The sequence below is a fragment of the Ovis aries genome, chromosome 7, assembly GCF_016772045.2.
Source record: "Ovis aries strain OAR_USU_Benz2616 breed Rambouillet chromosome 7, ARS-UI_Ramb_v3.0, whole genome shotgun sequence".
NCBI classification, from domain to species: Eukaryota; Metazoa; Chordata; class Mammalia; order Artiodactyla; family Bovidae; genus Ovis; species Ovis aries.
Window position 1 is genome coordinate 84,686,426 of NC_056060.1, and position 60,948 is coordinate 84,747,373.

Below are 60,948 nucleotides of genomic sequence, written 5' to 3' on the forward strand. Positions count from 1 at the left end.
ATTTGTGTGCCTTTATTGTTTGTGCGTTATGTGTGTGAGTCGCTCAGTCATGTCCTACTCTTTGTGACCCCATGGAGAGCCCGCCAGGCTCCTCTGTCCATGAAATTCTCCAGGCAAGAATACTGGAGTGGGTTGCCAGTTCCTGCTCCAGAGTTGTGTGTTACAGTTCAATAAAAAATTCCCTTCCGTATCAGAAAAATAAGAGTGAGGGCTCTGTCTGAATGGTGTGCAAATTAGAACAAGTGTGTGGGCGTCTGTGAGCTCTGGTTTTTGGTAGAGCTGATGGGTTCTAATTTGGGGCCTCATATACAGCTCTCAGGACCCCTATATGGGCCATGCCACCGTCACATCCTGTGAAGAGCTTTCTCTTAGCAGCCTTTTTCTGGGGGTCCCCATGTCTCTGCCTTTGGCTTCTGGGGGCTCAAAACATAGGGTTTGCACAGGGTCGAGCGTAGAGACCTCAGTGCCTGTGTGCATGCAGTTAGGTGGTTTTTATTTGCATAGTGGTTCCAGTATATACTAGCTGTGTGACCCTGGGTGAGTTTCTTAACCTTTCTGAACCATGTGTGAGCATGCTCAGTCGTTCAGTCATTATCTGACTCTTTGCAATGCTATGGACTGTAGCCCACCAGGTTCCTCGGTCTGTGGGATTTTCTAGGCAAGAATACTGGAGTGGGTTGCCGTTTCCTCCTCTAGGGGATTTTCCCTACCCAGGGATCAAACCCGTGTCTCCTGCTTCTACATTGCAGGCAGATTCTTTACTACTGAACCACCAGGGAAGCCCCTAGTTTCATCATTTACAGATGGAGGAGAAGAATACTGTCTGCATTGTAGGACTGCATAGTTCAGTTCAGTTCAGTTCAGTCACTCTGTTGTGTCCGACTCTTTGTGACCCCATAAATCGTAGCACGCCAGGCCTCCCTGTCCATCACCAACTCCCGGAGTTCACTCAAACTCATGTCCATTGAGTAGGTGATGCCATCCAACCATCTCATTCTCTGTCGTCCCCTTCTCCTCCTGCCCCCAATCCCTCCCAGCATCAGAGTCTTTTCCAATGAGTCAACTCTTTGCATCAGGTGGCCAAAGTATTGGAGTTTCAGCTTTAGCATCATTCCTTCCAAAGAAATCCCAGGGCTGATCTCCTTCAGAATGGACTGGCTGGATCTCCTTGCAGTCCAAGGGGCTCTCAAGAGTCTTCTCCAACACCACAGTTCAAAAGCATCAATTCTTCTGCGCTCAGCTTTCTTCATGGTCCAACTCTCACATCCATACATGACCACTGGAAAACGATAGCCTTGACTAGACGGACCTTTGTTGGCAAAGTAATGGCTCTGCTTTCTGATATGTTATCTAGGTTGGTCATAACTTTCCTTCCAAGGAGTAAGGACTGCATAAGGAAAGATTAAATAGGATGCTGCACGTGAAGGGCTTAGCCTGGTGTACAATTAACTAACACCATGTAGGGAATCCATACATCTGGGGATGAGGCTCAGGCATCCAGTTTGTTTTTTTTTAACTCTGCAGGTGATGTTGCTGCACAGTCAAGGTGAAGAATTATACTCTGACACGGCCTCTGCCCTCACCTGTCGCACCACGGAAGATCCAAAACATTAATTCTCTTCACTGGCTTCAAAATCACTGCAGATGGTGACTGCAGCCCTGAAATTAAAATACGCTTACTCCTTGGAAGGAAAGTTATGACCAACCTAGACAGCATATTAAAAAGCAAAGACATTACTTTGTCCCCAAAGTTCGTCTAGTTAAAGCTATGGTTTTTCCAGTGGTCATGTACGGATGTGAGAGTTGGACTATAAAGAAAACTGAGCACCAAAAAATTGATGCTTTTGAACTGTGATGTTGGAGGAGACTCTTGAGAGTCCCTTGGACTGCAAGGAGATCCAGCCTGTCCATCCTAAAGGAGATCAGTCCTGGGTATTCATTGGAAGGACTGATATTGAAGCTGAAACTCCAATACTTTGGCCACCTGATGCAGAGAGCTGACTCATTTGAAAAGACCCTGATGCTGGGAAAGATTGAAGGCGGGAGGAGAAGGGGACGATAGAGGATGAGATGGTTGGATGGCATCACCAACTCAATGGACATGGGTTTGGGTGGACTCTGGGAGTTGGTGATGGGCAGGGAGGCCTGGCATGCTGCAGTCCATGGGGTTGCAAAGAGTCAGACACGACTGAGGGACTGAACTGAACTGAACTCCTTTTAGAGACTAGAGCAGAGGGCAGAGGGGCCTGCCCTTTGGAAATGGCGCAGCGATGTCAGAAGAAAGTAATTTCTTTCTCTCTCCTACAGATAGTCACTGACTGTGTGTCAGGTGAGGTATGAGGGAAAGATAGACAGAAGCCCAGGCATGACTCCTGTCCTTAGGGAGCTATCTGCTCATAGAGGAAATTGTCTGATGACACACACTTTCGGTGAAGAGACACTGAACTCTTGGGCTCTGGCTCCAGCTTTGCCCCATCTGAGTGCCTCTGGGACTCATTTGTTATGTCTGTAAAGTGAGGAGGATGGACTGATTGATTTTTGAGGTCTTTCCATCCTTGACATTCTATGAATCCACACTTTCATCCTTAATAATGCTATACGATAAAACTCAACAATAAAAAAAAAAAACTTGATTATAGAATAGCCAAAAGCTCTGAACAGACACTTCACCAAAGAAAATATATCACAATTAACAAAATAACACTACACATTTATTGTGTGTGTGTTAGCCGCTCAGTCGTGTCTGACTCTTTGTGACCCCCTGAACTGTACGTAGTCCACCAGGCTCCTCGGTCCATGGAAATCTCCAGGCAAGAATCTTGGCATGGGTAGCCATTCCCTTCTCCGGGGGATCTTCCTGACCCAGGGATCAAACACAGGTCTCCTGCATTGCAGGTGGATTGATTACTGTCTGAGCCACCAGGACACACTTATTAGAATGGCCAAAATCCAAAATACTGATGAACTCAAATGCTGGTGAGGACATGGAGAAATAGGAACTCCCATTCATGGCTGGTGGAAATCACAATGGTACAGTTTGGTGATTTCTTACAAAGGTAAACCTACTTTTACTGTATGATGCAGCGACATGCTCCTTGGTATTTACCCAAATGAGTTGAAAACATGTTTGCATAAAATCCTGCAAGGAGGGGCTTCCCTGGTGGCTTAGTGGCAAAGAATCTGCCTGCCAATGCAGAAGACACAGTTCGATCCCTAATCTGGGAAGATCCCACAAGCTACGGAACAACGAAGCCCGTGCACCACGACTATTGAACTCGTGCCAGAAGCCACAATACTGAGCCCACGTGCTGCAACTACTGAAGCCTGCTTGCCCCAGAGCCCGTGCTCCACAGTAAGAGAAGGCACCACAACGTGAAGCCCGCACACTGCAACTAGAGAGTAACACTTGCTTGACCCAACGAGAGAAACGCCTGTGCAGCAACAAAGACCCAGCACAGCCAAAAAATAAATAAATAAATAAATAAATACATGTTTTAAAAGCCTGCAAGCAAATGCCTACTACAGCAGCTTTATTCCTAATTGTCAAAATTAGGAAGCAACCAAGATGTCCTTCAGCAGGTGAATGGATAAACTGTGGTATATCCAGACATTGGACTGTTATTCAGCATTCAAAAGAAATGAGCTATCAAGTCATGAAATGACATGAAGGAAACTTAAATGCATATTTCTAAGGGAAAGAAGCCAGTCTGAAAAGGCTACAGTGTAGTTCAACTATATGACATTCTAGAAGAAGCAAAATTATGGATGCAGTTAGCAGATTAGTGGTTTCTGGTGGTTAGTGGGGAGGAAGGAATGAATAGGTGGAGCACAGAGACTTTTTAGGGTAGTGAAATTACTCTGTATGGTGCTATAATGATGGATATATGCCATCATACATTTGTCTAGATCCATAGAATGTACAACGTTAAGACTGAATCCTAAAGTAAATGACTGACTTTGGGTAAAGATGTGTCAATGAGGGTTCATCAATTACAGTGTACCACTCTAGTGAGGAAGTTGATAGTGCTGAAGGCTGTGCTTGCACAGGGGACAGGAAGGATATGGGAAATCTCTATACTTTCTGCTCAGTTTTGCTATAAACCTAAAAACGCTCTAGAAAATAAAGTCTATTAAAAAGCAGAAACAAATAAAACACCATAATGTATATGGTTAAGGACATGTGCCTTGGAGCCAGACTGTGTTTGAGTTGTAGCTTTGCCCCCTAACTAGCTGTGATCTATAGCAAATTAGCTGAACATTCTGTGCTTTTGTTTCCTCATCTGTAACATGGGGATAATAATATGCCTGCTTCATATTTGTGTGTGTGTGTATGATGATTTAAAGAATTAATAAATTCTAAATCATTTAGCACAGTGATTGTTAATTAATTCATTGCTCAAATAATATTAGCTACTATTAAAAATTTGAATCTTTTTAAAGAGTTGATTTCATTTGTTTGGCTGTTGCCAACACTGACCATAGCAATCCCTTGTACTCAGGAGAGACAATTAGATGTCTGACAGAATGGAACTTCTCTTTATTGTATGTTGGAATAGAAGATCTTTTTCAGAGCCAGAGCTTTCAAGCCCACACATGCTCTGAGACCCAGAGAAGACGCTTCTTAATAGGCACAAGCCAATGGATCAGGCAGGGAAATACTGCAAGGAACCTACATTTCCGATTCCCTGGTGGCTCAGCTGGTAAAGAAACCACCTGCAATGCAGGAGACCTGGATTCAGTCCCTGATTTGGGAACATCCCCTGGAGAAGGGAACAGCTACCCACTCCAGTATTCTGGCGTGGAGAATTCCATGGGCTGTATAGTCCATGGGATCGCAGAGTCGGACACGACTGAACCACTTCCAATTTCGATTTCAATTACCTACATTTCATTTGCCTGAGTGACCTGGCAGATCCCCCAGTCTCCATTCTTTCCTTCACCAGCCAAATACTCTTCCGTCTCTGATATCACTCTGGGGAAGAAAGCTCTGTGTTGGAGTAACAAAGATTGGTGTTCAAGCTTGTGGTAATTTTATCATCTTTGACCATCACAAACACCCTTGAGTACCATGACTTTTGAGAGATTAGTTGAGAACAGCTGATGAACTTTGACATTTTGTCACATACTTTTAATGCATTTAATGTTTATTGGACATTCTCCCCAATAGCTCTATTAGCATAATTGAATTTGGAATTTACACATGTGCATTTGCACTGCAGTTAGGATTGCTTTTTACAGGACCTAAGAACTTTAAATGATACATATTGCTCTCAGATAGAGAATGAACTAGGTGTTAATGTAATGAAGATCAAGTAATATATACAGTTGTTGACTTCATCCAAAAAGGGTCACTTAGCCATAGCCTGTAAAGAAACCACATGAGTGCCCCTAATAGGCAATTCCCGCCACTTCCCCTTCCATGAAGATCCACCTGCATCATCATTTCACTAGTAGCGGTAATTGTGATAGAGGCATTTGTCTCACGGGATGTTAAAGTCTGCCAGGGGCTTGCATGAACATTAAATTATTTCCTTGGACCCTCACAACAGCCTTGTTAGAGAAACCTGAGGCTCTCGGAGACCAAGGATCCCACTCAACTTTTTTCACTTGGTAAGAGGCACCATTTGGACCCAGTTCTTTGGCTTCAGAGCCATGCACCATCCTTTGTTTTAACACTTTCTCCCTTTGCTGGAAGCTGCATGTCTAACCCCCCACCTTTGCCTTCTCGGCTGGTAGAGCTTCTACTTAGCTCCGGTAATCATGCAGCCTCCAAGGAATGAGGCAGACCGCAATCAACCTAGCACCCTAGCCAGGGATTGGTCTAGAGATGGGCATGTGACTAAAGCTGGCCAATGAGATGCAAGGGGGGGGGTGTGTGTCTAAGGAAGCGGTTTTTCTGACCTTAAAAATTGAGTGCGGAAGAAACCATCTTCTTCAATTCGTGGGCAGAGCACGGTCTTTCCCCCATTTTATTTTGATTTCTGTTAAACTGCTCCTGATGTCTTTTAAAGAGCATCTGACTAACTTCCTTTGACTGGGCCTATGGGCCCTGGCTCATCTCTGTTGACACAAAGACTGAGTCTGGGATGTAATGGCACCTGGCTACTATTCCACACTAGCCCAAGGCAGGGAGCCTTCCTCCAGGGAGAGGGTGCAGCTGTCACTGCTGGATGAGCCTGGCCAAATGGGAGCATACGTGGACTCGGGTCCACCAGTTGCTCTTAGAGGAGGCTGGTAGCCAACCCCCTGACCACACCTGTGCTTTACTTTGATGCTTCAGTAACAGTGGTGAGGGGAGAGGTGACAGGTAATGGTGCCTCCTTAAGGGAGCTTTCTCTTGGAGACCATGATTACTAAGCCTTGTGGCTTGGAAAAGCTTTTTCTTCTTTGAGAGGCCAAGTCCTGAATGAGAAACCTCCAAGAACCAGAAACTAAGCTTTTACACATAGGCATTAACCCCCTGGGACTTCCCTGGCAGTCCAGTGGCTAAGACTCGGTGCTCGCCATGTAGGGGGCAGGGGTTCCAACCCTCGTGGCGAGACTAAGATCACACAGGCAGCATCAATTCAGTTCAGTTCAGTCGCTCAGTCATGTCCGACTTTTTGTGACCCTATGGACTGCAGCATGCCAGGCCTCCCTGTCCATCTCCAACTCCCAGAGCTTACTCAAACTCATGTCCATTGAGTCAGTGATGCCATCCAACCATCTCATCCTCTATCGTCCCTTTCTCCTTCTGCCTTCAATTAGGGTCTTTTTTAATGAGTCAGTTCTTTGCATCAGGTAGCCAAAATATTGGAGTCTCAGCTTCAACATCTGTCCTTCCAATGAATATTCAGGACTGATTTCCTTTAGGATGGACTGGTTGATCTCCTTGCAGTCCAAGGGACTCTGTTTGCTTCCTTCATTCTTCTGTGAACCCCTGGAGGAGGGCATGGCAACCCACTCCAGTATTCTTGCCTGGAGAATCTCCATGGACAGAGAAGCCTGGTGGGCTACAGTCCATGGGGTTGCAAAGAGTAGGTCATGACTGAGCAACTAAGCATAGTGAATAGCACGTAAGAAGCTGGAGGTAGGTGAGCCCTGCTCAAAACCAGGTCTCTGGGCTCCCTTCTTGTTGCCCGAGCAACAGACAGTCAGAATGGCCCCTGATTTAGGGTGTTGAGATCCCTGAGATCCTCATGTCCCACGTACAGCTGGCTTCACCACTCTTGTCTATTTTATTTCCAGGCAGTCTTCATTGCTGCCGGTATCTTGTCTTTTTAAGAAAGGTCCAAGCTCTTCTCCCATACAAGCAGCACCCTGAGCCTCTGACCCAAGCTGGGTTCAGACCAAGGTTGGAGACCTTGTCAGGGGAGATTCAAACTATAGCATCCAAGAACTCCCTTGCTGAGCCCTTACTTGTGCTAACCACTGTCCCAAGTGCTTTGCAGGCAGTAACTCTTTGAATATTTATATATTTTAATCTTTATAATACCCCTATGTTTGTGTGTTAGTCGCTCATTTGTGTCCCACTCTTTGTGAACCCATGGATTCTAGCCTGCCAGGCTCCACTGTCCATGAGATTCTCCAGACAAGAATACTGGAGTGGGTTGCCAGTTCCTTCTCCAGGGGATCTTCCTGACCCAGGGACTGAACCCAGGTCTCCTACATTGCAGCCAGATTCTTTACCATTTGAACTACCAGAGAAGTTCCCAATACCCCTGTGGGTTGGGTATTATCACACACACACACACACCCCGTTTTAACGATGATGGAATCGAGCACAGAGTCATTAAGTAACTTGCCCAAGGCCGCACAGTTAGTATGTATCAGAGACAGGGACAGTCTGGTTCCAGAGTCTATGCTGTTTGCCACTGGGCTCTACTGCCCTGCATGATGCGCTAACCTTTGAAGATCAGATAAGTAGATGAAAACCTTGTGTATGGCTGGCCACGGTGACAACCTGAGACCTCATGATGAATAAGAGGTCTGGGAGAGTTAGGGCTGGGCAGTGGAGTCTGAGGAGGCCCCCTGGAGCACTGAAACTGTGACCTGTGGGAGAAGGGCACAAGTTCCTAGGAAGCTTTTGGTAAGACACCTGCTCCTGTGATGAGAGGAAGAGGCCTGGGGCACCAAGCTGATTTGGGGAAGAGGCTCTGACCAGGGAGAGAAAGGCTGGTTTCTCTGTCTATCCTGTAACACCCCATTCATTCTCCTTTTCACAGTTTGTAATTATTTAGTTAATTAGCTAATGACTTATTCACCAAGGAACTGGGCCAGCCTTGTTCACGATCGTATCGCCACGGTCCTGCACATGGAATCAAATATTTGTTGAGTGAATGAATGAATGAAGAAATGAATGAAAATCCAGCCCTGTGGTCTGAAGTATACTTTCAGTCAGAGAGCTGGGGAAGGCTCCTGGGGGGGAGGGGGCACAAAAATAACAAGTTGGCATTTGAGGAAGTATTTGAAAGGAAAGGCAGGCTTTAAAAAGGAGGAAGGGGAGGATTAGGGAGGTATATTTAAGAGATAGAGAAACACTGGCGGGAGGCGAGGGTAGGGAAATGTGGGCATAAAACCTGAAAGGGAGCCTGTGAGCCTGGCCGGGGCTACCAAAGGCTCCTTGTCCGGAGGACTCCTCCGGCTGCAGGGAGAGCGGCCCCCCTCAGAGCCTCATCCTGTGGCCAGCCCCAGATGTGTCCTAACAGCAGTGAGTTCTATTTAATGACTGTAAATGTTTTCTCCTCTTTGCCCAGGGACAGCATCCTCCCCGCCAGGTTCCAAGTACGGGGAACTTTTCTGGTTCCTGGGTTGAATTTCTGTGAGCTTGGCCTGGGGACAGGTATGGAGCTCTCTGGAAGGCACCCTTGGGCCAACTCAGGGTGGTGTGCTTAGGAAAGTAGGTGGCAAAACCTGGCCTGGATTGCCTGGAGCTGGAAGAGCTTTCCTAGAAGTGAAAAATCCCATCCCTCCCCCAACACTGGGGCTCACACAACAGCCCAGTCATAGGGCCCCCTCCCCTTGGCTCCTTCCCACACCTTGGCCTGCCACACCACCAAAATTGTTGAGTGTAAGAGGAAACGCCACCTCCCGCAGAAAACCTCTGGGACGTTTTTTTTTTTCCCCTTCGATAAACATTTGCTGAAATAACTTTTTTATTGGTGGTTGTTTTAAAACACAGAGCATAAAAAGGGTCCCGAGAATTATTCCCATCATAACTTTTGTTCAGCTGGATCTATGTCATCAGCGTGGGCCTCAATTTCCTCATCTATAAAATACAGCCCCTTCCTCACTTAAATATTCTACAAGTGTGTGCTGTATGAGGAGTGACTGATCTTTTACATTCTGCTCAGCATCTGTTTGATGAATATTCCTTAAGTGCTGGGAGCCCAGAGTGCTTTCGACATTATTGAGGATACAAAAGAAATGATATTCTGACTCTTGCCTACCACTTATTTAAGTGGCTGTTAAATGCAAACCTCAAAGTCAGTATATGACAGGTGCTATATAAGTTTTAGAAATGTAAGACATCCCTGCATCTCAGGTAACCTCAAGCACACTGGAATGACACTGTGTATATGAAATAAACAGAACACTTTTAGGGACTTTCCTGGTGGCCTAGTGATTAAGAATCCACCTTGCAATACAGGGGATGTGGGTTCGATTCCTGGTCAGGGATCTAGGATCCCACATGCTGCAGGGCAACTAATCCTGCAACTAGTGAGCCTGCAGGCCACAACCAGAGAGTCTGTGTGTCTCAACAAAAGATCTGATATGATGCAACTAAGGCCCAATGCAGCCAAATAAACAAAAAAATTTTTCAAAGAGAGAACAATTTAGAACAGCATATGATTACTTCTTGGCCTTTTGGCTAAGATCAAGTGGTGGCTCAGACAGAAAGCGTCTGTCTACAATGTGGGAGACCTGGGTTCGATCCCTGGGTCGGGAAGTTCCCTGGAGAAGGAAACGGCAACCCACTCCAGTACTCTTGCCTAGAAAATCCCATGGACGGAGGAGCCTAGTGTCCATGGGGTCGCAAAGAGTTGGACACGACTGAGCAACTTCACTTCTTTTTTTCTTTTTTTCACTGATAGATGGGTGGGGATATGCTACTCAAGGTTGAAAGAGGGAGAAATTTCTCTGGGTTTGACAAATCTAAGAAGGTTACTTAGCAATCGGGCTTGGATTGGCTAAAATGTAATGAGAATGGAGGTAAAGATGATAATGACGAATACAGGCAAACTTACTGAACTCAGCATGTGGAAGGTATTGATAATAAGTATCACATTGAATCCTCACATCAACCTTCTAAAGTAGGCACTATTATTGTCCCCATTTAGCAGACAGGGAAACTGAGGTCCAAAGATTTTATGGAGGAATTTGACCAATCCATAGTAACACTTTATAGGTATGAAGGGACTGGGGTTAAGAAGAAAGGAAAACGTGAAGAAGGGTCCTCCATCTCTCTAGAAGCAGCATTCCTTGGGTGCTGAGTGGAAACATTTTCATAGCATAATGTCAACGCTTTCAGATTAAACTCCTTTTAAAAATGACTTGAGGCCTCTAGAGTGTATATCCCTATATTTATAACGTACTTTTCAGATCTGAATAAGTACAGAGGACTCATCTCAGATCTTCTCTGTGTTACGTGTGACTGTACTGACAAACCATTTTGGCTTCCATGGCAGTGGGGAACCCACTCCTGTGTCAAGGGAGATGAGATCTGCGGAAACTTGAGGTTCTGTGCTTCTGGGGGTACTCTTTGTCTGCTAACTTCTTTGCCTCCTCTTATAGCCCCAGTTTGTTAATTATCATCATCTCCTAAGACTCAGTCCTAGGCCAGCTTCTGCTTACTCATTCATTAACTCAAAATTTGTTAATCACCTACTATCTGAAATTTAATATTTCTAAAGATCATCTTTAAAGGAGTCTGGTGATTCTACCTACAATCCTGGTGTCAACTTCAGGGAGCACCTATATATGCATGACTTACACAATAACATCCCCACATGGACCTTTCATCTCCCAGGTGTTTTCAAGACATATGCTGAAACAGAATATTCTGGGAGCAGAATGCATCAGCTCCTCCCTAGATCACTCAAGTCCTCATTTCCCCATTTTAATGAATATCATCCATCTTCCTGGTCCTCTAAATTCTCATAAATTTTGTCGTTTTTATGGGCAAGGATGATATCTTCTTTTTGCTTTGCCCCCTCAAATAGAGTGGCACATAATGTATGCCTCATAGCAAACATTCAAACAAAGGTGTCTAAATTATTTAAATGACTTACTGAACTTGGAATAAGGCAGCTCAGCGTAGTTCTGTATTTAGTGGCAACTCAAATTTTCTTCTTAAATACTTCAGCCATGAATATATATGCATACATATATATGGGACATTATTAAAGCTTTAAGCCAGACACACCCCACCCCAAATCACTACCAGGTAGACGTCTCCTCCTACCCTAAGGGAGAGAGTGGAAGGCTCACTTCTCCTGGTCTCTCCTGTAGATATTTCATTGAGCCAGGGGAAGGTAGGAGGAAGAAACTGTCTTAAACAGGTCTCTGTATTTTGTAGACTATATAACAGCCAGTCTCAACTTCTTGTTTGATTTTATGATACCATCCTGCCCTTCACCTAAGAACTCTCTGTGGCATTTTTAAAGTTTAGCTAATTTTTTAAAACCTCGTTTTTGAAGAATTTGTGATAACCCCATGGATCACTAGGGCCACTGAAAGACTGATATTGAGATTGGTTTTATTTATACCAGGAGCTGCAAAATCAAATGCTTCCAGAGGCCAGGCAAGCCATGTAAATGCCCCAGCAGGCTGGGTAGAAACTGTGGCAAACTGGGGTGTTTAAGTCCCATCCAAGGGGGCTGCTTCAAGTAGGCTGCAGCCCACTGTTGCCATTAGACAGTTCATGATGGGATATATATTAACCGTTCACTAGGACATAGTTCTCTTCTTCTCCTGGTACATAGGAGGGCTGAATTTCTCCACCTCTTTGAAATTAAGAATGGCCATGTGTCTTGTTTTGGCCAAAGAGATATAAACTAAAGCGAGGTATGTTACTCCAGGAGGAAATATTTAACTGCTGCTGCACGGCCCTCTCCACCTCTCTCTCTTTCCATGCCATCTTGACCAGGGACACATTTGCTGATATGGAGGTGCCATACTGAGCCATCACCTGCAGGACAGCTGCCCTGATTGTCACCTCAATCCACAGCAGCCTTGTGCAGTAAGAATCAACTCTTCTCAAGTTAAGCCACTGAGTTTTGGAGGATGTTTACTCCTGCAGCATAACCTGTCCTAACCTATATTTCTGTTTTTGGATATTTTTTTTCCAGGAAATAACTTTTTATTTTCTGTTGGAGTACAGTTGATTAATAAAGTTGTGTTAGTTGCAGGTATACAGCAAAGTGGTTCAGTTATACATGTATCTATTCTTTTTCAAATTCTTTTCCCTTTTAGGTTGTTATATAATGTTGAGCAGAGTTCCTTGTGATATATAGTAGGTCCCTCTGATTATTCACTTAAAATATAGCAATGTGTACACATCAATTCCAAATTCCCCAACTATCCCTCCCCGCTATGCACCCCCAACCATGTTTGTTCGCTAAGTCTGTGAGTCTGTTTCTTTTTATATACATATAAAATTTTATTTATCTATTTTTGGCTGTGTTGGGTCTTTGTTGCTACGCAACTTTTCTCTAGTTGTGGTGAGTGGGGCTACTCTTTGTCGTGGTGCGTAGGCTTCCCATTGCAGCGACTTCTCTTACTGTGGCTCTCAGGCTCCAGGACATGCAGGATCCAGTAGCTGCAGCCTGTGGGCTCAGGAGTTGTGATTCTCGGGCTTTGGAGCACAGGCTCAGTAGTGTGGTACATGGGCTCAGTTGCTCCACAGCATGTGTGATCCTCCCCGACCAGGGATTGGACCCGTTTCTCCTGCATTGGCAGGTGGATTCTTTACCTCTGAGCCACCAAGGAAGCCCAGGTATATTTCTTAAGCTGATTATTGTATGTTACCTTTGATTTTTTTTCAAAAGCACAGCAATCGAGATTTTTGAAATCTTCAATAAGTTAAAAAAAAAAAAGGAGTTTAAGGTTGAGCCAGCAAAGCCAAATTCACCCTGGCAGCTGCTAGTTTGCAATTTTTGGTCTGTACAGGTTGAGTAGAGAATGGAACAACAAATGAATGATTTTTCTATTGTGCAACCATCCTCTCTGAACTCCTACGTTGCTTATAGTCAGTGTCACTCAGTAGATTTTAGTTACTCTCAGTCTAGCAGTTTATTAGTGTTCATGTCATCCTTCCTAACTAGAGGGGAGGTAGGGACAGGTGAGGAATCATGTCTTAAACTTTGTGTAACTCACAGGCACAAAATATAATTTCAATAAATTCTCAGCATGAAGACTAGTTTAATTGGTTGTTTACTCTGAATTACCACTTCCTTCACTAACAGTGGAGGAACAGGTGTGGGCAATTAATTATTTTACCTTGCCGGTTCACTTTTTCCTGTTTGCAAAGAGGTTGGGATTCATCAGAGCTTCCCTGGTGGCTCAGACAGTAAAGAATCTGCCCGCAATGCAGGATACCCAGGGTTCGATCCCTGGGTCGGGAAGATGCCCTGGCGACGGGAGTGCTATCCACTTCAGTATTCTTGCCTGGAGAATTCCATGAACATAGGAGCCTGCCAGGCTACTGTCCTTGGGGTCCCAAAGAGTCGGACATGACTGAGCAACTAAGCACACACAGGCTGAGATTCATCACTGTCCTTTAAGTTTTAAAACACAATACCTAAATAAGTCAGAAAAGCAAAACAGAGTATATTAATCAGGACTTTTCTAGCTGCAAGGAATAGGAAACCTAAATTCAAACTGCCTTAGGTAAGATATAATGTACAGCTTTCTACAACTAAAAATGCCAGAGGCAGGAATAATGTCAGGTCTGGCTGCATTGAAGAACCCAGACAATGCCATCTGAACTTGATTTGTCTTGACCTCCACGGCTTGGTTATTCTCCTCTCTACTCTTCTTTGCATTAGCTTCACTCTCAGTAAATTCTCTTACATGGTAGCTTCTGGCAGATTCAGGTCCAACTTTTGGTAGCTTCTCTTCCCAGCAGGTCCACAAAATTGCTAGTCTCATCAGGCTCACCTGGGACACATGGCAGGCTCTGAGGCAATGCATTGACCAGGGCTGGATGTATTAACCAGGACTTTTTTAGTTGCAAGGAATAGGAAGCCTACATTTAAACTGCTTTAGCCTAGGTCACTTGTCCATCCCCAAGAGCCAGTGGTAGATCAGTTCCAACAGCAAGGCAAGGAGAAGCAGACCAACACAAACATAAATGGGCCAATTTATCGTCTCCCTCCAGAGACTTCCAGAGGCAATGACTATGCAGAAGAGCCTAGTAGGGGACCATGTGGCTGGAGGTCTTAAAATTTAAAAGCATCCATATCAAATAATGGAGGAGACCTAATGGATATTATAGGGAGATGGAAGGAGCTAAAGACCTCCAAGTTACCGCTCGGTGCCACCCCTGTAGTGCATTTTATTTGTGAATGAAGCAAAGGCCCAGTTGGCCTGCCAGTGGCCCAGTCAACCCTGGAGAGGACTGCTCTAACCACACACACTAATTATTAGTCCCACACATAGATCAGCATCATCGACTGAATGGACATGAGTTTGAGCAAACTCCCGGAGATAGGGAAGGACAGGGAAGCCTGGCATGCATGCTACAGTCCATGGGGCTGCAGAGTTGGACATGACTGAGCAACTGAACAACGCATAGATCAGTTTGTTTTTCCAAAGTCTCAGATGAAGATGCACAGAGTAACATTCTCCCTGTTCAGTGTTTTCTTCCATATAACTCCAGACTTCAGTCTCGGGGAAACAACGTAAGCTGGTTTCACAGTACCCAGCTTTGATCTTTATGCTATAGAAAAGGTACAGTTGACCTTTCTGGAGCTGAGAGTCATGTTCTTTCACAAGACTATCAAATTACCACTCATTTTCCATTGTACCTTCTTTCAGGGCCTTACTTTCTTTTTGCTTGCTAACTTCAATGCTTTGAGGGAGAGAGCTGTCATTGAAGGTGAAAATGGTCAGTATCATGGGGATTTGCTCTGTCTTTCCTGCCATAACACCAGTCCTCTAATCCAGAAATACTTTCCTGCACTGGGGCCATAAGGAGAATAGGACCTCACTGTCCTCCTGTGAAAGAGCTGCTCGCTAGGCTCTGCTCGCTTGCTCCCATCTGTCTCAAGGCTTGTTGTTTCTTTCACTCTGAGCATCTGCACTCCAAGAAGGCATGAACTTTTTCTTTCACTTCCTTTCTTCTGCGGGTGATGATCTGACATCACCCTGAGAAAGAGGCTGAAGGTCGCCGAATATAAACACTGTCACTCCTCTCTGGCTGAGGCAGAAAGGCAGAGGGTTGAGTGAGCGCCCAGAGGTCTGGAGGAAGGGGACAGAAACCACGAAGCCAAGGTCTTGGGCGCCACATGCGTGCTTGAGGGCTCAGGGTCTCTGTGCCTTTATACACTGAAGGCACCGGGGAGGACACATTTCCTCTGGAGTTGCCCTTAACCATCTGCCACTCTAGGAGGATGAAGGTAGGAGTACAGTTGGCAATGGAAGTTGTCATGGGGAAGAAGGCCATTTGGGGTGGGCTGAGGTCTGGGCTGCTCACAGGAGTGTCCCTGGGTGGAAAAGACTAGGGGGCAAACTGTGTGAGCCACTGGGAAAGGGAAAGGGGCTCAGGTTGCTGCCCAAGGAAGGCCGGTCTCTCCAAGTGAACCACCACCCTGGGGCTTAAGGACAGCTGAAGTGGCCAAGTGGGCTAGTGGGTCGGGGGGAGAAGCACCCAACAAACGCCTTGGTCCTCTGCCCATCCTTCTATAAAAAAATGAAACAGGCTTGCGAGATATTTCCTCACTCAGTGCTGAAGTGTCCAAGGATGAAAATGTGTTGAAATTCTCTCTCTCTCTCTCTCTCTCGGTTTGGGGGGGGAAAAAAGAGCTAAGGATTGAGGAAGATGGTTCAACACACGCTACGTCTGCTCTCCAAGGGGCTCTGGACTTGTCCTGCCGCCGCCTTCTCAGTTCTCCCGGCCAGAGCTCATGTCTCGCGGTGGAAGCCGGGCGGCGGTGCGCGGGGGATGCTCTTACATAATCGCCCGGCCGCGTCCTGCTTCCTCGCGCGCGCTCCTACACCGCGCGGGCTTGGAGAGCCTGGGGGGAGGCGGGGCGGGGGGGGAACGCGATGGAGCCGGGGCAGGCGCTGCGGGGCCGGAGCCGCCCCCCCGGGGGGAGATGAACGTGAGGAGCTGCGGGAGGAGGGCGCGAGAGGCGGCGGGGGAGGTGAAGGTCAGTGGGTGTGAAGCGCCCGATGCACACCGCCACCCCCCCCCCCCCGCCCCCGGTCCTCCCCTGTCCCCTCCTTCCCTTCCTCTCCGTCCCCCTCTGACGTCTGGAGCTGGCAGCCCGGCCGGTTCCGCATTCCCGACCCCTCCCCGCCGCCCAGGGGCCGCTATATAGCCGGGGCTGATGCAACCCGTCCCGCCGCCCGCCACAGCCTGCGGGAGGGACGCTCGGCGGCCGCGACGGAGGGGGGGCGCTGCAGCGGCGGCGGCGGCGGCGGCGGCTGGGCTGGCGCCGCGGCGGCTCCCGGGCCGGGACGGGCCTGGGCACCGGGCGGAGCTCGGCGGCCGGGCGGCAGCGGCGCTGAGCGGGCACGGCGCCTGCAGCAGGGCCCTGGCCCCGGGGGCGCCGCCTCCGCCCGCGGCTTCTGCACGGTGGGTGCGAGGGCGCGCGCGCCGGGGGGAGCCGGGCGGGAGGGCGGGGTGGGGCGCGCCGGGCGCGGGCACCTGGGACGGCCGCACACTCCACACCTCCCAGCGCGGGCGAGGCGCGCCGGAGCCCCCGGAACCCGAGCCCCTCGGGGAGGCTCCCGCAGCCTTGGGAGCCCGCGCGGCCCCGGCAAGGGGGGCGCTCTGCAGCCCGGACACGCTCCCGCTAAGCGCCCGCGAGTGGGTGGCTTTCTCTTTGGTTCCCGCCCTGGGACGGGAGGCTCCGTCCGCTCCCGGGACGGCCGAGGCTCTCTCTCTGCCTCCCTCCCGCGCTCTCCTCCCCCGTCCGTTTTGCAGGGAGGTGCTCTCGCGCGGCGGGGAAGGCGGGTGAGTGGGGAGAAGATTGCCCTGGGGTGGAGATGGAGGGTTGAAGGCCCGGGAGGTGCAAGGGTGCTGGTGGTGGAGGGATGACAGGGACCTGCTGGCAAGTCGTGCCCGCCCCTCCCCTTCTCAGGGAGGAAGCGCGGCTCCCTGAGGACCTGGAAGAGGGCGCTGACAAGGGCTGGCTCTCCGTACAATGAAGAGGGTTTTCCTCAGGGCTATTGCTCCGGGACTCCCCCTCTCGGAGAGGGGGTGGGGGTGTGTCTAGGGGCGGCCAAGTCCCTTTTGGGCTCCCACAACTGCCAAGCCAGGTTACATAAGGAGTCAAGCCGGCTGCGCTAGGTAACCAGCCCCTCCTCTCCTGCCCAGCCCAGTTTAGACGGTTCTCTCCTGCCTCGCCCCTCAAAAGAGCCTCAAAGGTTAGGACTTAACACGGCCTGGACCCCTAATCCCGGGGTTGCAGTTCCAAGTTTTGCCTGGGTCAGTGGTGGGGTCGGGGGTGGACAGGGAGGCCCTCTGCTCTTCGGCAGGGAGGATGGGCTGTCCTTGCAGCTGAAGATGGAGAGGCTGGTGGAAGAACTCGACTGATCCCTTGGGTCAGCTGGGAGGGCAAGGTTGCTTGACCCTTGCCCACTGTGCATGGCATCTAGGACTGACATCTAGGACACTGGGCTGTGGCCTGACCACACGTGCTCACAGCAGCTGGGTTCAGGTCAGCTTCTCAAAAAAGTTTGCAGGCTGGTGTGTGTTCCCACCTTTAAATCTCGGTGGACTGTCCTCAGGGTCTTGGTTTGGGGAACATGAGAAACTGGAGCTTGGAACTATGCTTGGGAGCCCGCTTGTCCTTTAAGACCTTGCAGAAAACTGTGTTCACATGTCATCTGCCTTCCCCCAGGGTTTTTAAAAACACCTCCCATTGCTTTCATCTTCCCTGCCAATCTGGCTGCAGTTTTGGATGGACGCCTTATCTTCCTTCACAGGTTTCTAGGGGAGAGTTTAGCCAAGTATCAGGTGTGAGCATGGCTCTGATTTTATATAAACCTGACAACCAGGGAAGAGAAGCACGATCTGTTCTCGTGCCTCGGGCTGGTTAAGATTTCTCCTTGTTTAAAACATGGAGAACTGATTTCTCAAAGACTCTCCTGTTCCCCTTCTACTCTGGCTTTGGTTCAGAGCTGTAGGTAGCCCCAGAATCTTCTTGAAGAGCTGGGTGCTGTGAGATTTGAAGGGCAGCTAGAAGGCATGAATTGGTTGAGATGGTAAAGAACCTGCCTGCAATGCAGGAGACCCAGGTTTGATCCCTGGGTCGGGAAGACCCCCTGGAGAAGGGAATGGCTACCCACTCCAGTATTCTTGCCTGGAGAATTCCATGGACAGAGGAGCCTGGCAGGCTACAGTCCATGAGTTTGCAAAGAGTCGGACACGACTGAGCAGCTAACACTTTCACTTTCACTCAGAAGGCATGGATGTAGAGGCTTCTGACTTTTCTCCTGGGTTGGTTGCAGCCACCTCAAAGGAGATGTGTTGATAACTGGTGACAGTGTTCCCCAAGGAAGAACTTGGACAAGAATCTCTCCATTCACTTGCTGCCTAGCTTTTGCAGCCACCAGCATCTGTCATTGCCTCTCCCACCTGTTTGCAGGATGTTTAGGCATCTTTTCCAACCTGCCAGACTCTTGGCAGAACCCTGAGATGGGCTAGGCTTTCTAGGCCTTGTTTGTCGTGGGGTTGCTGGTGTTGCAATGGGGCTGTCTCTGACACAAGTGTCTCTGTTTCCAGTTCTGCTCTGGAAAGAAGGGGCCAGTGCAGACTCTAGGTTGGCCTGCTCTGTATTCATTCAGGCCCAGCTCAACTTGAGGAGTCAGAGCCAGGGCTGAGGGCAAGCTACATTCTTTTCTGCTTTTCTGCGCAGGATGCAGTTTGCTTTTTTTCCATGTGAATGAATTATGTTGGAAACCGAAATAGGAAGAGAAAACTAGAGTGTATATGGGTATGTGTGTGTGCATACCTATATAGGCAGGGGGAAAGCAGCGGGCACATTATTTTTCCATTTTCCTTTAATTAAGGCTCTGTGGAGGTGTGTTTGAAAACAGAGGGTCTCCTATGCCTTTGAGGAGGGTGAGAACACTGTTTTGGCTGCGTCCCGGGCCATATGCAGCGTATGGTGGCCAATGAAACTGAGCCTGGCTCATTCTGTTGCTTGTCTTGGCAGTAGGTTCCGTGGCTTGTGTTACCAGCTCTGGAACTTACAGGCTGCCAAGCTCTGTATGCCTGTGTGTGTGTGTGTGTGTGCACACATATATCTGTGTGTGTGTGTGTACTCGCTCTTGTGCATGTGTGTGGTTTGGCCTCTCGAAACTCAGCAGAGACAAATGCCTTAGCGACCCAGGGTTGGAATTTTCGGCCTGTGTTTCTTTACACTCGTTGCTGGCTGTGGGAGGCCCGGCCAGAGCCCACCATTCTGGTTTTTTTTTTTCCTCTCTCTCTTTTTTTCAGTCTGTTTTCTTGCTCCTACTCATGGGATTCCATTTGTGGAGCTCAATTTCTAAAGCTTTAACTGGCCGATGGCATATTTTTTTAAAAAAGAGCCAGAGGATCGGTCACAGGCTGTGTGTGTGTCTGTGCTGTGTATCATAATATGAGCTCCTGGTGCCGAGGAACAAGACAGGGTGAGGAGGCAAGAGAGTCTAGGAGGCCCAGAGACAATTCCTTCTCAGCTGCTTCTCGCTGCTCAGAATAAAGATCCAGGCAGAAATGACTTACAGTGTATTTATTGAGCACCTACATTAGGCAGGAGACAAAGCTGTGCTTGTAGGCAGGGCTTGTCTAAAGCATTTCCCTGGTCTCTGGGGAAGAACCTTTCTTGGGGAGACTTTCTAGTTTCTTTCATGGTTGTGTTAGCTACGCAGAGCTCACACTATGTCAAGGGCTTCTTCTGACACCTACCACCCCTCATTTTTTCTTATGAAGATCTGAAGAGTGACCCCTTCTAAGCAATGCAGGGGTACAGTGAATTGAAAGACACAGCAAATGCTGGCCCTCTTCTTCTGGAGGTGGGCCTGGAAGCCCAGCCATGGGGGCACCCTGTTGCCAGTGATCTATGTAGCTGTTGTCCTGGCCTGCGAGATGGAGAAGCACTTAGGAGAAACCGAGGCAAAGGGCAGGTGCTGGGTCTCATTTCCGCACTTTTGTACCCAGCCCCGATCTGCCACCTGTTGTTTCTCTTCTGCAGTGACTGCCTGGATGCAGGATGGTCCTGCCCTCTTGAGGTTTCAAGTTGGGAAGTAGAAGAGCAGAGAATCCTCTGGGCTGGGCCGGGGGTTGATGGCGTGGATCCTCTTCTTGGCCGTAGGATACAGTGCAGAAGGAACCTCGAGGGCTCACGCAGCACTAGTGTTGCTCCAGGAAGGTAGGCGCTCAAAGCCACACTGACGTCATGCTCACAGGTGCTATTCCAGGTGCTTTCCAAGTGTTAACTAATTAAATCTTCTTAGCCTTACAGGGAAAGTAAGGTGATTAGTCCCACTGTGCAGCAGAGGAAAGGGAGGTACAGAGAGGTTAGGGAACTTACCCAAGGTCACACAGCTAGTAGGGGCAGAGCTAGGATTCATACTCAGATGATCTGGCTCTGGAGTTTCCACTTTTAACCTGCCTCACTCTCCTGCCTGCAGAGCTGAGCCAGCCTTCGGAGATGGTCTTCTGCTGCTTGCCCTTGTGCTCCATCTCGGAGCTTTCTCCACCTTTTCCTTCTTGCCTCCTGGATCTCCTTGTCTTTTGGAAGCTGGTTGGCCTGCATCATTTCAGATTCCAGGAGAGAGGTCATCCCAGATAACTCCTTAGCTCTAGGGACAGATTTGGTGTTTAATTCTTCAAGATTCATGATCGTTAGTGCTATACTCTGTGATGTCTGGCCTGGCACCTTTCTGGCCTCTCTGCTCCCTACTTGCTGCCACGGACTTCCGCCTTCCACAGCTTCTTCCTGGGACTCTTACGAGGCTCCAGCTCCTAAGACCTCCAGGTCGCTCTTGTTGATTTCAATTGCCAGCTGCTTGCTCTTAACTTCCAAACCCACCAGTGCTCCTGGGGTCTGACCCTATGAACTCCGTTGCTCCTTGACCTGCTCTCACTCACCTCCACTTTCTGCACCAAGCCTTGAAGCCTTGGGCCAGTGGCACTCATTTGCACCCCTATTTCTGGCTCCCGATGCTCGCCCAGGTCAGCTATTTGCTTAGAAGGGAGCTAACCCCCAGGGATTTTAGAGCCGTCTTTAAACTTTTGTTTTTATGGGCAGAAAGTTCATGAGGCAGATCATAACCTTTTCTTAACCTGTCTTTTTGGGGAAAAAAAAAATCTGTCTTTGCCATTTTAGATCGAGATGCCCATTATTGGGCACTTTCTAATAAGACTAGCCTTTCAGAAGTTGGGACTGTTGTTTACTTATAGATACCCCCATTAAAAAAATATATCTTACAGGTTTACATACAGTAAACAAGAGAAGAAAATAAGAGGGAAAAACTTACTTCTACACTTCCTTCTTTTGGCTGGAATGACTCTTCATCTTAATGTCTCCCATTAGGGCCCATTTTTGGAACTTGAGGTGTTTTGTGTTTTTTCTTCTACTTGTATAAGGCAGCGCCCCCAAACCATGTGCCTACAAGTCCCTGAGGAAGTCAGGACAAAGACATAGCAGATCTTTTCTTTAGGTTCTTTCCCTCTTGGATCCAACTGGTCCCTGTTTCTTTCAAGCTGGCTTTTAGGGAGCTGCATCAGACCATCCCAAATCTTAGGCTCAACAACAGCTTAGGATCCACTGTGACCTCCAAATGTTTTCTGTCTCATTTGTGTCTTGTCTGTCTCCTCTTGGATCTACACAGTACCCAGTTTTTCCCCACTGGCTAGTTTCCAGGTTGTTCCTGGTCAGTGTCCCAAATTGCCAAAGTCTTTTTGGATTCTAGGCCTGTCTTTTGAGGCTCAAGAGCTATTTGCCAGTATGGGTCTTCTGCCAGCATATAGGGTTTGCTCTTTCTTTATGCAACCCAGTTGCTAATGAGACCTGGAGGGTCTCCTCCATGTCATGGAAGGCGTGGAGGATCTTTATCTTCCATATGGACCCCTGGGCCCAAAGGGCAACACTCAGTTCTTCCCCTAAATCTCCTGCTGCGTAGTTCTCCTTTTCCCACCAAATTGTTTATGGAACAACCAGTCTGGGAGATGAGTTCGCCTCTTGTCATCTTCCGTCTGTAATTCCTCCTGACTGTTGTGGGTTCCCTGCCACCCCGCTCCCCCTCCCACATACACACCTTCTAGTTGATCCCTAAATCACTGCAAATTGTTTTCGTTTTCAAATCGCCCAAGTTGCCTTTCAGCCAGGGCTTGTCAGCCAGCTCTTTCCAGTTAATGGGGATCCAATTATGAGAGGCAGCTGCTCCAGCTCCTCCGTCTCTGCCCTGCCCTCCCGCCCCCACCCCCGCCTTTGGAGCCATGTAGGATGACTTCTTGCTGGTGGATGTCAGCTGTTGTGGTTGTCTTCTTGGAATGGCATGTGTTAAGGACTTTGTGGTTTGTATCTGAGCATTTAGGGGCACCCTTGAGGGGAAGGGCAGGAGAGGGAGATTTTTTTTTTCCAGTTCTGCAAAGGAAAGCCTGGTGCCTAATCCCCCTGAGTGAGGCTTGTCCTTGGGGTGGGTTCATAGGGGAGCAGGAATGGCAAGAATTCATGGGGCTGCTGCTCCCAGGGGGTGCTCCCTCTGGCAGGGGTGGGGTTCTCACGGTAGCAGAGAATTCATTATACTTTGGGATCATTTGTTAGTGTCTCATTTATACCATCTGTATGAAAATAAACAGAAACTGCAAGCCGAGCCTATCGTTCCCGGAACACAGAGGCGTCTGGCTTCCATCTCCTGAGATGGCTTAGGCGAGGAAACATCCAGAAGCCTCTGGCGGACTTTTCTTGGGGGCTACTGTGGGAGCGAATGGTCTGGAGGTGGATGACGAGCGTCTAAACCTCCAGAGACAGATCCTCAACCGACTCACTGAATTTGGCTCCCCCATGAACGCATCCCTCGTTCATTCGTTCAGTCAAGTATTTGTGGCTTATCCTTTCTGTGCCATAAATGATGCAGGCGTGGGGTCTCATGCGGCAACAACAGGCATGCCTGTTGCTCACCCTCCACTGGCTAAGTGGCCGCAAGGCACATTTTGCCACATGCGTGGGTCTTTACACTCCAGGGAGGCTCTGGGGCTTCAGGCCAAGGAGAGGACCCTGCACTCTATTTTGCTTTGTTCCACACCTGAGGCGTGGTGACTCCCTCCCCAGTTAGGGGTTGGTGTTCAGCTGAAGCACCAGGTATAGAACATTTTCAAGTTTCCCATCTCCTGTCCACTTTGACCTGCTCAGTTAAACATCCCTGCTGGGATTGCTGACTCTTTGTAGCATCAGTTCAGGTCTAGAAGGGGTGCTGGGGTTGGGGGTGGGCCGTTGTAGGGTTTTTTCCTTTTCTGAGAAGAAGATGTAAGTTTCCTTTGTCAGTTTGGCTCAGGTAGCCTGAAATTGGGCTTCCCAGGCGGCGCTAGTGATAAAGAACAGGCCTGCCAGTGCAGGAGACGTCAGAGACATGGGTTCGATCCCTGGGTCGGGAAGATCCTAGGTATGGTTTATCCAGACAGGAGTGAGTCCTTATACTGGCCCTTTCTTATTCTCCCTGGAGGAGTCCCCAGAAGACATGTGACTCACCCACTGTGCCCTGGAGCAGCCTTTGGGGCTGGCAGCCTGTTGCCCCCTCTGCACTGCAGGCCTGGCTCCAGAGGGTGGAAAGTGAAAGTGTTAGTTGCTCAGTCGTGTTTGACTCTTTGCAACCCTATGGACTGTAGCTTGCCGGGTCCGCTGTCCATGGGATTCTCCAGACAAGATTTCTGAAGTGGGCTGCCATTCCCTTCTCCAGGGGATCTTCCTGACCCAGGGATGGAACCTGGGTCTCCCACATTGCAGGTAGATTCTTTACTGTCTGAGCCACCAGGGAAGCTCCAGAGGGTGGAGGGAGGGACTTTATCACCAAACCTGGATTCCAGTCCAGCTCAGGCCTAGGGAGGGTCACAGCACATTGACCAACCACATATAAGAGGTCCCAGGGTCTGTTTCTTCTATGTCTGGACTTCTGCCTAGCCTGTCGTGTAGTTCTTCAGGGAACTTCTCGAACCTGGATCTCCATGGAAAGTAGAGTAGAGGGTCCTCTGTGCAAGAGAATGATCCTCCACTGTGGGCTGATGTCTGAAAATCCACCATTAGAAGGTCATTCCTTCCGCACTAACATTTCTTGGACCACTGGAGGGGAAATAAAAAGGGTGGGGTGAGAAAGCTTTGGTTCTAAAATCCAGGGCCCAGGAGTCCAGCTCTGTCCCTCTATAGCTGTGTGACCTTGGGGAGGTCATTGAACCTCTGAGCTTGTTTCCTCCTGTACAAAATGAGGATGTGGTTTAGATGAGCACAGGGCCTCCTCCAGCTCTAAAACTATAACTTGATGTGAATGAGCCTGAGATCCTTTTCTGAGAATGGCCCAGGGGACACCGGGTGCTGAGGAAGGGGAGAAAGGATGTGGGGTGGGGAAGGGGATTGCTGAGAGGCCACGTGTGGGGGGCAGAATAGGCAGAGCACAGAGGAAAGAGCCTGGGGCCCAAGTGTAAACTGGGGTGCGAGGTGGGGCGCTGTGTGAAGAAGGCTTCATGGCAGATGCGGCTGGTGCTGAGGATGAAATGGCAGGTCCGCCGTCTGCTCACAAGTGCCTTTCTTCCAAGAAAGTTGATGTCCAGTGGAAGTGTTGGTGGTCTCAGGGTGCAAATCACCAATGTGTTTCTCCCCACAAAGTGCAGAACCAACTGAGAAAGAAACACAGGGTTGGATAGGGAACCAAATTTCACCTTTAGAAGTGAAATGGAGATGGAGAAGGTGACTTGGGCTCATGACCCAAATGGCCTCGCTAATATGCTGCTCTCCTTGAAATCTAGACGTGAGAGCCTGAGACCCAGACAGCGTGGTCACAGGAGTTACTGCCCAGCAGAGGCTTGAGGTCAGATGGACGTCCCGTCTTCCCTGTCTCGCTAAATACACCCCTCTCTGTGGAAAGAAAGGGAAGGTAGAGAGATGGGCCAAAGCTTCTCCCCCAGGATTTCCAAGACAGATGAAGTGTTGATTTGATAGCCCTGTGCAGAGATGCAGGAAGAGGTTGGGGAGGGGGGAGGGTGGGCAGAGAAATGATTTGCTTTATAGAATTAGAATCTAGAAGCAGTTTTGTACTAAAATACTGCTTACAAGGCTGCCTAGAAGCCAAGAATGTGTACAACTGATCTCCATACTATTCTCAGTGCCTCTCAGCTCATAGCAGGTAGTTGACAATTGGATGGATGGATGGATGGTTGAATGGATGGATAGGAGCCCCATAAGTGACCGGAAAGTCTGGCGTTACTGGCAGACAAGGTTTCTTCCTGCCATCTGTGCCTTTAAGTGATTGTTTCTTATCCATGAGCTTCCCCCAGTGAAAGGAAGGAAGAAATAAGAATTCCCTGGGTGCTGACCTGCCTAATTTATGTCTTTCTTTCATGCCTGAATCTGTCTTCCTTTGCACACCTTCTGAGTCTGGAGGAGCTAGAATATGTGTTTGCTTTGAGAGTGAAGAGCCCGTGGAAGACTTTTCTTGTCCTGGGCTCCACGGGGAAAGCACATGCTAATTAATTCCATCTCCTTTGCCTCCGTCTCTTCCTCATAGATGCCAGGTGCAAGAACTCACACACACACACTGTTAACTTCAATTTGCTTCATCTCGTATTCAGGGTGTCTTAACAAGTAGGCAGAATGGGATGTGTGATTGGAGGGGAGGCACCATGCCAGCCTCAAAATAGCTCCCTCTTAAATATGTGCAAAGGTGCTCGATGTGCCTCCATTCTGATCCATTCCCTTTGGAGGCGGCGAGCTGCAGTCTAAATCCAGCTCTACCAGTTTTAAAGTGTTCAGTCTGGAGTGAGCTCTCTTTCTAAGCTTTCCTTCTTCCTCCATGTCTTGGGCTCTGACCTAGTCTTTTGGGGCTGGTGGAAGGATGACTGCAGTGCTTAGCTCAGAGCAAATGTTGAATCCATGTGGCCTGTGATTGGGTTAAGCATTGCCTAGGTGCCAGTGATCCTGCCTGGGGGATGGTGTGAATTGATTGATTGATTGAATTGATTGATCGAGTTTCTCTCGATAACAGAATGGATATAAGGGCAGGAAGAGCAACTTAGAGTGGAGAAGGGGTTTAGGGGGACGCTGGTGAAAGAAAGGGCGGGGTACCGGCAAGACTTGGGACTTAAGTCCCTCACAGAAGCTCTCACCCAGCTGACAGTGCCTGTCCTGCTCTTCTGTCCACTCCAGGCTGGACTGCCACTCCTCCTGCTATGATGCCTGGGCAGATCCCAGACCCTTCCGTGACTGCGGGCTCTCTGCCAGGGCTCGGCCCCCTGACCGGACTCCCCAGCTCGGCTCTGACTGCAGAGGAGCTGAAATACGCCGACATCCGCAACATTGGGGCCATGATCGCCCCTTTGCACTTCCTGGAGGTGAAACTGGGCAAGAGGCCCCAGCCTGTGAAGAGTGAGGTGAGCGAGCCTTGTTCCCCCAGGCAGGATCTTGGGGAGGGTAAGATGCCTGGGTTAGCATCCCAAAGTGAAAGTGAAAAGTTGCTCAGTCGTGTCTGACTCTTTGCGACCCCCATGGACTACAGTTCATGGAATTCTCCAGGCCAGGATACTGGAGTGGGTAGCCTTTCCCTTCTCCAGGGGATCTTCCCAACTCAGGAACTGAACCAGGGTCTCCTGCATTGCAGGTGGATTCTTTACCAACTGAACTAGCATCCCAGGTCTAGCCCTAAACTTGCCATGTGACCTAAGCTTTGCTGTTTAATGTGGGGTCTGAGGACCAGTAGCATCCATGTCACCCTGGGGTTGTTAGAAATGCAGAATCTCAGGCCCCATCCCAGATCTTCTGAATCAGGACCTGTATTTTTAACAAACTGGCCCCTCCCATAAACACACTAGGGTATTCATGGCCACATTAATGTTTGAGAAGCACTGGGCTAGGTCAGTGTGCTAAACCTGTCTCTGGCTCTTCAAGGGGCACGGGAAGAGTGATTAATCATGAAAGTATTGACCATTTGACATTTGACCATCACTCTGGCGTGTTGAGGGGGGCGGTGGTCAGCGGAGACAATGGAAATGTACACATGCTTTGAAAAGTATATAAAGCAAAGCTAATATTGGGTTAGTTTTAAAAAATTGTTATCATTGGTCACATCATTGTCTTTATTGCTCTTGGCTCCAGGCTGGAGCTGAAAGCAGGAACTTGGAGGAGGGCGTGGGCTCCCTTCCCAAAGTGCTGCCAGAGCCGGGCCTGGCCTCGGTCACCCAGCGTCGCCCGCTTTAGCTGGTATTTGCAGAGGACCCACCATGCAGCATGCCTTCCTCAGGTCCCTTGCAGCTGCAGCGCTCATGAGCCTTCCTTGTGGAACAGCAGCATTTCCCTGGGGACTAGTGAGAAGCAGAAGTCCCCAGGGTGGGTGATCATCAGTGCTGGGCACGCCCTGCGTCACTGCCCCAAGGCTGGCAATTTGTCCAAAGGCCTGCCCTTGTGAGGGCCCCATCAGGGCCATGTTTTTAGAGGCCGGACTGAGTAGCTGCCCACCTGGAAGGAAGAAGGAGCTGGTGGTGGGAGCCACGCTAAACATGCTGAAGTCGCTTCTGTCGTGTCCGACTGTTTGGTGACCCCGTGGACTGTAGCCCGCCAGGCTCCTCTGTCCATGGGACTCTCCAGGCAAGAATATCGGAGTGGGTTGCCATTTCCTTCTCCAGGGTATCTTCCCAACCCAGGGATCGAATCTACATCTCTTGTGTCTCCTGCGTTGACAGATGGGTTCTTTACCACTAGCACCACCTGGGAAGCTGGAGAGGTGTCAGATAGCAGGCTCGGGTGGGGGAGCTGAGTCTCAAATGCTGGGCCACTCTTGGGGAGGGAGCATTCAGAAACGTGCTCTGGGATGGGGGCCCATCCTGTAGGATGGAGCTCACAGGGCTGGACCTCCCAGAGAGGGGGTCTCTAGATGGAGAAAGCTGTCCGGGTACTCTCGGTTGGGGGGGAGTTAAGTATTTCATGGTGCTTCCGCTGTGCCCTCTGTCTCCCCCAAAAGCACCATAAACCTGCACAGAAGATATGCTGGGAGCCCTGCTGGCGGGGCAGCATGCTGGCCATTGGCGGGGCTGGCCACGGCTCTCAGGCGTGTTTGGTTTGGCCTGCACTGGGTTTTAAAAGAAGCTGGAACCAACCTTTCACTTGAAAACTTGGATTTTAACCTTTGATTACAAAATGGGGCGATCTGGCCACAGCTCCCTGAAGGGACCCTCTTTACTTTCCTCTCTCCCATCTCCCACGGGCCCCTGAGCCTCCCTGTTAACTCTCGACGATTTCACTTCCCCTTGTTGGCTTGCCTTTCACTGCTGCCTGCAGCTCTCATCTACCCTGGGCTACGTGGCCCCTGCTGTAGACGTTTGTACTGGAGACACCTGGGTTAGGTGGCCTGTAGCGGCTCCCTAGGGACTGTTGATGACAAGATAAGAGCGGATGGTAATGATATTCTTCTAAACTGACTTTGTCCATGTGCTGTGGAACACGCTTCCCAGCTTAGTCGGTGCTCTGCATTCTTTGTGGAGAGACTTGTCTTAGGTTGTTTTTTTTTTTTTTTTCTATTTCACTTCCCCAGGCCCAGAACTTGAAAGTATCCATTTCTGGGTCATTCCACAGTATTAAAAACCATTTAAAACCAGTGGCTGAGCAGGGGGCACTGAGGCTGTTGGGCTTGATGAAGAGCCAGATGCCTTGGTCTCTGGGATCTGCCCTGGGTGGGGTGGGGGGGCAGGGGCTGAGTTACCACCTCTTCCCTCCACAAAAGGTGCCAGAGGAGCTTTCTTTTTTGGAAAATGCCTTTATTTGGATTGCATATTTTTGCATTTCACAGCCTCCCCCAATTGGTGGCATATGCCCTGTACCTGACAGTGACGTGCTGTCCTCGCAGGCACCCACAATGTGCACCATCCAGGCTGTGAAAATAACAAGCCTTTTTTTAGGGTGTATTTGCATGTCCTCTCCCCCGCTGTCAGACTGCAGTGTTGCGGGGGTGATGAGGCCAGATGGAGGAGCACAGAGGCGCTGGCGAGGAGTAAGGTCAGCCCTGCACTGGGAGCTGACCTGCAATGCGCTGAGTCAGACCCAAGGTGGGTGGGGGGTCCCTTCTGAGAGCAACTGAAAAATAAAGGGGGTTGAGAGAGAACCTTGCCACTGGGAACCTTACATCCTGATGAGTCATTTGCATATGGCACACTGCCTTTGGTGAATTTTCACAGTGGCACTTTGGACTTGTAAAAGTTTCTTCAATAACCATAAGATACGAATTTACGTCTATGGAGTATTTAATACGTAGTAGGCCTTTTGCTAAGGGCTTAACACTTATGATCTCTTTTGTTCCTTACCTGGTCCTGGTGATCGGATTCTCTTCCAGTTTAAAGAAGAGGAATATGGGACTTCCCTGTCAGGCCAGTGGTCAGGACTCCATGCTTCTGCTGCGGAGGGCCACGGTTCAATCCCTAGTCGGGGAACTTAGATCCCTCAGCCCAAGAGGTGTGGCCAAAATAAATTTTTTTTTTTTAATTTAAAAAAATAAAAGAAGAGGTAGGTAGTTGAGATCCAGGGAGGAGGAAGTCAAGTCATTCAGGGTTGCCCAGCTGGAGGATGGCAGAGCTGGGAGCTGCCCGGGGAAGATGCTGCTGCTGTAACTGGCGGGGTGCACCTGGCACAGTGCTGGGCATGCTCTGCGAAGCGTCTCACCAAACCCTCTTGAGAACCCTCTTGAAGTCATTATTATTACTATTGTTACTGTTATGCCCGCAGTATGGATGCCGTCAACAAGTCTTGGGGACATCCAAGGTCGCACAGCTGGGAAACAGGCCTAGGCAGTCTGGCTTTTCAGCCAAAGCGTTAACCTCATGCTCCGCTGCCCTTTGTGCTCACTGCCTGCCTTCCAGGCTTCTAATCAGTGCTCTAGCAGGCTGAGGAGGCAGATGAACCTGATCCCAGAATGTTCCATCATTTTGATGACGTGGCCCGATTAGCGCTGAGCCCGGCAGTTCTGCAGCCGTCTCATCTCCCAGGCCCCCAGAGAGCGGACAGGCCAAGCCGCTGTGCAGGCAGCTCCGTCCCAGCTGGCTCTTGGGCTGTCCGCCTTGTGGAGGCCAGCAGCCTCTTGGGCCATGTCCAAATACCCAAAGCAGTTGCGTAAGAGAAAATCGGACGAATTAAGTTAAAGGACAGGTTTTGTAATGATAAAGCGCTTCGTGCTGATGTTGTTATTATTATATGGTTGACACATCATGTGAAACTGTTTTCATGCCAGCTGCTTTCCTGCAGTCCATTTATCCAGGGATACTTGCAAAGCACCCACCGTGTGCCAACCACTGGGCCAGACACTGGATACTGAACCGTAAGCCAAGTAGACAAAACCCAGCTTCTCTTGGACTATGTATTTAGAGTGGGGACATCTGAGAATAAGCAAATTCACATACAGTATAAAAGGCCAGGTAGTGGCCAGTGTCATGAAGATAAATTCAGTAGACCACGTGGATGGCCAGTGGCCAGACTGCGTGTTGGCTAGGGTGTGTGGATATGTTATATTGTGACTTATGGCATTTTTAGAGCTGATGCTTCTCTCTTGCCTCTTTGTTCTTTCCTTTCCAATACTCCTTTTCAAGGCAGCTTTGCTCCCTGGCTTTCTCCAGAGCTTTCCTTCCTTCTTCCATTTTTTTGTTCTGTAGCCTCTTAAAGCTGGACTCCTCCACTAAGCACTCTCTGTTGTCCTGGAGGTCTCCGCCTTTCCCAGCTGGGTCATCTCTGAGTGGGCTGCTCTGGTTGTGGTGGCCACACCCTGCCTCTGGGCCTGGAATGCATTTCCAGTAGTGGGGGAGGGAGACGAGAAGCCCTGTCCTTGCAACCGCCCCTCGCCCCAAACCCGCCAAGCACTGCTCTAACAACCTGCTGGATAGAAGCCCTCACCCTCTGTGCCACTCTGGGGTGCTCTAGTAGGGACTCAAGTTCATGGGAGGTTAGCCTGGATGACCTTTTAAGAAAGACATTGCAAACTGTCATTCCATGGGCAGGAGTCAGCCTACAGATGAATTGTTTGGCCTTCACCGTGTGGGTTTTTTTCTTTCTTTTTTTTTTAATTGAAAGAGTTGCTATATTTAAAAGCCAGGAAATGTGGACTTTTTGGCTTCTTTAAAAAACCCAGAATATGTGGCCCCTCTAGGCCAACAGCCTTATATGCACCAGGAAGCTGGAACAGAGTAGCAGACGCTCACTGTGTTGGCACGTGGGCCTCAGTTCTCCGCAGTCCCCACTGCCCCCTATTGCCTTCTACTCAGCCCATTTCACACCCTGTCACCAGCCTGCTTTTGAGCTTCTGTCCTGTGTTTAGATTCCAAGGACGGGGACTATACCTTTCATTTCCACCAGACAGTGGACGCTGCCTGGCCTGTGAAAGTGTTAGTTGCTCCGTCATATCCAACTAGTTGTGACCCCATGGACTGTAGCCTGCCAGGCTTCTCTGTCCATGGAATTCTCCAGGCAAGAATGCTGGAGTGGGTAGCCATTCCCTTCTCCAGGGGATCTTCCCAACCTAGGGATTGAACTTGGGTCTTCTGCGTCACTGCAGGCAGATTCTTTACCATCTGAGCTACAAGGGAAGCCTGCCTGGTCTATAGATTGTAGGTTAAGACATGCTTGGTGGTTTGAACATTAACTAGCTGTGTCGACTTGGCAAGTCGCTTAAACTTTCCGTCCCTTAGTTTCTATATCTTCCAGTTCTCACCTCCAGGCATTTGTCCATTTTTTTTTTCCTGTTTGTGAGCATAAGGGACTTCAGGCTACAGGCAAGAGGACACAATGAAAATCAAACCAGCCATTCCCAAACTTGGTTGATCATCAAAACCACTTGGAAAGCTTCTTATGAATCCAGATTCCCAGACCCAACCTTAGGCCCAGGTACTCAGAATCTCTGAGGGTCCAGGGAATCTGTGTGTTTAGAGGGCCCAGGGAGTACTTGGCTACATTTGGGAACCTGACTTTGTGTTTGTACTTCTTGTACTCTTCTGATTCCCTAGGAATCAGTGTCTTCATTCCATCACGGTCTGCCTTTCCAGCAGAATCCACGTGGTGACTAGATCCTTATCCTCACCGTCTTGAAAGCAGGAGGAGAGACTTACCTGTTTATGGATTTCACATTGGTCGCTATCCCCAACTTCTCTAGGGGACCCTTGAGAACATTTAGAAGGTTTTCCCCTTTGGAAGAAGTGGGACTTTGAATCAATGAACTATTGTGAGATCTTGGAAGGTGTGCTCACTCTTAAGAGCTTCCTCACCAAAAAGACCAAAATGTTCATCCATGTTTAGCCTGAGCAAAAAATTGCCCCAAACCAGCTGATGTGCTGGGTAAATGTTGGCCTAAGCATGCTTGTGTTTTTAGTGATTTAAAACATAAAGGCAGCCCACTGACATTTTTTCGCAAGCGTTGCATAATTGGTTTTTAATCTGTGGCTCTTTGGAATAGCGTTGGCCTTATTCCCTCTGACTCAGATGCTTTTTCTGTCTCGTACTTGCTTGGCAGAGAGATCCAATCTGTCCCTTCTTGGAATAGAATCTCCCAACTCATCTTTGAAATCCTAAGTTTCCACTTTCGTTCTGTCACTCTTTGTTAGCACATTTTCCAAAGCTGTTAGCTTCCCCCTCGCCCCACCGACTTTAATCATTGAATTTGAGGGCAAATGAGTGATAGCTAAAGATAGCCATGCATGTGTGTAACTTTGGCCCCTGTGGTATTTACTCTTATTTCATACTATAACCTGAGCATTCACAAGGTTCCAAACTTTTTTTTTCAAACTTTAACCTTTTAATTCACTATTGGGGTATAGCCAGCTGATAATGTTGTGGTAGTTTCAGGTGAACAGCGAAGGGACTCAGCCATATATATATGGATATATATATATCCCTTCTCCTGCAAATCCCCTTCCCCTCCAGGCAGGCACATAACTCTGAGCAGAGTTCCATGTGCTTGTTGGTTATCCATTTTGAATATAGCTTCCCAAACTCCCTAACTATCCCTTTCCCGCAGCAACCATAAATTCATTTCTAAGTCTGTGAGTCTCTTTCTGTTTTGTAAGTACGTTTGTATCATTTCTTGTTAGATTCCACATGTAACGGATGTCATGTGATGTTTCTCCTCTGTCTGACTTACTTCACTCAGTATGACACTCTAAAAGTCCATCCGTGTTGCTGCAGATGGTATTATTTCATTCTTTCCAATGGCTGGGTAATATTCCATTGCGTATATGTACACATCTTTATTCATTCCTCTGTCGATGGACATTTAGGTTGCTTCCGTATCTTGGCTATTGTAAACAGTGCTGCAGAGCACATTGGGGTGCATGTATCCTTTCGGATCGTGTTTTTCTCTGAATATATGCCTGGGAATGGGATGGCAGGGTCATGTGGTAGCTCTATTTTTAATTTTTTAAGGCACCTCCATACTGTTCTCCATAGTGAAAGTGAAAGTCACTCAGTTTTGTCTGACTCTTTGCGACCCCATGGACTATACAGTCTATGGAATTCTCCAGGCCAGGATACTGGAGTGGGTAGCCTTTCCCTTCTCCAGGGGATCTTCCCAACCCAGAAATCAAACCCAGGTCTCTTGCATTGCAGGCAGATTCTTTACCAGCTGAACCACAAAACGAACTCAAATGGCTTACAAATATATGTATGTGAAAATTGCTTAGTCGCATCTGACTCTTAGTGACCCCATGGACTGTAGACCCCCAGGCTCCTCCGTCCATGGGATTTTCCAGGCAAGAATACTGGCGTGGGGTGCCATTGCCGTCTCCAGTTCTCCATAGTGGTGGTACCAGTTTCATTCTGACTAGCAGTATAGTAGTGTTCCCTTCTCTTCACACCCTTTCCAGCATTTGTGGTTTGTGCATTTTTTGATGATAGCCATTCTGATTGGTGTGAGGTGATATCTCATTTCAGTTTTGATTCCAAACTTCTTTTTTAACGTGAAAAGAATGTTATCCTAGCACCAGGCCCCTTGGAGAGGTGGTGGTGGGGACATGGATGGATCTGTATGTTCTTAGCAGAAATCAGACACTTCTGAAGAGTTCAAGGAGTCCCATGCCGCCTTCTTAGATGTCTGCCTTGAGATGGGGATAATAATAGCTCCTACCTTCTAGTGTTACGGTATAATTAAGTGAACTAATGCAGGTAAAGAAGGGCTTCACATAATGCCTGGCACTTAAGAAGATACACAACAAATGTAAGACATGACTACAACGACTTTTCAAATGAGTCAATCAGGCAAGTTAGTTTTTATCATTGATTCGAAACTTGATTCTTGGACTTTCATTTGCTTGTGGTATTTTACCCTTGGAAGTGGTGAGTGGCCTGAGTGTTTGGAGGTGTCCCGGTGTCAGGGAAGTAGGGCAGCAACCTGGCTGCCTAAGCAAATGGGCTGCTTCTTGGGCCTAGAAAGAGCTTTGGGCTTGGGTTCAAGCTTCTGGCTTCAGAATTGGCTCCATCGCCTACTCCCTGGACAACTTTGGACAAGTCAGCTGATCTTTTTGAGTGTAGTTTTCTTGTCTACAAAAGGAGGAAACTAAAACTCTTGAAATTTCGTGGTGAACTTAAAGTGAGGTACTGTGTGTAAAGATAGCCTGACTATAGTCATCACACCGTTATGTCACCTTTACTAGGGATTGAGTCCACTTGCCGTGAATCGCACTAGAGTTTCTGACAACAGGGGTCTTTCCAATGTGTTGTATCCATGACCAGGGTTTCAGAGAGGCAAGCTGACCTTCCTGTTTCTGGTTGTTTGTGTTGTTTAAACGCAGCCAGAGTTTTAGTTACCATCACAAACTGTGAATGAAAAGGCCCTTCAACCCTCAGGTTTTCACTAAGTTGCCCTGAGTGACCTCTTATCTCATTTCCTGTGGTGTTAAGGGCATTGCTAGTTTCCCAAGAATCCTTGGTATTTTTAGCAGCCCTGTCAATGCTGGTCATCTTATGTTGGTGTCCCCAGACCTGCTGGCAATATGGACTCAGAGTTGGGAAACTGAGTCCCCTCACGGGTCCTCCTCTGACTGAACAATTCTGAAACTGTAAAAGTGAAACTGTTAGTTGCTCAGTCATCTCTGACTCTTTGTGACCCCATGGACTGTAGCCTGCCAGGCTCCTCTGTCCATGGAATTCTCCAGACAAGATTTCTGAAGTGGGCTGCCATTCCCTTCTCCAGGGGATCTTCCTGACCCAGGGATTGAATCTGGTTCTCCTGCAGATTCTTTACCACCTCAGCCGCCAGGGAAGTCAACTCTGAAGCCAGCCAGATCTCTTTCCCCTCTACTGTGCCCCAAAGATACAAGATAACTTCAGGAGAGCTTGAGCTCAGAGACCTAGAAGGACATTGGAGCAGATTCAGGCTGGCTGCAGAGATACTTGGAATGAGGTTGATGGGCTGAGGACCTGTGCACATGCTGGCCTCTGGGGGGGCTCATTGGCTGTGCTTTGCTGTTTGACTGCAGTGTCCCCCTTTACCAAGTACGGAGCACATGCATGTCCTGGGTGACAACTTCCTTTGTGGCTTGCCTCCATGCCCCTGCTCCCTGTCTCTCCCCCAAACCACCCCCAATACAGAACCTTGGCTCTTTGGAAGCCATGTAGCCAAGCAGGACTGCTGATTGGAACAGTCTGGCTCTAGAGAGGTTACTAGACATTGAGCTTTAGCTTCCTCCCTGTCACACAACAGATACAAAAATTAACTCAAATTGGATCAAAGACCTATTGTAAGAGCTAAAACCACAAAACTCTTGGAAGAAAAAGCCACAAATCTGTGTGACCTTGGATTAGATATAACTCCAAAAGCACAAGCAATGAAAAATAACTTGGACATCATCAAAATTAAAAACTGTCGTGCTTCAAAGGACAAAAAGTGAAAAGACCGTCCACAGAATGAGAACTTTTGCGAATTATAGACCTGATAAAAGATTTGTATCCAGAATATATAAAGAATGATTAAAATTCTAATTAAAAGACAATAGCCTAATTTAAAAAATGGACAAAGTATCTCAATACACATTTCTCCAAAGAAGATATATGGATAGTTAATAAGCACATGGAAAGATGCTCAACATCATTAGCCATCACAGAAATGCAAATCAAAACCACAGTGAGGTACCACTTCACACCCACTAGGATAACTGTAATAAAAAGGACAGATAATGCCAAGTATTAGTAAGGATGTGGAGAAGTTGTAATCCTCATACACTGCTGTTGGGAATGTAAAATGGTGCAGATGCTTTGGAAAATAATCTGGCAGTTCTTCAAAAGGCTAAACATAGTGTTACCATGAAATGAAAGTGTGTTAGTCCCTCAGTCGTGTCGGACTCTTTGCAACCCAATGGTCTGTAGCCACTCTTCCCTGTCCATGGGATTCTCCAGGCTAGAATACTGGAGTGGGTTGCCATTTCCTTCTCTCTATGACCTAGCAATCCCACTCCTAGGTATATGTGATCGAGAGAAATTAAGACAGAAACTTATACAGGAGTGTTCACAATATCTCAAAAGTGGAAACAGCCCAAATGTCCATTAGCTGATGAATGGATAAAGAAAGCGTTCCATATCCATATCAAGGAATATTATTTGGCCATAAAAAGGGATAAAGTATGTACCACAACGTGGATGGACCTTGCAAACATTACGTGAAAGAAGCCTGTCTCAGGAGACCGCACGTTGCGTGGGTCCATTGTTACGAGATGTCTAGAAGAGGCAAATCTATAGAGACAAGAAGGAGACCTGGTTCCCTGGTGCCTAAGGTCGGGGGAGATGGGGGAAGTTGGAGTGACGGCTCAAAGGTATGGCGTTTCTTTTGGGGCTGATGAGAATGCTGTAAAGTTAGTTGTGATTGGCGGCACAACTTTGAGAATCTACTCAAAGCAATTGAACTGTGCAGTTTAAGTGGACTGAATTGTATGGGATGTGTGAATTTTATCTCAAAGCTATTGTAAAAATGGGCAAGCGTAATATATACCTCACTTGGGTACAGGGAGGATTAAAAGGGATACTGTATGTTAATCGTATAGCATGTGTGATGCAGTGATGCCACAGCCGTGATGCCACACAGTGTGTATCAACGCTCCAGAATTAGTAGCTATGATGATTAATACCCCCACCACTGCCCCTTTTAGGCCAATAGTGGTGAAAAAGCCAGGGTCTTGTTAGGGATACTTTCTCCTCTCTCTCTCTTGTTGCTAGCGGCCCTGCAGAAGCAGTGGGAGCAGCCTGGCAGGGTTTTGTATGGAACTTGGGAGGAAATATGGCGTAATCCTGCTTATTCATTAGCATCCCCTGGAGAGTGTTTAAAAAAAAATACTGGAATTCATCCCAGTGATTCTAGCTCAGTTGGTCTGGGTGGGGCCGGCAGGTGGTTCTAATCTGTAGCCATTGGTTGAAACCCACATTACCTTATAAACTGGCCCAGGTCTTTGAAGGAGTAAGGACATTTGCCTTCAGGACAGAAGGATCACATGAGCAGTGGATTTTATGGTTTGAAATCTGCTTTACATAGATTATCTCCTTTGATCTCTTCAAAAACCTTATGAGGTAGATGGTTTTTTTTTTTAGTACCACTAGTTGTTAGGGAACCAGCAGCTCAGAGAGATTAACTTGCCAGAGTTTCATTTTTAAGGCATAATTTTATCTAATCTTTTTTTTTTTTTTTTAAAAAGCAAGTTCTACACCCATGCTCATACCTGTTAATGATCAAATCTGACACTTTGGAGAGCACTGCCAAGGTGACATCTGGTGCCAGGTGGGTCTGTTTTATTCAGAACAAAGCTCTTTCTGCTACTTCTCTTTACTGCTGAGCCTTGAGAGTGCAGGGCAAGCTGGAAAACCATTATTTACGTATGTGTGTGTGTACCTATATAACACATACACACCTGTTTGCAACTACCGATTTGTGTGTGCAGGGGAAACATAAGACAGGATAATTTGGATCCTGAAGCTATCAGAAACCTCCAACTTTCCCCCATAACCTCTGAGTTAAAGATTTTGCATCAACCGGAACTCATCTTTATATTCTTATTGAATGACTCTAATAAGTATATGATACAATTTGAGCCCCTTAATAAAATACCACCTTCATCAATTTAGTATATTGTTGTTGTTGTTCAGTTACTAAGTCTTGTTCAACTCTTTGTGACCCCATGGACTGTGGCACGCCAGGCTTCCCTGTCCTTCATGATCTCCCGGGGTTTGCTCAAAGTCATGTCCATTGAGTCAGTGATGCCATCCAGCTTTCTCATCCTCTGTTGTACCCTTCTCCTCTTGCCTTCAATCTTTCCCAGCATCAGGGTCTTTTCCAATGAGTCAGCATTATTCAAAGTCAGGCACGGACCCAGTGGCATCTGGGAGTGTGTGAGAAGCACAGACTCCTGAGTCTCACCCTAAACCTACTAAAGCAGACTCTCTAGAGGGTGGAGCCCTTAAATCTGTGATATCAGAAGCCTTCCAGTAGGTTCTGATGTTCTCAGAACTGAACATCGCTTCCAGCTCTGACTGGTGATGGTTCTCTCGGAGAATGGCTACAAAGGTTTGAAGCCACATTTTTCTCCAAACCTATCTCAAGTTTCCTGGAGGAACCTGCATGCCATCATGTGGTATCTGAGTCTGCATAAGGCAGGGTTGTTCTCTGAGTCTGCAAACACCTTAGCATTTCCAAAGTAGTTATTTTCAGGTCTTAAGATGCTCCTGCTGCTAGCATTCACACCCAAAGGGACTTCCCAATTAATTAAGCTGCTGAGCTTGTCAATAGAGCAGCTCCTTTATTGTTGTCGAAGGGAGAGAATCAGATACACTGTTCTGATGCCAAAGGAGCATTCACTTGCTGTATCTGGCCCAGAGTTCTCAGCAGCTCTGGTCTGAGAACTAGGGAGGGGGAGGGTCTCAGCCCCCATCATCTGTCTAGATGCTACAAAGCCCCGCCTTCGCCCGCTATGAACTTTAACTGCAACCGTTTAGCTGTATAAGTCATGCATGGTGAAATCACCCTTCCATGCTCCAGGCCAGGCATCCCTGGCTGCCAGTTCCTTTGACCACTGTCATCTGGATAGGATTTTTATTAGCTGGTTTTCTGTTCCCTCAAAGTAGAGGTCTCCGTTTCACTCAGTGATTTGTTATCTGTGCCTCGTGTCTGAAAGAAATTGGCTGAAATCTGTATTTCAGCTACACACCCTGCATACAGATTAAACAGAACTGCGTTGGTGGAGAATAATTAAGCCAAGGACCTTGTTTTTCACCTTCATGATGAAAGACAAATGATTTCCAGCGCTTTAATAGGATGATGGCACTTGAAAGTTCTTCTACTTTGGCCAACTCGGGACTTTCAGAACAGACCTGTTCATAAATATTCTTTGCAACAGCTGCATTTTCATTTAATTATAGACTGTCATTCAGTCAGGGGCTCTTGTCTCTTTTTTTTTCGCCCTGTGCAATCAAGGTATATTACACAGCTCATTGTTATTGCTATTGTTAAAGACCCAGTTTCTATTGTATGATTAACTCTTTTTGTGAAGAAAATGGATTTTCCCCTGTCAGGTATATTCTGCTTCTGACCATTCTGTTGGGGGTGGGGAGAATCTCATATGTGGAGGCCACTATTTCTGTCCTTTTCTCGTCTTTTTGAAGTGAATGTCAATTGGGCAAGAAAATTGATTGATTGCCTAGTGGGAAACCAAACCTCCCTAAACCATAAATATGAAACAGGCCTGGAATAGACAGATTTCAACAACAAAAAAAAGAGCCATCATTCTTCAAATAGCTGTTGTCCGCAAAAGGATTTCCTGGCAAACTTTGTCCCCTTTCTCTTCCTCTGCCTGAGCCAAGGTGATTTTTGCCTCTATCTCCCAGCCTCCCCCTCACTTTCACAGTAACAGAGTTTGCCCTTCGCTCAGCAGGGCCATCCACAGATGGGTGCCACCCTGCCCAGCCGGCTATTTCAGGCTTTGTTCCAAACACAATGCTGCCTTTTCTTAGTGGTAGAAACAGGCTGTTCTCCACTGCTTTTGAGAGAATGGCCCTTTCCTATTCTGTGCATATAAACCAGCCTCAGGCCTTGGGTGGCCTATTTTTTTTAGAGGGTCTCTAACCCTGGAGAAGGTTTTGACTGAGGCCCATGAGGCAGGGGTCGCGAGATGCTTCCTCTTACTGAGATGCAAGACCTCAGAGAAGTCTGTTTGATTGGATTCCCTATGGCTCTAATGCAACAAGAAGAATAGGAGCGGGCTTTCATCCTAAAGGAAGTATTCCCTGCTTCTTTCCAGAAAGCAGTGGGGTTCTGGGTGGTCTCACCACTGTCTGACCCAGAGACCTGCATGGACTCACTCCGCTTCCCTGAACTTGAGTTTCCAGGCCTTCGGATGCGGCAGGAATCAAGGATCTCTAGGTCTTCTTAGTTCCAGAACCTCAGGATGGAGAGTAGCTTGCTGCCTTGCTGTTCCCCACGCTTCCCCACAGAGGCCCAGTGCCCTGAGCAGTCACCTCTCCACCTGCACTCGCCCCCAGCCAGGAGAGCTGAGTGTAGTGAATTGGCAGGTGCAGCCATTGCCTCTGCCAGCTTCTGTTCAGAGCCTTCACCTGGTGGTTGGCTGGGCTGGAGCTTTGAGTGAGCATGGCATCCAGATGTGTGGGTTTGCTTTTAGGTGAAAGTGTTGGATTACAGCCTGACACTGGGGGCAGTTGGAAAGGGCACTGGATTTGGAGTCAGGCGTCCTGGGTTCTTGTCCAGGTCCCCAGCTCTGGGGATCAGGCTTCCCTTAAGCAAACATTTATTGAGTGCTACTGATGGCCATAAACTCTACAAGGTGTGGGGCACACAGAAAGTCAACAAAATACAGACTTTGCCCTCACGGAACTCCCATTTTAGTGGAGGCAGAAACTGGGGCTAGAATACAGCACATTAGAGGCCAGGATAAACTCAAAGGTCTATGAAAGCCCAGAGCGGAGGAACACCTCCCCAGCTTGGAGGGGATGAGAATCAGGGAGGACTTCCTGTAGGAGGTCACGCTTGAGCTGAATGAACAGCAATGAAAGTAAACCAAGGGGACAGCAGAGACAAAGGCATGAGGCCAGGGAAGTGTGAGGTATAGGAGAGGCTCAGTGTTGCAGGACTAGGGTGTGTAGGATAGGGATAGATGAGGGTGAGACCAGGGCAGGTGGGGCCAAGTCACCGGGTGCCTTGTTGGGTGTATTAAGGAGCTTGGGCTTTATCCTGAGCGTAACGAGGAGCCCCTGAAGGTCGGTAACTGGATCAGATTTGCATTTTAGAAACTTCCCTCCAATGGCTGGAGTAGAGGATGGTTGTACATGGTCAGGAGGCCTCCCAGGAGGTGGAGCAGAAGAGAGAGAGATGGAGAGACAGAGAAACAGAGATGAGAGAAGAGAGAAAACCTGGAAAACGGCAGGTGGGTAGAGAGTGGAGAGCAAGTCTTAGGATGATATACGATGTAGTATTGAATGGCTTGTCTGGTCAAACTGGAGACACAGGGACGGACAGGTAAGCGGGCGAGGCCTGTAACCGGGTGGGCAATGGTGCCCGCTAGGGTGGAGAAGAGAGATAAAACCACCAGTTGAGGACAGTCTGGATCGAGCATCCAGCAGATAGTGGACGTTTTGCCCTGAAAATAAAGACTTGGTTGGCACTCGAGAAGAGGTGGTGGCTGAAACCACTCAGTGGATATAGAGGGTCCTGGGCAGGGGAGTGGGCAGGGCCCGCAGCCCCTGGCTCCCAGCAGCTGTGTTTATGTGGGAGGATGTCTGGTATGTTTGGTATCTGGGTGTTTACTTCCCAGGGTGCTCATGGGTCCCTGGTGTTGAAATGTGGCTCCTCCACGGAAGGGGGAGGGTCCCAACAGGCATGGCCAGGGCTCGACTTGGAGGCATGAGGGCGGTCACTCAGGCCTGTCCGCTGACAACTCGTGTGCCCTGAAGCACCCCCACCCTGCAGTCGGCCCCCTGGGCTCCTTTTATGCCAGGTTCTCTCTGTATGGGAGGTGGGCCTGGGGCAGCATTGGTGTCACCTAGAAAGACAGGGCAGCTGGAATTTTCAGAGCCCTTCCTGTGTCCCCAGCTCTGGGATGAGACTTAAGTTGTCATGGCAACCCTGTGCAGCATGGCTCAGTGTCCTCCTTGTACAAGTGATGCTCAGAGAGGCTGAGGGACTTGCCCCGGAGCACTTAAAAAAATTTTTTTATAGAAAATTTTATTCAACATATAACATTTTCCAGCAAAAAAAGGCAATATGCAGGAAGAGTTGGTGTACAGAGCTACCAGGGTGGACCCAGGCCTCTCAGACTCCAAAGTTCATGCTGACAACCTTGATGCCCCAAGTCTCAGATAAGCCCGCTTCTCTCTGCCTGGGAGACAGTTTTCAGTCGGAGATAAGTCTTTCAGCCCTTCACTACTCTGCTTAGCACTGAGGGTTTGACTTGATTTTTCCCCCTTGGTTTTGGCTGGGCATCTGCTTTATTGTCCTTTTGAGAGTTCCCATGTGAGAGTTCCTGTGTTTGCCGTGCCTGGGGTTACCAAGTGTCATTGCTCTTTCTCATCCTGATTCTTTGCGGGTCTGTAAGGAAAGACCCTGATGCTGGGAGGGATTGGGGGCAGGAGGAGAAGGGGACGACAGAGGATGAGATGGCTGGATGGCATCACTAACTCGATGGATGTGAGTCTGAGTGAACTCTGGGAGTTGGTGATGGACAAGGGAGGCCTGGTGTGCTGTGATTCATGGGGTCGCAAAGAGTCGGACACGACTGAGCGACTGAACTGAAGATACATATTTGGAAATGCTTATGAAATGTCAGGATTCAAAAATCACATCTGGGTGACTTGCCACCGTGTGAGAGCCACGTGGCTGGCAGACAGGGCCTGAGAGTCATGACTGGAGCAGGGTGGGTCCCCCTCCTGTAAACTACGCTGCTTTCGTGCTACACTCTCGTGTTAATTATGCAACAAATATGCTTTACTTAAAAATACCCAGGCAGATATATGAAATAAATAGCCGATGAGAATTTGCTGTGTGACTCAGGGAGCTCAGCCCAGTGCCCTGTGACAACCTGGAAGGGGTGACATGGGGAAGGAGACGGGATAGGGATTCGGGGCGGGAAGGGGATACACGTATACCTGTGGCTGATCCATGCTGTTGTATGGCAGAGGCCAACACAATATTATCCTCCAGTTAAAGCAATTATCCTCCGATTAAAAAAAAGAGAGAGAAATACCCAGGCAGGAAAAAATAAAACGGTCATTGTCCTCACAGTTAGATTCTTAATAGTTCCATCCCTGGGCATGGAGCTGAAAGGGTCAGTCGGGGTCTTGTTACCCAGGCCACCCGCCCTTCAAAGAGCAGAAGGTGCTCAGGCCCTGCACCCCAAAGGCCTGGATTCGAAGTTGTCACTGCCCTTTGGGCAGCCTTGATGTCTTGATATCAAGCTTGATATCATGAGTTTGCACATCCGTGAAAGTGAGGAAGATAGTAGGCCTGTCCTGCTCGGTTTCCTGAGACCATTTAACCCCCAGGGCCCCGAATCCCCAGGGTTTCCTTCCTGCTGAGGTGACCCACCTCTGTTTGCTCAAGAGCTCTTCTGCATCCAGGCTCTGCCGCTTTCCCAGCTCTTCTAGAAGCATTGCTCCTGGGTAGACTTTCTCTCCTGGATCCCTGGGGACCACCCTCTGCATACCTGGCATCACCTGACTTCACAAGAGCAGGACCCTGGTGTCCCACGTTTCTTTCAGTGGCAAGAGGCAGAAACCTTCTCCAGCTCCCTGCAGGCCAGTGGAGGAATTTCCAGGGTAGATTCAGACGTATCCATCACGGATCCCGAGGAGACGAAGCAGTCAGGCCTCTGCAGGGGTGGAATCAGCGTTCCTGTCTGTGTGCTGTCTGTCCCTACGTCTGTCTGTACCATCGGCCTGTGGCCACATCTCTGTGTTTCTCTCTTTGCAGCTCTGCCCCATGCTCTCTGTCTCTCTCTCCACCCATCTTGTCTCTCTGTGTTCTCTGTCTGTCTTCCCTGTCTGTGTCTCTGCCTTTCTCTGTCTGGAGCTCTCTCTGTCTCTCGGGGTTTGGATAGGATGGGGCAAGCCAGATGCCCAGCGTGTGACATTTAAGGAGACACCCACCCTCGGGTGCTGACCCTGCCCTGGCACAAGCTCCAGAGTTGAGCACCTCCTTAAATCTGTGCCCCGGGCCCTTTGCTCACCACACCCTGTCCAGGCTGTTCTTCTCTCCCTCTCTCGCCCATTCCCTCTCTTTGTCTGACTGGCTCCTATAGCTGAGTGTCTGTTTCTGTCTTGCCGGGTGATCTCTGCTCATCTCAACACATCAGCAGCCTGATCCTTCTGCTTCTCTGGGTTGAAGTTGATTGTCCAGCCTGCATACCTCCCGGCCCGGCAGTTTAGTTTCAGATATCCTGTTGGCTAATACAGCCCAGGTCGGGTCAGCCACTCATACCACATACAGTCAGCTAGAGCAGGGGCCAGGGTTGCCCTGGGCCTCCTCAGGGGGCTTGAGAACAGGCTGTCTGAGGAGGGACTGCTCAACAGTGAGGGCCTCCTTGGCCATGATCCGGACCCCCAGGTCTGGCCCTCCAAGGTGGAGGATGGTGTAAGGCACCCCCCCCCCCCCCCCCGCCCCCGGCCCCGTCACTGCCAGAACACAGACAGCTTTGTCCTTGGGCCGTCCTGGGAATTGAAGAAATCCAGAACCAGAACCCAGTTGGAGGACAGGAAACGATCTGCTTGCTCCACCTGCCTGCCCCCACTCACCCCCACCCCGACTATGGTTTTTCAAAGTCATGAAGCTCAAGCTGCCTCCTCCTCAAACATGCTGGATCCTCCAGCTGTGTCTGCAGAAAAAGTCATCATCTCCCATTCAGGGTTCCGATTTTAGATGTTGGAGTCGTGTGCGGTGAAAACACGGCGCTGTCTCTCACCCACGCGGGACCAGATGCCTAGAGGATCCAGGGAGCGTCTAGGAGAAGGCAGCGGCCTCAAGCCTGGGGGAGGGCTGAGCCGGTCTCCAAACAGCTCCAGGCAGAGGGCGCAGCCCATGCAGGCCCTGCTGAAAGGAGCCAGAATGAGCCCGTGGGGATGTGGGGCCCGAGGGCACTGCCCAACCCTTGTCTTCCTTCAGGCAGGAACTCTCTTTCCTCCGAGCCCTCTGGGGGGCTCTTAAAGAGCCGCAGGAGGACTAGGGGGAGATGAAGCACAGTTTCAAAGGGGAAAGTGTGGTGAAGGGGCTGTGCAGCCATTTCTTGCTTTATTGGGTCGTGTGAGCCAAGGCAGGACTCAGGCATGGGAAAGGCCCAGGCATGGGCTTGGAAGCCAGCGGTGCTATGGGTGCTGGGGTTTTGGGGGTTAAGTACACACAGCCTGATGCTTTCAGGTCCTGCCTGGGGTTCGTGCACTCGCCACAGCCATAGGGAGCTTCCCTGATAGCTCAGTGGTAAAGAATCTGCCTGCAATGCAGGAGACCCCGTTTTGATTCCTGAGTCAGGGAGATCTACTGGAGAAGGGATAGGCTACCCACTCCAGTATTCTTGGGCTTCTGTTGTGGCTCAGCTGGTAAAGAATCCCCCTGCAATGTGAGAGACCTGGGTTTGATCCCTGGGTTGGAAAGATCCTCTGGAGACGGGAACAGCTACCCACTCCAGTATTCTGGCCTGGAGAATTTCATGGACTGTCCATGGGGTTGCAGAGTTGGACACAACTGAGCGACTTTCACTTTCTTTCACTTTCACAGCCATAGGTGGCCTGCACCCCAGATCCTGACTCCGTCTTCAGGCCAGTGTGTTTCTGGGGAAGGCAGGACCCAATTCCCAAGCTTTGCTGGCCTCCTGCAGACAGAAAGATGAGGTCATCCCTGGTGGTGAAGGCTCCTTAGAAGCCCTGGAGCAAAGGTTATACAGATACCGGCAATAAATCACTTTTGTAATTATAGCATTTAAGCCTGTGGCATCTTTCTCTGAATCTTTCATTCCTTTCATTCATTTGACTAACATTTTCTGCGCCCCTCCTAAGTGCCACGTTCTGTGCCAGGTGCTGGGGTTACCGGGTCCCCCATCCTCCAGACTAGCAGGGATGGCAGCTGCCTACAGAAGCTGAGAATTACGGTGGGGTGTGATGGAGGTTCTTCCAGCAGGGAACTCAAAGGGCTGTAGCACTGAAAAGGCAGTTAATTCTTTTTCTTTCTTTTTTTTTTTTTTAACCAAACTTTAGACTTTTTATTTTGTGCTGGAGTGTAGGTGATTAACAGTGTTGTGGTGGTCTCAGGTAAACAGCAGAGGGACTCAGCCATACATGTGCTTGTATCCATTCTCCCCGATATTCCCATCCCATCCAGGCTGGCACATATCGTTGAGCAGGGTACTAAGTGCTACACAATGGGTGCTTATTGGTTATCCATTTTATATGTATCAGGGTACACATGACCATCCCAAAGTGACTAACTGCCTTTACCTGCTGAGTACCATAAGTTCGTTTTCTAAGTCTGTGAGTCTTTCTGTTTTGTAAGTAAGTTCATTTGTACAATTTCTTTTTAGATTCCCCATATAAGGGATGGCATATGATATTTCTCCTTCTCTGTCTGACTTTCTGCACTCAGTGTGACACTCTCTGTGTCCATCCATGTGGCTGATGGCATTATCCCATTCCTTTTACTGGCTGAGTAATATTCCATTGTATAAATGTACCACATCTCCTTCATCCAGTCTTCTGTCGATGGACATTTAGGTTGCTTACACATCTTGGCTCCCTGGAGGAGGGTGTGGCAACCCACTCCAGTATTCTTGCCTAGAGAATCCCGTGGACAGAGCCTGGTGGGCTACCATCCCTAGGGTTGCAAAGAATTGGATATGACTGAAGCAACAGAGCACAGCACAGCATGTCTTGGCTATCATAAACAGTGGGAAAAGCAGTCCATTCAATCTGGGGAGTCAAGGTGTCTTCCTGGAGGAGGTGGCATTTGCTCTTGAGGGTTGTAAGAGTTAACCAATAGGAAAGGAAGGTTATCTCAGGAGGCCTGGCAGACTTGGAGAAGGTGAGACATTTGGAGCCTAGAGTGAGGGTAGGAGGGGACCGATGTGGCTGCAGAGGGCAGGAGGAGCAGCCCCCCCATCTGGGTGTCATCCTGGCTCAACTGATCTCTTAAACTTCCAGTGCTGAGCCTTTTTGCATCTGCTGCTAGCACGCTTCCGTTAGCTTCCAACTTTATGTAGAATGAGGCCCTGCACAGGGGTGGGGGAGGGAGCTGGCTCTTGGGGGACAGAGGCTGTATCTCCCAGGCTCTGCCAGAACCCAGGGGTTGCTTTGGGAGAGGGGCCGGAGGCCCTGTGCGCCTGGCAGGGCCCAGGTTGCACACATCACCTTGGCAGTTTGTGGGCAAACCCTCTCGGCCGAGGGGAGGTTGCACTGCCAGCCACTTCCTCCAGTTCCTTCCCTCTGCCTGTCGTCACGGTTACCTCGACCTTGTTGGGGGTGAGGTAGAGGTTGGGTAGAATCAACTTTGTCCGGGTTTCTATTTCCCCAGATGCGGGTCAGCCAGAGGAGCTGTCACTTCTGGTTCAGTTTCAAAGGAGGCCAAGGGGCTGGGAGGTGCTTGGGTGCGGCCGTGTTGACAGGGCACCTCTCCAGCCAGCCTCCCAGGCCGGGAGGGCGTGGGTCAGGGAGAAGCTCCAAGGTGGTGGACCAGGAGACGGGGCGGCCCCTGCCAGGGCCTGTGCTGGGGGCCGTGGGTGCTGGTCTCCGGCTCACCCGTTGGTCCTGAGCTCCCGGAGCATGCCGGGAATGCAGGCAGAGAGGCTGTTTATTTTCCTGGCCTGCAGCCCTTTTGGGCTGAGACCTTGTTCCAGGCCTCAGGCTGCCAGAAGCACCCCCACTGGCTCCAGAAGTGAGAGGGTTGGCAGGCCCAGGGCTGCCCGACGACTCCTCCAGTGGCCTTGGACTCTGGGTCGTGTCCAGCCCGGCTGATCCTGTGTGTCCTCCAGAATCCCCTAGCAGGCAGTGGACTGTGAGAGGCTTTATGTCCAAGTGATCCTGATGGGCTGGGGCTGTGGTCAAGATCAGGGCGGGTGAAGTCAGAGAAATCGGAGTGGGAAGCCTGACTATCATCTCCTTGCTGGAGGGCCTTGGGTAAACTGAGCGGGTGAACCTTAGTCTCACCGTCTGTGAAATGGGGCAGTCATAGAACTTCCTCATCAGACTGTGAGTGTGAGGGTTATAGGACCTATGTTGAAAGCATTGAACAAAGAGGGCAACAGATGGCAGCTCTTGTTATTATGAATGATATTAAACAGTAATAGCCACAGCTCTGAAGTCCATATTGGCAGGCAGTGAGCCTCTTCTTTCCCATTCAGTAGGCCCTGTTTCACTCAGGATAAGATTCCGTGTGTGTGTGTGTGTGTGTGTGTGTGAAAGTCACTTAGTCATGTCCGACTGTTTGTGACCCCATGGACTGTACCCAGGCTCCTCTGTTTGTGGAGTTCACCAGGCCAGAATACTGGAGTTGGTAGCCATTCCCTTCTCCAGGGGATCTTCCCAACCCAGGGATCAAACCCAGGTCTCCTGCATTGCAGGCAGATTCTTTACCAACTGAGCCACCAGGGAAGTAAGTCTAGAGATTCAGAAGCCTCCTCTGCCTAGGTCCTGAGGAGGGCACTTTGGGGAGCCCCTGGGATCTTGGGGTGCAAGTGGGTATCCTGGAGAAAGAAAATGCAGAGGCAGCGTGCATGTGTGATCAGTTGCTCAGCCGTGTCTGACTCTTTGTCACCCCGGAGACTGTAGACCACCAGGCTCCTCGGTCCATGGAATTTTCCAGGCAGGAATATTGGAGTGGGTTGCCATTTCCTTCCCCAGTGCATTGGCAGAGGGAAGGACGAACCTGGTGAGGGGTGGGAAGACTGCTCCATCATCAGGAGAGAGCTGAGGGTTCGGAACGACCTGAAAGGGAGGACAGGGAATGAAAATGGGTGGAGCAGAAGGTAAAATCAACACTCATGCTCAAGGTGTTTTGAAAGGAAATGCCTGGGAGCTGCTGGCCTGGAAAACAGTGCCCAGAGGCCTCGGGCCAGGCCAGAGAACAGACCGCCTGTTGGGTGTCACCTCTGAGTGAGGTGATCGCCAGGCTCCAGGCCTCCTGAACTCTGGCAGAACCCACGTGGCCCTGCCCTCCTGGGGCACTGACTCCTCCCCGGGATGCCCACCTGCTCCTCGAGCACCCTGGGGGCCAGCTGGGAACCGCTGCATTCCACCTGCTGAGAGGCCAGTGGGCTGGCAGGGCCGCTCACTCACGGCGGGATGTGGGTTATGTCATCCGTCTGTCCGTCTATCTGAGTCTTGGGAGGGCAGCCGGCCGCCAGGCTTGCCTTGGTGTCTCATCCGTGGCTCTTTGCCCCCACAGCTAGACGAGGAAGAGGAGCGGAGGAAACGGCGTCGAGAGAAGAACAAAGTCGCGGCGGCCCGATGCCGGAACAAGAAGAAGGAGCGGACGGAATTTCTGCAGCGGGTGAGGCAGGCAGTGGCCAGAGTGGACCCTGGCCTTGTCCTTTAGAGGCTTGTGTGCTGGTAACCCGGGAGACAGCATCCCGGGCCTGCAGAATCAATGCATGCTCACTGGCATCAGCCCAGGCAGCCATGACCTCTCGGTTCCTACCCCCCTCTCCTATCCAGTGCCCCCTCCCTGAACTGAGACGACCCAGGGGGCAGCCTGATTGCAGGAAGGCCAGAGCCGATGGGAGGAGCCAAGTTCCCCGCCTCCAGCTGAGGTTTAGATCCTGGGTGCTGAGGGGCCCAGGTGGCCCAGGACAGGTACTCCCCATTGCTGGTGCACTGGGGGCTCCCAAACTTGTGTGACGTGGGTACAGATGAAGTTCGTGATAGTTCCGTGCACAGGGGTAGTGCATGCAGCCATGGGGCAGAACCCCCGCTGCCTCGAGTGCAGGAGGCTTTTCTGGTCCTGACTCCTATCAGCCTGGACTCTGTCCCACGGAACATCCCCCGACTCACCCCCAGCTCTTGGCTGCTGCCTCCAGGACCACAGAGGTCAGCTCTGCACGCCGAGGCAAGTGGAAGGCTGCCTTGCCTCATGGCCCTCAGAGCACGCCCCTGCCCTTTCATTTGGAATGTGTCAAACAGGCGTTTGTTCCTTCTTCTGTCCCTTAGGATTTCCCTCCTATTTTTGTTTTTCAGAAATGGTTGATGACTTTGAAGGGACATGACCAAAACGCGAATTGGTCCTAGCCAGTGGTCTCCAGCCTCCCCACTCCCAATCTGTGGTTGGTTTCTAAATAACAATAGTGACACTACAGAACAGTAATGTCCCAGGTCAGGCTACCTTCTACAGTGAGCAGCAGTGGACAGCAGCTGCTGACGTTTGTGAAGGGCGGCCCTGGGCAAGGCACAGTGTGTGTTTTATTGGCGTCATAGCTGTATGAGGTAGGGGCCTGCATTATTCTCAGTCTGCTGATGGGGACACTAAGGAAGGCACGGGGGCTAAGTAACTGGCCCCGGTCACTCAGCAGTGACCCGGGAGAGCTGAGATTCGGCCTGAGGCTAACGTCAGGGCGTCTGTCTTCAGCACTCTGCTCTCCTGGCTCCCATTCATTCCTCATTCCTGGGTTTGTTCGTGCCTTTGTTCATTCATTCTTTTGCTTGTTTGTTGATTTGTGGACAAGCAGTGTCAAGCATATACTGAGTGCCTGACCCTGTGCTCGGTGTGCTGGGGACACCCCACCTAGGAAGGACTAGTCGTGGTCCCTCCTATGGGGGCTGGAGGGACGAGGCCAGGTTGGCCTGGGTTTTCTCTGGAGATCTATGGGTCTCTTCTCATTCTTGCAACAAACAGAACAAATCAGAGGTCACGGGTGTCACCGCCTTGGGGCTGTGTGTGCACCTCCGGCTGTGAGCGTTTCAGCAGGGGAACGGTCAGTATAGGCGGGACTTAGACTCTGGAGCTGGAAGCCCCTCGGAAGGGATGGTGGACTGACACCAAGAGGGAAGGTTTCAAGAAATTTCTAAGACACGGGTCTCACATAAGCCTTTAAGATGGATGGAGTGTCACACACCTCATTTCCAGCCCTGAGAGCCTGCAGAGCTGGGCGGGTCACAGAGGGAGCACTCATATTCGACCCCCCGCCTTCCAGGGCCTGCCAAACAACCAGCAGGCAAGCTGTGCCAAGTGAATGCACACCAGTGACACACTAGTGTCACCAACGGTCAGTGCCAGATGAGCGGGCAAGCTGCTCTGTGCATTCCAATGACATGGTCTGAGCACCTACTGCGTGCCAGGCATTTCCTGGGTCCCATTTATTCTCATTCCACTGAGCACCCTGCTGATCCCCCTTTTAGACACATACCTGTAGCACAGAGAGGTCAAGTTCCTTGCCCGAGGTTACCACTGCCAGCGTGCAGTGGAGTCAGGGTTCATCCATCCGTTTGCTGACCCATCCATCCATCCTCAGTGCCGAGTGAGCGCCCACCGCACAGTGGGCCCACAGGCCGTGGCTGCGGGGGCGACAGGCAGAAAACAGGGATGGGATGTGTGCTGAGCATGAGGTTGGGCAAGCCCGGGGGAGGGGGCTGTGAGCACAGATGGGGGCGGGGAGGGGCAGCTGTCCGAGTCGAGACTACAGAATGACTCCTGATGGACACACAGACCGGGGCGGGAGCCCACTTGGGGAGGGACAGCGCTGGAGGGGTCACCACGAACAGCCAAAGCACAGGCCAGAGGCCGAGGTGTCGTTTAAGGATGCGGTGATGGGATCGGAAAGAATGCAGGGGTGGCTAGGGTGCAGGGTCCATGGAGAGAAAGGGGCCCAGAGCCCTCATGTGTGGGGTGGTCCCTGTGCTGGTTGTCCGGGGCAATCCCGCTTTAACTAAGCCTGTTGTCCTGGCCTGGTTATTAACAGCACCTTCTTTCACTTTCATGCCGTGTCCCCATTAGGATGAAGAAGTGTGCAGTGCCAGAGGGCCATGGGAGGGTTTCGGGAGGAGAGGGACACACCCTGTTGCTGTGGTTACAGCGAGGGGCGTGGACTGGGGGACCCCCCCCCCGCCCGCCGCCCAGGGCCCGAGTGGGAAGATCGGTTAGGTCGCTGTGTTATCCCCAGGGGAGGAGAAGGCAGCTGTTGACCAAGAGAAGTACATGGCCTTGGGGTCTGGAAGGGGGGCCTGGGCAGTTCTGTCGGGGCCCACACCCAGCCCCTCACAGTGCTCCCCTCCTCCCCTCTGACCATGGAGGCTGAGGCCACGTGTAAGGGTTAGGGCCCAAAGGTGGAGGCTGTATGGACAGTCCGTGCCTGATGACATAAGGGATTCTCTTGTCGTTTATTTTTTAATATGTCAAATACATACAAGGCTCAGAGGTACAAAGGTATATGTATGTGTGTGTACACACACGCACACACACACGTGCATACACACGTATGGGCTTCTGAGGTAGCACTGGTGATGAAGAACCCGCCTGCCGACGCAGGAGACGTAAGAGACGCAGGTTTGGCCCCTGGGTCGGGAAGACCCCCTGGAGGAGGACACGGCAGCCCACTCCAGTATTCTTGCCCGGAGAATCCCATGGACAGAGGAGCCTGGCGGACTGCAGTCCATAGCATCGCACAGACTTGGACACGACTGAAGTGAATGAGCACACGTGCACGTATACACATGTATATGTGCAGTATAAGAAGCCGCCCTTGACCCCTGGGGACCCATATCCAGGCTAGGCGGTTTCTGGGGCATCTCAGATGTCATCTGCCTCCACCAGGCAAGGCCCTGAAGGAGGCAAGAGGCAGGTCTTTGGGTCAGATCCCTTGCCCTGCAGGCCCCAGTGCCACCTGAGCCCCTCTGCTGTCCACGGGCAGGAGCAGTGGCTGCTGTGGGGCCGCCTCTGCAACCCCACTGGGCCGGACACGGTTCCCTGCGAGTGGGCAGCAGTTAAAACCATCACACGCTCCGCTGCTGTGCATTGCTCTTCAAGGCCACTCTCTCCTTGACGGCCACAGTAACTCTGGGAGGAGGCAAGGCAGCCACATCCACTGGCTCAGATTCTGAGGCTCGGAGAGATTCACACAGTGGCCGAGTCAGGATGGGGACCCAGAGCTTCCTCCACTGCCTGGCCGTCTACTCACCCTTCCCCGGGGGATCTTGTTCACAGCAGCCTAGCTGGCAAGTGGCAGAGTCAAGATTTTAATTCAGACAGGGATTTGGGGCTCAGAAGTCTGCATCAGGCTATTTGTTGGGAAGTGGGGCTGTATTTTAAGTGCATTAGGGTAACTTTGAAAAATAAGAGTCAGAGAATCTTCATGCTGGAAGTCCCCTGGGCCAATCATATTTTCTGTGGGGGTGGGGGGCACTGAGGCCCAGAGAAGGGAAATGACTTGGCCAAGGGCACACGGCCAGGACATCTCAGCCCTCTTCCTGTGTTTTCTCTGCTGCCTTCCCTGACTGCCACGGAGGAGGCAGAACCTCCTTCACGTGCATTAATTCCATTCTGAAATGACAAATGGTTTCATCTTCTCTAGGGCAGTAAATATCTACCAGAGGCAAAACGATAAACAAAAATGCAAGCAGAGTTGTTCAGTTCCTAATTAAGGTGTGAAGATCCTAGCCCATGTTGGTTGAATTAATTAGAAAAACAGATTAGGTAATTGTTGTTCTAAAACCACAAACCACTTCTACAATCACGGCTAAAAAAAGATTTTTCGAAACTCAGTTTATACTTACCCAGTAAATAAGTATGTAGCATTGATAAATAAAACAGAAGAAAATCAACAACAGAGCAGCTAGTTACAGCCTGACAGTCAGACTGTCGAAGCTCAGGCTATTCCATGATGTACCTGTACATTTTCAAACCAGCAGAATGTCATGCTGTTGCTATGATGAATGCACGGGGAAGCCAGTTGCTCACTCCCACTTGGTCTTTTTGTGTGATACAGATGTGAGGTGGGTGTGATGTCTTTTCAAGGGTGAGGATGTGTGCGCAGGCCTGCCGGACCCTGCCCCTTGCATGTCCCATTCTAACTTCCATTTCCAGCACAACCCAGCCCTTCCTCGTCCTGCCCACCGCCCTCCAGAACAGCTGCCACCTCCCCACTTCCTTGGACCCTCCCCCATGCTCACAGGCTGCTGTCTACCCACCGCCCACTCTGCAGACGCAGGCAGTCTCCCAGACCTGCCAAGTTTTCTTGGAAACGGCCTCCTCCTCTGCTTCTCTTCCTTTGCTTCTTCATCCCCCCTTGCTCGTGGCTTAAAGCAAAAATTCCTTAAGTCTCCCTAACCCTTGGTTTACAAAGTACCTTTCCCACGTGAAGTCATTTAATCCCCCACGATCATCATGTTTTTTACAGAGGAGATAACTGGGGTTCAGGGAAGTTAAGAAACTTGCTCTTGACTCTGATTTCCAAACCCTGGGTTTGGCTCTAAACCCGCCTTCCCAGCTTGGTACCCTAATAGGTCCAAAAGTGACATGTGGTCATCTGGGAGGATTTTTAATCTCTTAAACGCATCTGACACTCTCCCATGTCCGCATCCTGGTTCACTCAGAGCTCGCTTCTTGAAACATCTTCCCATTCTCCCACTGACTGTCTCTTCTCAACCAGAGTCAACCCATTTCTCCAAACCCAAGATCAGACCCAGTCATTCAGCCCACTCTCAGAAGGTCTTCTAGACCCTGGAGGGCTGATGGCACTTGATAAGCTCTGCCTGGCTGTCTGGATCCTTCTCCCCCTTGAGTGGAAGCTGCACACTATCCGTGTTAGGGGCTCATGGATCTCAGGGCCCCTTAGAGGGTTCACTGCACAAAGCAGATTCTCAGCCCTTGTTCCTGGGTGGGTGGATTGAACCAAGACTCCTAGAGGCAGCAGCTCAGAGGATTTGAAGTTGGAGCTCAAATTGTGTCTGGGGGGTCAGAGACATTCCCATGGTCACCAGCTTGTAGACCCAGTGAGCAGGCAGCTAAGCCTAGCCCCTACCTGCCCCAGACTCATGGTTCCACGTGGGGTCTCTCCTGCCCTCAGAGGCTCTCTGCTTGGGGTATTAGGAGAACAGTGGACCAGCCTGGCCTCCCTGTCGCTCCTCATCCCGCTGAATCCCAAACCACCCTAGCTGGCTTTTGGTATTTCCCCCCCTGAGCATTTTTTCCTTCTTTGAGGCTTTTCTCCCTCAGTGTCTAGTCCCGAGGACTGCACGTCTCAGCAGTTCTGAGTCCCCAGGCACTGTGCTGCTCCAAGGTATGAGTACAAGGAACAGCTCAGTCAGCCTGGCTGATGTGGGGAAGACAGCAGCCCTGAGGCCAGAGGCCCCAGAGGGATCTCTGAGCCCCGGCAGGGAGGGGCCACTCAGCCCATCACAACCACAGCCCGTTCTTTGTTGGATGCGGGTTGCCCGGGCTCGGCAATGGACCAGATGCTTCTTGTGCGCTAAAGGATGTCTAGGAGCATCCCTGAGCCCTACCCTCTGAATTCCAAGGGCACCCACCCTCCCCAGTTGTGACAACATGAAATGTCTCCAGATACTGTCAAATGCCTCTGGGAGGCAGAATCGCTTCTAGTTGGGAATGACTGGTCTCAACCTTTGCCAGCCTTTGGGTGAATTCCAACATCCACACTGGTTATATGTTTTTAGATAGAGTCCAGGAAATACCAGCTCAGGCGCTTCTGTATTTTACTGTGTTGACTCCCAAGTATTGAACTGGTGTGCCCATCACCTCTCTACGTCACGAACTTGTAAGTAAGTGAAAGTTGCAGTCATGTCCGACTTTTTGTGACCCCATGGACTGTATAGTCCATGGAATTCTCCAGGCCAGAGTACTGGAGTGGGTAGCCTTTCCCTTCTCCAGGGGATCTTCCAGGGATAGAACCCAGGTCTTCTGCATTGCAGGCAGATTCTTTACCAGTTGAGGCACAAGGGAAGCCCAAGAATACTGGAGTGGGTAGCCTATCCCTTCTTCAGCGGATCTTCCCAACCCAGGAATCGAACCAGGGTCTCCTGCATTGCAGGCAGATAGATTCTTTACCAACTGAGCTCTCAGGGAAGCCCCATGAACAAGAAAACTCCCCATAAATCAAATCAACATCCCTTCCTCACCCTGGAGCCTCTTCAACTGAACTGGAAGTTCTCTGGAAATCTCACCTGGGATTGTTTAAAACCACATTTTAGATCCAGAAGGAAGACTGTTGATTGCCTCCCAGTGGGCAAAGATTCTAGCTAACAGGGGATAAGGAAGAGACTGCTTAAATAATTATAGACCGATAACCAGGAAGCACATGTTTGGGGAATTACATGACCACACTGGGCTTGTGGATGCCACAGGCCAATATAGCCCCAACATGCATTTATCACACATAAAGCGCTTTCTGTGGCACTGCCGTTGTGGGCCACCTCTAACCCCTCTGTGGACCCTCCATGCATCTGCTCTGGATCCACTTGGCCTCCATTCTTCTCCCACCCTTTGTTTCTTGTACAAAGGTCCTGAGGCAGGAGAGTGTTTGGCATATTTGAGCAACAGCAAGGAAGCCACTGGGCTTTCCCAGTGGCTCAGTGGTAAAGAATCCACCTGCCAGTGCAGGAGATGGGTTCAGTCCCTGGGTCAGGAAGATCTCCTGGAGAAGGAAATGGCAACCCACTCCAGTATTCTTGCCTGGAGAATTCTATGGACAGAGGAGCCGGGCAGGCTACAGTCCATGGGGTTGCAGAGAGTCAGATATGACTGAACTAAACAACAACAACACACAAAGGAAGCCAGTGTGGCTAGATTGGATTGAGTAGGGGAAGAGAGGGGCACGTGAACCAGGCTGGCCCCAGGGTATACCCTGGATTCACCCCACTAGTAACACGGGCCAGTGTCTGGTATGATGGGCAGGACCTGAACAAAGTCAGTTACTCCCAGGGACCCCGTAGCAGATTCTGTGCTTCTCCAGGGGGGAAACTGACAGAAAATAGACAAAGACCAGCCTGGAGCGCCCTGTGACTACCTAGGTGGAGAACTTCTCCCTGGAGCTGGTCCCCACTGAAAGCTTAAAGCCTCGTCTCTGTTTTTGCATGCAGGAATCTGAGCGGCTGGAACTCATGAACGCTGAGCTGAAGACCCAGATCGAGGAGCTAAAGCAGGAGCGACAGCAGCTCATCTTGATGTTGAACCGGCATCGTCCCACCTGTATCGTTCGGACCGACAGCGTCAAGACACCCGAGTCAGAAGGCAACCCTCTGCTTGAGCAGCTTGAGAAGAAGTGACCGTGGGCTGGGAGGAGGAGGACAAAGGACGAACGAGGCGTAGGAGATGGCAAGAGGGAGGAAGAAGAGGAGGGCACCAGAGGGCTCTTCCTTGGTGTGCGAAAAACTTTACACCGGAGGCTCAGCACAGCCAGTAATTGGCCGGGCTTTTTTTTTTTTTCTTTTTTTTTTTTTTGTGAAACTCAGATCAGCCACACAAGGGGAAGAGCCGGCTGATGAAACCCAGAAGGACCAAGCGCTGAGACCAAAGTAGACTTGAGGGTGGGGCTGTCCCGCTGGGGCCCAGCTCCAGGGAGACAGGACAGAGGCACCCGGGGCCGGAAAGCAGCCTCAGGCACTTCTCTGGGCTCTCTGCCAGGGTACCCCGCCCAGGGACTGAGTGACACTGCCATCTGCCTGCCGACCCTGGTGCAAGGCTGGAGAGAGAGGGTCACGATGCGGGGCCCCGCGGGGCCCTGCTGGAGAGTGGCAGCTGGGTGCACCCTGGCCGGCCCTGCTGGAGTTTGCCGTGGGCTCGAGGCGCAGGCGCCCTTCCAAAGCACATACTCACTGAATGTTTACAGACTGGCTGTCCTGGCAGGGCTTTCAACTGCACATGGTTTTTATACTTTCTTTTTTTTTTTTTTTTTTTAATATTTTTTACAAAAAAAAAAAGATTTTATACAAGCAATATATATATGGATTTCTATAATCACTCGATGTGATACAGTATAAATATGCTATGGTTTGTTTGTTACGAACAAATATCCAGCAGTTATGGTCATTGTGTGTAACTTCTAAGTACTGTAGTCTCTGGGTATTGGGGGGTGGCCAGGGAGGGGGTGGGGTGTGTTTCCATCCTGGTAAACCCTTCATAGTACTCAGTTCTGTATCACTCAGTAAACGTTACTCTTACTTACCCAGCCACCTCTTGTAATGTCTGCCTGGGGGATGGGGGTACAGGGCACACTTGGTCACCTGTGGTGTGCGGTGTCAGAGAATGTTTGGAGCATCTATCGTGGGCCCTTGGTTTTCACAACAACCCTTCCCAGGTAAGTCTTTATATGCCCATTTTACAGATGAGGAAGTCGAGGCTCAGAGAAGTTATTATATATATATACACAGTACTTCATTTATTCACTCAACACACGTTTCCTAAGTGCCAACCGGGAGTGCCAGGGACTCTTACAAGGTGCTGAGTAGTCGCTGGGCCCTGCACGTATGGAGCTGACGGTCATGAGCTAGATCTTGTATGTGCTCCATACACCGTTCATTTTCACAACAGCCTTGACAGGGAGCAGCAATGGTCCCAATTTGTAGATGAGGAATTTGAGGCCCAGGGAGTTTAAAACTTGCCCTGCTGAGGACTTAACAGAGTGGCTAGCATATATAATCTCATTCACTTCTCTCAAAACATGAAATAGGCATCATTGCCCATCATTTTGTAAATAACAGAGGCTCAGAGAAGGTGTGTGACTCATCCGAGGTCACCCAGCTAGTGAGGAGCAGAGCTGATGCTCGAACTTGGCTTCCCAAGGCCCGTGACTCTCCCGCTGTGGCCAGCTAATTGTGTGATTGCCCCCGTGAGGGAACATCCCACCTGATTAGAACAGGAGGCCAAGGAGGCCATGGTCGCAGGGCCAGTTTCTGGAGGGCTGGATGGAGTTCCAGGCTGTGCCACGATCGTGGAGTGGACCAGTGATGTGAGCAAACGGTGTGGCTGTCTCAGCCACGCCCTCACCTTCAGAGTTGAACACCACCGTGAAGAGCAAGAAGGACTCGATGCCATAGGCAAGAGCTGACATTCACGTGGCACATGATGGCTCAAAAGGCACTTTTATGTGTGTTGCTCATCTGATATTCCAGCTCCAGGAGGTAGATGGGATAGGGTTTCAGTTCCATTGCACTAGCTGTGCAAGCTGAGGCTTACAAAAATTAATGTTTGACTTCCCTGGAGGTCCAGTGGTTAAGACTCTGTGCTTCCAACGTAGGGGATGTGGGTTAGATCCCTGGCCAGGGAACTGAGGTCCCATATCCTGCATGGTGTAGCCAAAAAAACCCCCAAAATAATGTTTACACAGCTGGAAACAGGTAGAACCAGGAGCTGAAGCCTCCTCTTCTACTGTCTACTGCTGTGTGCTCTCTCCTCCATCACTGGGGCTAGATAACTAGTTGCTGCTGGTCAGGCTTCATGTGAAGGACAGCAGTGAGCTTGGGTTGCTTCTCACGTCTTGAATGAGGACTTCCAGGATGGACAGGAGCCAAGGAAAGGTCGTTAAAATGCCTTTGGTCCCTTACTTCCTTGTCTCAGGTCCCTCTACCCAACCCACTTGGTGTGCCACCCCTACCCACCTGGCGACCCACTCCAGGCTTCACCTTAGAAGCAGGGCCTGTCAGCTCCCTGGCAGATGTGGTGGCACACAGCAACCCCCCAGGCTGTAATCCTTTGACAGTCGCCAAGCCTTGAGAGAAGCAAAGATGTGGACTTGCAGGCCCCTCACATGAGCTGGTGCCCTTCCGGCAGGACCACCGCCCACCCCTGGCTGTGGTTCCTCTGGTCTTGTCCTGGGAGCTGCCAGCCTGTACCTACCAGCCTGTATCATCTTTTGCCTCTGAGGACCGCTGTCTCCCAGAATCAGTGGCACGCGCTGTGCCGAGATGCACCCTTCCTCACCAGGACCCCTGCTCCCTGCTGCGGGAAGCCAGAAGTCGCAGTCGTCTGTCTCATAAGAGCTAATGTGCTTGGGTTTCCTGTGCATCTGGCGTGTTAGATGGGCTACCGGGGCCAGTCTGTATGACCTTGTCAGGAGGTAGGTACCATCGTCTCCATGTTGCAGATGAGAAAACCAAGGCACAGAGAAGAAGGAACTTGCCAGAGTTCACAGTCCTTTGAGTGGCAGAGCCAGAATGTTCTTATAATCTGACTCCAGGTGTAAAAAGCTGGATGGGACTTCCCCCTGTGGGAGACGCTCTGTGTTTGTCCTGTGACCTCAGTTTTGTGTGCAGAGGCCAGGGGAAATGGCATGGGTTGAGGATTCCCAGCTCTCAGACACCCATCTCCAAGTGTAAGTACAGAAGACCACTTTAAAGGCTACTAGGTTCACGATCCAATCTTCTACTGACTAGCCATGAGCCTCAATTTTCTTATCTGTTAAGTGGGAGCAATAACAATCTAAGTCTTTTTTTTTTCAAATAGGGTTGTTGTCATGGTCAAATACAGAATGCATGTAAAAGTGTTTTCAGAAACACAAAGCTCCACAAAGTGGTAAGTCTCTTGCCCTCTGTTAGCATGAACGGTTGTTAATTACCACACAGTACAAATCACTTGAATATCTTATTTCCTAAAGGTGGCTGCAGCGTTAGTGTTCTGGCCATGTAT

At 49.9% G+C, this 60,948-nt stretch overlaps 1 protein-coding gene across 8 annotated transcripts; it reads left to right on the top strand.

Moving 5' to 3' along the window:
• Positions 1–15,402: 15,402 nt before the first annotated feature.
• On the top strand, positions 15,403–58,492 carry JDP2 (Jun dimerization protein 2). Of its 8 annotated transcripts, none has more exons than XM_042253081.1 (5): positions 15,403–15,599; positions 20,388–20,564; positions 26,553–26,776; positions 49,768–49,872; positions 57,405–58,492. In XM_042253081.1, the coding sequence occupies exons 2-5, from the start codon at positions 20,480–20,482 to the stop codon at positions 57,588–57,590; spliced, it is 600 nt and encodes a 199-aa protein (XP_042109015.1). In that variant the 5' UTR covers positions 15,403–15,599; positions 20,388–20,479; the 3' UTR covers positions 57,591–58,492. The 8 variants fall into 8 exon arrangements, with proteins under 8 accessions (XP_042109015.1, XP_012037460.1, XP_027827842.1 ...); XM_042253080.1 differs by lacking the exon at positions 15,403–15,599 and adding an exon at positions 16,547–16,780; XM_042253082.2 differs by lacking the exon at positions 15,403–15,599 and adding an exon at positions 25,157–25,218 and having other exon boundaries at positions 18,219–20,564.
• Positions 58,493–60,948: the final 2,456 nt, after the last annotated feature.

Excerpts from the sequence above, each read along its gene's own strand:
- JDP2 (XM_042253081.1), top strand. The coding sequence starts at position 20,480 with ATGGCGTGGATCCTCTTCTTGGCCGTAGGATACAGTGCAGAAGGAACC. Across the intron at positions 26,777-49,767 it reads CCCAGCCTGTGAAGAGTGAG|CTAGACGAGGAAGAGGAGCG; the intron begins GTGAGCGAGCCT and ends TTGCCCCCACAG. Across the intron at positions 49,873-57,404 it reads GGACGGAATTTCTGCAGCGG|GAATCTGAGCGGCTGGAACT; the intron begins GTGAGGCAGGCA and ends TTTTGCATGCAG.